Here is a 71,606-nt window from a genome sequence, read left to right on the forward strand (position 1 = left end):
GGTTAAATACACAACACTTAATGAGGGAAATGAGAACCAGGTGTGTAGGTAAACAAGACAAAACAAATGGAAAATGAAAAGTGGATCGACGATGGCTAGAAGACCGGTGATGCCGACCGCCGAGCGTCGCTCGAACAAGGAGAGGAACCAACTTCGGTGGAAGTCGTGACAGCAGGTTACCTTAGTCCCTTGCCCAAGAACACTATGGTGGTCTGCTTGAAACATGTTGGTATTACAGACTCAGACAGAGAGAGGTTGAAAATGTCAGTGAATACACTTGCCAGTTGGTCAGCGCATGCTCGGGGTACACATCCTGGTAATCCGTCTGGCTCTGTGGCCTTGTGAATGTTGACCTGTTTAAAGGTCTTACTCACATGCATGTTTCAGTGTTACTTGCCACGAAGCGAGCATAGAAGCTATTTAGCTCGTCTGGTAGGCTCGTTATTTAGCTCGTCTGCTTCTCCTTCATTTTGGATAAAATATGTTTTTCAAAACTGTTCAACTATTGTCTTTCTCTCTATTTGAGTCGACTACTCAACACATTTTATTCACTGCAATGCTAGCTAGCTGTAGCTTATGCTTTCAGTACTAGATTCATTCTCTGATCCATTGATTGGGTGGACAACGTCAACAGGCATGACTTTAAAAATGGCAGAGTAATACTTTTTCCCCCATTCATGAGCAGACCAAATAACTGCTTTAGCAGTTTTAGTTTTAAAGACTTTCCTTTTGTGCTGCTTAGTGCTCACTGTGTTTGTTTTTCATTCCTTTCTCATCCCTGTATTTTAGCCTACAGTAGGTTTCATCATTCTTAGCATGCCTCTTATTGATAAGAGTTCTTCATATCTCTGAAATGTGTCACTGGAAGGCTGGGTTGAGAAAGAAACCAAGGAACTTTTACAGACACATAGAGAATGACTTTATCTCTACATCTCTGCTATTGTAACACAGTACCATGCAGGGATCTTTGCTGAACCTGTCTTAGAGATAGCCCATGCTCAATTTGAGATGACGTTATGCATCATTGACAGTATACACATGCATCCAAACACACTCTTCAGTGTACCTTAACATGATGCCAGATCTGTGAGCTTCCTTGGACTATCGGTGACATCAGTAATAAACACAACCTGACTGTGCACTGGACTGAGAAACACACTCACAGAGACTGTGCTCGGTACACAGAGATAATAAGCTCGTATGTACCGTCTGTTTTAGGAACGTGCTCATGTGTATTGTCTGTGTGAAGATGTCTGAGATGGGCGTGTGTGCGACTGAGACTTCAAAACTTGCTCTGTACTGCCCTCTAGCCTCACCTCACATAATTTCTCAATCTTTTCCAGGTCTGTCTGAAAGTTGGTGTAGGGATTGTGCCACTGACTAGGAGCTCTTCAGGTACAGTGTGTGTATGAATATAGAATATCCGCACTTTAGAAGGTTCTGTGGTATATCAGACCTTCTGTTTACTGAATGGAAAAACACCTCAGTATCTTTTCTGTCTATGATATGAGTGAGCTGTCGATGGAAAATACCTCTGTGTTGTAGTCTGAACTACAGTCTTGCAACCAACTGCTGGAGCCTCAGAGCAAATCTAAGTACACGCTTTGAGTGTTGTGTGTATGTTTGGTTTTGTTATCGATCTATGACTATTGGAAACTTGTCATAAAATAGTTGTAAGACGTTTTGACAAGCTGAATGCACCAAGCTGTCTGTTTAAACTACTAGCACACAGCTGGGACACCCATGCATATCCCACAAGACATAACACCAGAGGTCTTTTCACAATCCCCATGTCTAGAACAGACTATTGGAGGTGCACAGTACTAAATAGAGCCATGACTACATAGAACTCTATTCCTCATCAGGTAACTGATACAAGCAGTAGAATAAGATTAAAAAAAACTGATAAAAATGCACCTTATGGAACAGCGGGTACTGTGAAGAGACACACACACACAGGTACAGCCATGCATACGCACACAAACACTAGAACACGCACTCTACACACACGTACATTGTAATATTGTTGTATGGTGGTATTATACATTTTGTATTGTAGATACATTTGAGTTTACATACACTTAGGTTGGAGTCATTAAAACTCGTTTTTCAATCACACCACAAATTTCTTGTTAACAAACTTTTGGCAAGTCGGTTAGGACATCTACTTTGTGCATGACACAAGTAATTTTTCCAACAATTGTTTACAGACAGATTATTTCACTTATAATTCACTGTATCACAATTCCAGTGGGTCAGAAGTTTACATACACTAAGTTGACTGTGCCTTTAAACAGCTTGAAAATTATGTCATGGCTTTAGAAGCTTCTGATAGGCTAATTGACATAATTTGAGTCAATTGGAGGTGTACCTGTGGATGTATCTCAAGGCCTACCTTCAAACTCAGTGCCTCTTTGCTTGACATCATGGGAAAATCAAAAGAAATCAGCCAAGACCTCAGAAAATAAATTGTAGACCTCCACAAGTCTGGTTCATCCTTGGGAGCAATTTCTAAACGCCTGAAGGTACCACGTTCATCTGTTCAAACAATAGTACGCAAGTATAAACATCATGGGACCACGCAGCCGTCATACCTGTCACGGCATTCATCGGAAGAAGAAGAGGAATCGTCAGACCAAAATGCAGCGGAGTACGTGTTCATCTTTATTCGCTTAATAACCTCTTGGAAATAGGGGGCGCTGTTTTCACTTTGGGGAAAAATCGTGCCCAAATTAAATGGCCTCGTACTCTGTTCTAGATCATATAATATGCATATTATTATTACTATTGAATAGAAAACACTCTGAAGTTTCTAAAACTGTTTGAATTATATCTGTGAGTAAAACAGAACTCATTTGGCAGCAAACTTCCAAACAGGAAGTGAAAATTCTGAAAGTGGGGCTCTGTGTCAAGGCTTGCCTATTCAATTTCCTTATATTTATGGATCTGTATGCACTTCATACGCCTTCCACTAGATGTCAACAGGCAGTAGAATGTTGAATGGGGTGTCTAGCTTGATGTGAGACCGAATGAGAGCTTTTGGAGTGACAGGTCCGCCCTATTGGCAGTATTCAACTGCGCACCAGGGAACCCCACATTGTCTTCTGAAATGCATTAGGTATACACGATGAAATGCTCCGGCTCGGACTTTATTGGATACATATGAGAAAAACATCATAAAGATGGATTTTCAACCGAGTTTGACCAGTTTATTCGACGTTTATTGTGAATTTTTGAATTTTTCGTTCCATGCGCCAAAGGTTCTTGGACATGTGCGCTCCACAATGCTAGCCAAAGTTGCTAATTCGACAGAAGAAATGGACATTCTAAAACAAAACAACGATTTATTGTGGAACTAGGACTCCTTGCACTACATTCTGATGGAAGATCATCAAAGGTAAGAGAATATTTATGATGTTATTTCGTATTTTTGTGGTATATGTTGGCTCCAACAAGGCGGAGAATTGGTGGGCACTGTCTCACAATATTGCATGCTGTACTTTGTACTAAAGTTATTTTTTTAAATCTAACACAGCGGTTGCATTAAGAACCAGTGTATCTTTCATTTGCTGTTCAACATGTATTTTTTAGGAAAGTTTATGATGAGTTTTTTGGTTAGATTATGTGACTGTCCAAAATTTCTCCGGACAATTTGGTGCATTATGGCGACGTATTCACAATGTAAAACCAGGATTTGTAGCTATAAATATGCACATTTTCGAACAAAACATAAATGTATTGTATAACATGATGTTATAACTGTCATCTGATGAAGTTGTTCAAAGGTTAGTGATTAATTTTATCTCTATTTGTGGGTTTTGTGAAAGCTATGTTAGAGGTGAAAAAATGGCGTTGTGTGTTTGCCTATTGTGGTGGGCTAATATAAATATATATTGTGTTTTCGCTGTAAAACACTTAAAAAATCGGAAATATTGGCTGGATTCACAAGATGTTTATCTTTCATTTGCTGTACAACATGTATTTTTCATAATTGTTTTATGATGAGTATTTATGTATTTCACGTTGCTCTCTGTAATTATTCTGGCTGTTTTGGTGCTATTTGTGACGGTGGCTGCAATGTAAAACTACGATTTATACCTATAAATATGCACATTTTCGAACAAAACATAAATGTATTGTATAACATGATGTTATAAGACTGTCATCTGATGAAGTTGTTCAAAGGTTAGTGATTAATTTTATCTCTATTTGTGGGTTTTGTGAAAGCTACCTTTGCGGTGGAAACATGGCGCTGTGTGTTTGGCTATTGTGGTGAGCTAACATAAATTTATATTGTGTTTTCGCTGTAAAACATTTTAAAAATCGGAAATGATGGCTGGATTCACAAGATGTTTATCTTTCATTTGCTGTATTGGACTTGTGATTTCATGAAATTATATTATATGATATCCCTGTGGTGCTAGGCTAGGCTATGCTAGTCAGCTTTTTTGATGAGGATGATCCCGGATCCGGGATGGGGGGTCCGTAGAGGTTTTAACTGGCTGAACACTGAATACAAAATAACAAAAAAAGAATAGCCGAAACAGTTCTGCAAGGTGCAACCAACACTAAACAGAAAATAACCACCCACAATTAACAGTGGGAAAACAGGCTACCTAAATCAATCAGAGACAACGAAAGACAGCTGTCCCTGATTAAGAACCATACCCGGCCAAAACATAGAAATACAAAACCTAGACATACAAACGTAGAATGCCCACCCACATCACACCCTGACCAAACAAAAAATAGAAACATACAAAGCAATCTACGGTCAGGGCGTGACAGTACCCCCCCCCCCCCCCCCCCTCCCAAAGGTGCGGAACCTGAACCTATAGGGGAAGGTCTGGGTGGGCATTACTCCGCGGTGGCGGTTCTGGTGAGGGACGTGGACCCCGCTCCACTTCTGGATCGGCCCACTTTAGTAATGCCTCTGGAGCGGGAACCCTCACCGCCGACCCCGGACTAGAAATGCCACTGGACTGATGGTCGAGTCTGGAGTGAGTGGCACCTCTGGACTGACGGGCGGCTCTGGCGCATCTGGACTGACGGGCGGCTCTGGCGCCTCTGGACTGACAGGCAGCCCTGGACTGACGGGCGGCTCTGGTGCCTCTGGACTGACGGGCGGCTCTGGTGCCTCTGGACTGACGGGCGGCTCTGGCAGCTCCCGACTGACGGCGGCTCTGGCAGCTCCGGACTGACGGGCGGCTCTGGCAGCTCCGGGCTGACGGGCGGCTCTGGCAGCTCCGGACTTAAGGGTGGCTCTGGCAGCTCCGGAACAGGAGGGCGGCTCTGGCTGCCCCGGACAGGAGGGAGACTTTGGCTGCTCCGGACAGCTGTCCCTGATTAAGAACCATACCCGGCCAAAACATAGAAATACAAAACCTAGACATACAAACATAGAATGCCCACCCACATCACACCCTGACCAAACAAAAAATAGAAACATACAAAGCAATCTACGGTCAGGGCGTGACAATACCGCTCAGGAAGGAGACGCGTTCTGTCTCATAGAGATGAACGTACAATGGTGCGAAAAGTGCAAATCAATCCCAGAACAACAGTAAAGGACCTTGTGAAGATGCTGGAGGAAACAGGTACAAAAGTGTCTATATCCACAGCAAAACGAGTCCTATATCGACATAACCTGAAAGGCCACTCAGCAAGGAAGAAGCCACTGCTCCAAAACCGCCATAAAAAAGACAGACTACGGTTTGCAACTGCACATGGGGACAAAGATCGTACTTTTTGGAGAAGTGTCCGCTGGTCTGATGAAACAAAAATAGAACTGTTTGGCCATAATGACTATTGTTATGTTTCGAGGAAAAAGGGGGAAGCTTGCAAGCCGAAGACACCATCCCAACCATGAAGCACAGGGGTGGCAGCATCATGTTGTAGGGGTGCTTTGCTGCAGGAGGGACTGGTGCACTTCACAAAATAAATGGCATCATGACGAGGGAAATTATGTGGATATATTGAAGCAACATCTCAAGACATCAGTCAAGAAGTTAAAGCTTGGTCGCAAATGGGTCTTCCAAATGGACAATGACCCCAAGCATACTTCCAAAGTTGTGGCAAAATGGCGTAAGGACAACAAAGTCAAGGTATTGGAGTGGCCATCACAAAGCCCTGACCTCAATCCTAAAGAAAATGTGTGAGCAGAACTGAAAAAGCATGTGCGAGCAAGGAGGTCTGACTTGGTTACACCAGCTCTGTCAGGAGGAATGGGACAAAATTCACACAACTTATTGTGGGGAGCTTGTGGAAGGCTACCTGAAACATTTGACCCAAGTTAAACAATTTAAAGGCAATGCTACCAAATACTAATTGAGTGTATGTAAACTTCTGACCCACTGGGAAAGCTGAAATAAATCATTCTCTCTACTATTATTCTGACATTTCACATTCTTAAAATAAAGTGGTGATCCTAACTGACCTAATACAGGGAATATTTACTTGGATTAAATGTCAGGAATTGTGAAAAACTGAGTTTAAGTGTAATTTTTATTTAACTAGGCATGTCAGTTAAGAACAAATCCTTATTTTCAATGACGGCCTAGGAACAGTGTGTTAACTGCCTTGTTCAGGGGCAGAACAACAGATTTTTACCTCGTCAGCTCGGGGATTTGACCTTGCAACCTTTCGGTTCCTAGTCTAAAACGCTCTAACCACTAGGCTAATTTGGCGTCAGTTGTATGTAAACTTCCGACTTCAACTGTTTGTAGTTGTCACGAATCCCGCTTCCTGAGTCTGTTTTTGCCTGTGTTCTGTCCTGGAGTGTTTTTTCCGGTGTCCTGGAACGCATCCTGTCTGGTTGCCGGGCGACGTAGCTGGTTGGGAGATCTCTGATTTACCGCACCTGTTTCCAATTTGCTATCTGCACACCTGGTCCTGATCATCACCCCTCCACTTCATAAGCACTGACCTGACATCCATTCCCTGCCGGATCGTTAGCCATGAACAGTATGTTGTGCCAGTGTATCAGCCTCCAGTTTGATAGAGTTTGTTTTGTTGTTTTGTACGTTTTGCTTGCCTTGAACTCACCTCCGTTTTTTTCTGTCTACAGTCATTCACCCGGAACACTCATCTCATCCCTACCTGGTCGTCGGTGACTTCAGTTACTTCATTGGATCTGCCTATTCAATCCCATCAACTCACCTCCGCTGCCCGCTCCGTCACTTGGATTTTTCTATCACTACATTCAAACTTGTAAATAAATACTCACCTTCGTCTTACTCTCCTTGTCCTGGTCTGCTTCTGGGTTCAACTTTAGAAAACCGTGACAGAACGATCCGGCAGGGAATGAACCCAGCGGACCTGGAATCCGTTCCCCATGCCATTACCCATCAGGGGAATATATTGGGACAACACAGCACGGCGCTACAGGAGATAGCGAATTCAGTCCGGAACTTCTCTGCTAGCTTGACGAGTATCCAGGATCAGCTCAGTTTGCCGACGGATGCTCCACCACCTGTTTCACCCCTCTCACCTGCCGCTTCTGGAGCGGTTTCCTTCCGTGAGCCCAATGTACCGACGCCTGATAAGTATGAAGGGGATTTGGGAAGATGCCGTTCATTTCTTATGCAGTGTTGTTTAGTGTTTGATCTGCAGCCCCACTCTTATGCCACAGACAAGGCTAGGATAGCTTTTGTTATTGAACTGCTGCGTGGTAGAGCTTTGGAATGGGCTTCAGCTGTTTGGGAACAACAGGACACCTGCATGGTGTCATACCAGGAGTTCACGGCAGAGATGAGAAAGCTTTTTGACCATCCAGTCCGAGGTAAGGACGCAGCTAAGCGTTTGTTCTCTCTTCGCCAAGGAGCTCGTTACGTGGCAGATTTTGTGATTGAATTCCGGACATTGGCTGTGGAGAGTGGGTGGAATGAGGAGGCACTACAAGCGGCTTTTTACCAGGGGTTGTCGGAGCAACTTAAAGATGAGTTGATCTCCTATCCGGAGCCTTGTGACCTGGACAGTTTGGTCGCATTCGCTATTAGGGTGGATAACAGAGTTCGAGAGAGGAGGGAGAAGCAGTGGGTCCCGTCCAATCAATCAGCTACTCGGTTACCATTCGGGTCAGGAGTCCTGCCGCCAGATCCTGAACCTATGCAAGTGGGGCGGCACGGGTTAACTAAGGACGAGCGCCAACGTAGACATGAGACCAACAGCTGCCTCTACTTGGTAGCTCGGAACATTACATCTCCGTTTGTCCTCAGCGCCCGTTAAACTGCTCGGCTCGTTAAGTTTGGGAGGTTTGTTAGCGAGCCAGTTTCAACCTCTCAAGAGCCCTGTCAGACCTCATTTTCCTGCTACCCTCATAAATAAGAATCAGAGTTTAGCAATTAACGCTTTCATCGATTCAGGTGCCGATGACAGCTCCATTGATGCCGACTTAGTGGAACAGCTGGGGCTTTCCAAGGAGCAATTACCGGAAGCCATTGAAGCAACCACTCTGAACGTCAGTAGTCTGGCACGGATCACTATGAGGACTGAACCGGGTAAGATGTTGTTGTCGGGGAATCATTCAGAGGTTATTTATTTTTCCCTTTTGCTTTTGCCTGTTCGTGAAGGCTGAGAAGTGTAATTTTCACGCACACACTACGTCCTTCCTCGGGTACATCATCTCCAGGGGAGAGATAAAGATGGACAAAGAGAAGGTTCGGGCGGTTCGGGATTGGGCCCAGCCCGGTACGAGATTGCAGCTCCAGAGATTCCTGGGGTTTGCGAACTTCTATCGGAGGTTTATCCGTGATTACAGCCGGGTGGCCGCCCCTTTAACTGCTCTGACGTCTTGCACCAGAACTTTCTGTTGGACTCCTGAGGCAGACCGAGCATTTCTGAACTTGAAGAGCCGATTCACCAACGCCCCGATTCTCTTTCAACCTGACACTTCCCGTCAGTTTGTTGTTGAGGTGGACGCGTCTGATGTGGGGGTGGGCGCCATCCTGTCCCAGCGTAGCTCCACTGACGGTAAACTCCATCCTTGCGCCTTCTACTCTTGTCGTCTTTCACCAGCTGAGAGAAACTACGATGTGGGTAACCGGGAGCTTCTCGCTGTGAAGCTTGCCTTGGAGGAGTGGCGTCACTGGTTGGAGGGAGTGGAGCAACCGTTTGTGGTCTGGACTGACCACAAGAATCTGGCTTACGTGCAATCGGCTAAACGTCTCAACTCCCGTCAGGCCAGGTGGGCTTTGTTTTTTGGACGTTTCAATTTTTCCCTGACGTTCCGACCTGGGTCGAAGAACGGCAAGGCGGACGCCTTGTCCCGGATGTTCTCCAAGACGGAGGAGAGTGGGGCCAAGACTGAGACGATTCTTCCCCAGAACATTGTCGTGGGAGCCGTTACATGGAGGTTTGAGGAGGATGTGATGGCGGCCCTTCGGACGCAGCCCGGCCCCGGTAACGGTCCACCCGGTCGGTTGTTCGTGCCTGAGTCGATCCGTTCTGATGTCCTTCAGTGGTCCCACGCCAGCAAGATAGCTTGTCACCCTGGCGTTGCCCGGACTATGGCGCTACTGCGCAGACGTTTTTGGTGGCCTGCCATGGGAGAAGATACCCGGAGGTTTGTTGCCGCTTGTCCTGTTTGTGCGCAGAATAAGAGTACCAATCAGCCCAGCTCTGGGCTTCTTCACCCCCTACCTATTCCCCGGCGACCTTGGTCGCATCTGGCCCTGGACTTTGTCACGGGGTTGCCCTCTTCTGGTGGGAACACGGTCATTGTGGACAGATTCAGCAAGTTCGCTCACTTTGTCCCCATCTCCAAGCTTCCATCTGCCACTGAGACGTCCGAGATCTTTGTTAGGGAGGTTTTCAGGGTCCACGGATTTCCCAGTGACATTGTTTCTGACCGTGGCCCTCAGTTTACCTCTGCTGTCTGGAGATCCTTCTGTTTGGCCATTGGAGCTACAGTCAGTCTCACATCGGGTTTTCACCCCCAATCTAATGGTCAGGCGGAGAGAGCCAGCCAGAAGATGGAGTCCACGCTGCGCTGTCTTGTCTCCTCTGATCCCACCTCTTGGTCCTCTCAGTTACCCTGGGTCGAGTATGCCCATAATACTCTCCCTTCATCTGCCACTGGGATGTCTCCCTTCCAGTGCCTGTATGGTTACCAACCTCCCTTGTTTCCTTCTCAGGAGAGGGATCTCTCGGTTCCCTCTGTCCAGGCCCACATTCGTCGTTGCCACCGGACCTGGCATCGGGCCAGGAAGGCCCTCCTTAGAGTTTCTGACCGGTATCAGATCCAGGCGAATCGTTGCCGTATTCCTGCCCCCGCTTATACCGTCGGAGATAAGGTTTGGTTGGCTACACGGGATCTTCCTCTACGGACTGAGTCGAGGAAACTGTCACAGAAGTTCATTGTTCCGTTTGTGGTGGAGAGAATCATTAATCCTGTTGTGGTTCGACTCAAGTTGCCTGCAACGCTTAGAGTACACCCCACCTTTCATGTCTCCTGCCTCAAGCCGGTTCTCCTCAGTCCTCTGTTGCCCCCTCCTCCTCGTCCTCCTCCTCCTCAGATGATCGGAAGTGGTCCTGTCTACACGGTCCGCCGCATCATGGACTCCAGACGGCGGGGTAGAGGGTTCCAGTATCTCGTGGATTGGGAAGGATATGGTCCAGAGGAGAGGAGTTGGATTCCTCGGCGTCAGATCCTTGATGCTGACCTGCTTCGTGACTTCTACCGCCTCCACCCTGGCGCTCCGGGTAGTACCCCCGGTGGCGTTCGTCGGAGGGGGGGTACTGTCACGAATCCCGCTTCCTGAGTCTGTTTTTGTCTGTGTTCTGTCCTGGAGTGTTTTTTCCGGTGTCCTGGAACGCACCCTGTCTGGTTGCCGGGCGACGTAGCTGGTTGGGAGATCTCTGATTTACCGCACCTGTTTCCAATTCGCTATCTGCACACCTGGTCCTGATCATCACCCCTCCACTTCATAAGCACTGACCTGACATCCATTCCCTGCCGGATCGTTAGCCATGAACAGTATGTTGTGCCAGTGTATCAGCCTCCAGTTTGATAGTTTGTTTTGTTGTTTTGTACGTTTTGCTTGCCTTGAACTCACCTCAGTTTTTTTCTGTCTACAGTCATTCACCCGGAACACTCATCTCATCCCTACCTGGTCGTCGGTGACTTCAGTTACTTCATTGGATCTGCCTACCTCCGCTGCCCGCTCCGTCACTTTTTTCTATCACTACATTCAAACTTGTAAATAAATACTCACCTTCGTCTTACTCTCCTTGTCCTGGTCTGCTTCTGAGTTCAACTTTAGAAAACCGTGACAGTAGTGGTGTAATAATGTTATATGATGTACTATTTTATCTTTTGTTTTATGTGTGACATAAGTGCTTGGACCCCAGGAAGAGTAGGACTGTACCATCTCCCCAAGTTGGAAGAAGTGTCCTTGAAGACCAACAGTCTCCTTGCCTTTCTCTTTTGATCAGTTTTATTGTGGTTTGCAATAATTGCAATATTTTTAATACGGTTAGAGTTGTTGTCATTTTCTTTTAACTTAATATGGAACAATATCTAAACTCTCTGACATTCAACCCCTGACTTCCTGCCTGAAGCTGACCCGCCTTGATGTTCGTGGCAACCCTGTCACTCAGATTGCCAACATCCAATATGAGTTGTCCAAGCTACTGCCCTAAGTCACTGACCTCCTGATCTGATTGGGCAAACGGCAGGGCACATTCTGAGTTTCCCTTAGACACAGATCTAGGATAAGCTTATCCTACCCCCAAATCCTAACCATAACTATTCTTAACGGAAAACTGACATTCGATCAGTGTCTAGGGGCATTCCCGACATACCCCCTATTCCCGACATACTACCATCAGCAGAATATGTTTGTGTGTCTGTTTGTGGGCATGCATGTATGTGAGAAGCAAAGGGGTGTTTTTTAAGTGTTTTGTATCTCTTTTCCACCATTTATTCCGCTTGTGTGGGGAGATGGATTCACAGTGACCCCCACTATTGTGTAAGTTAACAATTTGGGTAAATATACATATACTGGCACAATCCACAACTGTTAAAGTTAAGTGAAAAAACAGAGTGTGTGGTTATTCTATGTAGGGTTGAATTCTAGTGACACGCTGTATTCATTCTGAGTCATTAGGAAATTCTGGCAATGATTGCCTATAAGTCTGCGTTTCATCTCCATGGTACGTGAACCTGGGTCCTAAGAGTCATTCCACTAAATCTATTAATTCATGATAAATACTTACCCTCACTGATGACATACATAAATCAATTTATTTTACATTTCTACAAAATAATTTGAGATGAATGTTGAGATATGTGAGCATCAAGTTATGAGATATCCCACTATCATGTGGTAAGGGCTGTGTTTGAGATAAAACATCTATTCTGTTTAAACTCAAAGAGACCCATAGGGAGCTTACATCACAAATGTATGTCTCAGATATGTTCAACTTTTACATGTACAGTATGTATCCACATGAATTATCTCAGAATGCACAGCCAGACCTAACTGTTTTACAATATAAAATACAACATGTCTTAACAATGTCTTAACTCATTTTCAAACTGCAGTGGCTACATATCATGTCTTAAATGACTGCTCAGTGTTTGAAGTGTAGCATTCATCTGTGTTTGGATGGATTTGTTTGAACTTAAACAGAGGCAACTTTCAACTTGGGGTCACAAGATTTATGGAAAATTCAACTCTGAGGGGCTCACATGGAAGTGAGCGTGACATCACAAGTGAATATCCGAGATGTGTTTGGGGGGTGTCAAATTTGGAACCATTTGTCTTGACTGGTGTTCAGACAGCACAGTGGTAGAGAGACATGTTGCATAGAAGCCTGCCTGATTAAATGACTGCATTCATGTGAACAGTCTCATGACATATCCCCTGTGTGTATAAGATGCCGTTTCCTCCCTTTATCCTCTTTTTATCATTGTCATCTGGTTGTCTGGAGTTTTCACTGTTTCCTTCTGTGTTGAAATGTGTGTAGCCATTCACTTTGGTGTCAGGCTTGCTTAAAGTATCAAATTTTGTATTACTTTTAGAAAGTAAAAAGGGAAAGTCCTCAGTGGGCTAAGAGTTTAGTTTGAAGGTTCGACACAAGTTAGGCTATTCGTGGTTTAGATTTTGACATTGACAAGATAGTTTGACATGTGCACACACAATGCTACAGTCAGCAACTAAGCCCACGAACTGACGAAATAATGTCAAACACGCGCCACTGCACTGATTCTATTATGGGAAATGGGACGGGCCAATTTGGGGAAAGTGCCCAGACTGACTGACTTCATACTGTATCAATGGACTAGGGGAGGAGAATGAGAAGGCGAGGAAGGTGTTTCTGCTGTCTGTCTCATAATCTTGAGTTTAAAAGTTCTCTCAAAGAGGATACTAAGTAGTTCAACACAATCTGTGAAGAAGAGAGGACGCGCACAGCATACCACGGCAATATTATTTTGTGCATGCGCACGGGACTGTTCAGTCAGCGGCTGCCAGTGGTGATTCAATAACCACTAACCCGTAGGAGAACACATAGGTTGCAAAGTAAGTGAATATCTGTAAATGTCTGACAGTTAAAATCATGATTCATGAATTCAATTAATTCTCATCCAGATAGCCTGCTGTTTTTAAACTTAGTGGTGTTTGACACATTGTGAAAAACAATTCACTCTGTCTCTGTTCACACCGTGAGTCACAGATCATCTCATCCAGTTTGAGAAAAAGGATGGGAGATGAAACCATGTCTTTGGTCGGGGTTCACCTGTGATTGGCTGCTGGCAAAGTAACATACACCTTGAACTAATTTGTTTTTGTGACCTGCCTTATTTAATTGCTATTTTTAATTGCTCGTTTTCTGCAGTATTATGTCAGAAAGGTAATAACAAAGAAACAAATAATTCAAAAATAAAATGTTATTGGTCGTGCACAGATTTTGCAGATGTTATCGCAGGTGCAGTGAAATGCTTATGTTTCTAGCTCCAACAGTGCAGTAATACCTAACAATACAAAACAATACACACAAATCCCCAAAATAAAGAAATTAAGAAAGTTCAGAACAAGCAATAGCAAAGTCTGGAATATAAATATATATGTATATATACAGTATATATAGCACTTGTAGGCAAGAGTTCACTCACATGCATACACCTCACCAGCCTACAATACTTGACTTACAGTATGACTATCTCATCCTCTCTCTTCAGTCCCACCCTCATCATATAAATACATACATCTACCATATAAATACATACATCTACTACACTAGACACTACTGCACATCTACCACCTACTGTAGCTGTATCCAAGCCTGAGGGCAAACCCTATCAACAGTGACTGCTGTACAGTACTGTATGTAATCAAGTCTACCAGGTGAGAGTTCATGCTTCAACGGTCCACTCCTTTCTTTGTATCAGTCAAAGTCTAGCCATGCCTAACCAACAGACTTCTGAAACATGCTTACAGCCACAGGCAAAACATTCACTCCTGGCAGATTATATGGTGAGCATATTCTTTCAGCTCTGGATAAGTGAAAATGATTCCTCAATTACATTGGGGTGTGGTTGCTGGCCCTCTCTTGTTTCACAAAATGTCATAAAAAATTATTTAGCTGCAGTGACTCAAGCTCTGAGGTATACTCCTCCACACTTAGCGGCAATTCATTAATTGTACATTTTCCGTCTGTCCACTGTATGTAATAATATTGTACTTACAAGCTAGATACAACACAGAGCAGGTCTACTGGACATGGCTAAAAGCCAAGCTGGACATTCACCCATTCTCAAATGGAACACATTCCCATTCCGTACAATCCTGCCCTCAACCCGTTCATATTTTTGGCACTGGGGCAGGTGGTGTACTTCTTACCCTATCATTGTGTATATGTATGAGCATGTGTCCGTATGTCTTTAATGGTTTGTGTGTGTGTGTACATATTATGTGTTTGAATGTACAGTATGTGTACACATCCATGTGCATACTGCTTGTGTCAGGATTCAAGTTATTGTTGCAGTAGTTAGATATTTCCATTTTTAGTTAGATTTCCTATATCCCACTTTTCCACTTATTCACACATCTCAGCAGTTGCTCAATTTCTATTATGAATTCAAAATCAGTGTAATGTTTTCTCACTCTCCCTTTCCCAGTTGTTTTTCAGTCTGAGGGCAGAGATGTTAAGTGTATTAGTAATGAAGAAGAAGCATTCTTTTCTTTCTCTGTCTATAATTTATCTTCCATTTCTCCACTCTTTTCTTTGATTCTCCTCATTGGCACGTACGTAAGGAATGAGCCTGCTCTCTTCCAGTGTTACCTCATTGAGACTGTGATCTGTCACTATGTAGCAACAGTTAGTGAGAGGCAAGAATGCAGACAGAGTGTGGGAAAGACTTTCAGAGGGACTAAAGAAATGACTGGATAGGGCTCTACAAAGAGGATTATGAAAAAGTTGGATAAGAATGAAAGAGTTGGATGAAGGAGCAATAGGATAGAAAAACAACATACACACATGATAAGGAGATGCTAGTTAGCTTGCATGCACTCATGAGAGCACAACATTTGATTTGTGATGCAAATTGACCAATTATAATGACATATGTTCAAAAGTTATCGGATGGATATGGATTGATGATAGAGTAGTAAGCACAAGCAAAATGACAACAATACATGCTCCTCTTTTTTTAAATTCTCAGGATGCCTGTGGAAACGCTGTCAGTCAGACACTCTCTGTCTAATGTGGGTAGGTTCCCATCAGTCACATTGGGATGGGGGCAGGATGTGCCAGAGAAGGAGGAACCAGAGGAGGAGAACACAGAGGAGGGGGCGTGTCGACAATGGTTACGTAAGATCTGTCCTTGCTGCTGTCAAAGACTGAGCGATGATGATGACATCACAGATACGGTCGTGACCGGGATCCCGGATGTCGACAACAATGCAGGGATGAATGCCGACAAGCCAGTCACTGGTGGAAGTGAGCTCGAAGGTAATTTACTCTTTTAAAACTATTATTATTACTACGCTAGACGTTGTGGCATTTGTGACAAAATGGTTGACTTTAAAATGGCCTTCCTTTCTTATATCCCTTTTCTCAGAGCTGTTGTTGACAGTGCGGTCCATAGACCTGATGAAAACCAAGACGGGTCTGAACCGCCTGGAGCATCACACAGACCGTTACTACGGTGATGACCTCATCATCCGCAGGGGGAATACCTTCATGATGTGGCTTGACCTCTCACGACCTTACTACCCCAACACAGACAGACTCCACCTGGAGCTTAAGACAGGTCAGTGAGATATTCTGCAGAATCATGATAGGCTACTATGACTCAATGGCCTCACCGTCCCCCTTCTGGGAATCCCTAGGGCTAATAAGTGCACATGATAACAGCAAGCCCTTTATAACCAATCATGCGAACTCTGAGAGTAACTTTAAGTGGTTGTGTGTTTACGGGTATGAGCGTGTGTGCTTCTTTGTGTGTGCTTGTGTCTCTGAAGCCTGTGCCTCCACTATGTTTTGGTGGTTATCGCCATGGTAACTGATTCATCCATGTCGTTGGTGGCAAGTCTCCAGTGTTTTAGAGGAGAATATCTCACAGTCCTGCTCAAATCCCCTTTCCACTGAGGACTATATCCTACCATAAACAGCTTTAATAACCACCAACCAGCTCACCAACTCAATTCACAATGCCCTTTCAGCTTCTTGATTGTAAACTTTATCTTAGAGTATGAGTGTGTACTATACTGTATGAGGAGATGTGTCTTAAGCTTGCTGGGTGGTAGCAAGTGTATTAATAGACAAGCAGCAAATCACCATCTATGCCATGCTGGTATTTATAGAACAGCAACATGCAGGACAGATACTGTATGGAGCTTTAGAATGAGTGTACTGTGGGTGGACTGTAGGTGTGTTTGAGGAAGATATAGTTTCTCTACTTGTTTTATCAAGCACACCCTATTGTGGTAGGACTGCACCCAGCTAGCACATTTGGTTCCTTGGAAGTTTTGGGAACAAACCGTATGTTTTTGGTTTCACATTGGTTGTGGGAACAAAGCCATACGTTTCCTGACTGGTAAAATTGCATGTTTTTTAAACATTCTGAGAACAAAAGTGAAAGTCTTGCCTGTCCTGGGAATGTTTATTTTAATAGGTTGCAGGGAGGTTTTACTCTGGTTCCTTGAAAGTTTTCTATAAGGGCACAAGGCCAGACCCAGACACTGGAGGCAGATGGTCTGAGTCTTTGATATTTATTATATTCCAAAAGGGTAGGCAAGAGAATGGTCGTGGACAGGCAAAAGGTAAAAACCAGTTCAGAGTCCAGGAGGTACAGTGTGGCTCCAGGTCAGGGCAGGCAGGCGGGTACAGAGTCAAGAAACAGGCAAGGGTCAATACCGGGAGGACTGGAAAAGGAAAATAGCAGGAGCACGAGAAAAACACGCTGGTTGACTTGAACAGACGAGACAAAGTGGCACAGAGAGACAGGAAACACAGGGATAAGTAAACCCCCCCCAGGGCGCATACCTGGCTGACCGGGGTGTTGGCAGTGAAAATTGCTAATGAGGGCCGGGTCCAGGATGTCTTTAGCAGGAACCCAGCACCTCTCTTCCGGGGCCATAACCCTCCCAGTCAACCAGGTACTGGAAACCCCTGCCCCGTGGTCGAACCCTCAGGGGCGTCTCACTGTATACGCTGGCCGGCCATCGATGACACGGGGGGTGGGATGGGCCTAGAACAGAAGACAGAGGACTGTGAGACAAGGGGTTAATCCTGGACACATGAAAAGTAGGGTGAACACAGAGGGTACGGGGCAACAGCAGTGGGACTAATGACTCTAGAAATGGGGAAAGGACCAATGAAATGGGCGGGGGAGGTTTTCGGGATTCTACCCGGAGGGGTCGGTCCCGAGTGGACAACCATACCCTCTGCCTGACCCGATAGCGAGGAGCCAGAGTCCGGTGGCAGTCCGTTTGTGAACGATACCTGGAAGTGGTCTTCAGAAGAGCCGCCAAGCTCTGTTCCAGGTAAGCCGACAGTGGCGGACAAACTTCTGAACTGAAGGTATGTTGACCTCAACTTCTTGCTCTGGGAAGAGCGAGGGCTGATACCCCCATGGAGCATTCGAAGGGAGAGAGTCCAGTAGCCAAGCAGGGGAGAGTGTTCCTGGCATATTCCACCAGGACCAGTTACTGACTCCAGGTTGTGGAGTTACTGGCAACAAGACACCAGAGTGCCGTCTCCATATCTTGATTGGCCCGCTCCGACTGGCCGTTAGATTGGGGAGGAAACCCAGATGACAGGCTGGCTGACGACCCGATAAGAGTGCAGAATGCCTTCCAGATTGGGGACGAGACCTGAGGACCCCGGTCCGAGACAATGTCAACCGGGAATCCATGGATTCGGAAGATGTGCTGCACCATAAGCTGGGCTGTCTTCTTGGCTGAAGGTAACTTCGTCAGAAGGATGAAATGGGCGGCCTTGGAGAATCTGTCAACCACCGTGAGGATGGTGGTGTTTCCATCTGACGGAGGAAGCCCAGTGACAAAATCCAGGGAAATATGGGACCAGGGGCGATGAGGGACAGGGAGTGGCTGTAGGAGGCCAGATGGAGCTTGCCACAGAGTCTTGCTTTGCGCTCACACCATGCATGCGGTGAAGAAGGTCGAGACGTCAGGAACCATGGTGGCCCACCAGAAGCATTGATGAAGGAAAGCCAGAATTCGACGAGTGCCAGGATGACAGGTAAGCCTGGAAGAGTGAGCCCATTCCAGGACCTGAGGCCAGACTGAATCATGAACAAACAGACGGTTATCCCCCCCCCCCCCCCCCCCCCCCCCCCCCCCAGGGGCTGCCTTGCGGACCAGAGCCTCATTTCCCCAAACAGAAGCTGCCAAACCAGAGGCAGGGGGGATGGTCTCAGATTCAGAGGGAGTGGCAGTGGAACTGTACAGACGGGATAGAGCATCCGGCTTCACGTTTTTTGACCCTGGGCAGTAGAAGTTCGTGAAATTGAACCTGGTAAATAACAGAGCCCAATGAGTTTGCCTTGGGTTGAGGCGCTTGGCAGTGCGGAGGTATTCTAAATTTTTATGATCTGTCCTTACTGGAAATGGATGTTCCGACCCCTTCCAGCCAGTGTCTCCATCCCTCCAGAGCCATCTTAACTGCTAGAAGTTCCCGATTCCCAATGTCATAATTCCTCTCCGAAGAGTTGAGACATGAAGGCACAGGGATGAAGCTTTTGGTCCTGGACGGATCGCTGGGAAACAACGGCCCCTACTCCCACATCGGAAGCATCAACCCCCACCACAAACTGACGAGTTGGGTCTGGATGGATGAGGATGGGAGAAGTAGTAAATCGCTGCTTTAGATCTCCAAAAGCCTTGTCTGCTGCTGGAGACCATGTCAACGGTACCTTGGGAGAGGCGAGTGTAGAGAGGGGAGCCGCCAGATTGCTGTAGCCTCGAATGAAACGGCGGTAGAAATTTGCAAAACCCAGAAACCGTTGGTGCTTTACCCTGGACGTGGGCTAGGGCCAATCCAGCACTGCTCTCACCTTCTCTGGATCCAGCTGTACATTCCCCTCAACAATAATGTATCCCAGAAAGGAGATAGTGGAGAGGTGGAACTCGCACTTCTCAGCCTTTACAAACAACTGATTCTCCAAGAGGCGCTGAAGGACCTGTCGAACATGGAGAATGTGTTCCTGGGCAAAACCAGAGAAAACCAGGATGTTGTCGAGGTAGACAAAAACAAAACGATTCAATGTCCCGGAGTACATCGTTGACCAGAGCCTGGAAGACAGCAGGCACGTTGGTGATTCCAAACGGCATAACCAGGTACTCAGTGTCCACTGGCATTGTTGAAAGCTGTCTTCCAGTCGTCTCCTTCGCGTATCCGCACAAGGTAGTAGGCATTCCGAAGGTCCAGTTTGGAAAAGATAGTAGCCCCCTGGAGAAGTTTGAAAGCTGAGGAGAGGAGTGGAAGAGGGTACCGATTTTTAATCTTAATATCATTGAGGCCCCGGTAATCAATACATGGACGCAGGGTCTTGTCCTTCTTCCCCACAAAGAAGAATCTTGTGCCGGCAGAAGGGCGAATGCTCCCAACAGCCAGTGAGTCCTCGATGTACTCCTCCATGGCCTTGGTCTTAGGACCGGGCAGGGAATATAGCCGGCCTCGAGGCGGTGTGGTGCCCGGAAGGAGGTCAATAGCACAATCGTAAGGATGATGTTGAAGGGAGGTAGCACAACCCTTGCTGAGAACCTCCAGGAGGTCATGATACTCTGCATACTCTGCATCCATGAAACTCTCATCTGCCCAGAGTCAATAAGCCCCGGAGAGACTTAGACTGGTCTCTGCACAGCAAGCTCACATAAAAAGGAGTTTGGGTAATGGGACTTAGAGGATTCCCAGTCAGACTCACAAGAGTGCTTGTACCTACTAAGGCTTCAGGTCTCTTAACTGGGCAGGTGACTATGTAATGCCCTACAGCTCCACAATACAGACATCAATTGGAGATTAGCCGGTGAGAACGTTCCCTAGGCGATAACCCAGCCCTTCCTAGTTGCATAGGTTCTGGTGTATCAGGCTCACCCATCATCAAGGATTCTCGGGTGGCTTCGGATCCTCTCTGAAAAATAGCCTTCGGGACTCCTGGATTCCTTCGAAGATGAGCGAGCCACTGCAAATGAATGAGTGTGACACAGGCCAGACCTCGCACTCCTGCGTTCCCTTAGCCATCCATCAATTCTAATGGTGAGGGCAATGAGGGAATCGAGGGTCACCGGTAATTCCAGAGCAGCTAGCTTAGCCCTTATCACCTCAGATAGTCCGTGAAGGAAGGTATCGAAAAGTGACTCTGGATTCCAGGCACTCTCAGCAGCAACAGCGTAGTCTGCTACACTAATGGAGTCTTGATGTAATTCAAGTAGTTTTCGGGCCTCCTATCTCCCGGATACCGGAGAATCAAACACCTTCCTCACCTCTGCCATGAAATTCTCCAGATGACGACAAATGGCGGATTGTTGCTCCCAAACTGCCGTAGCCCAGGAGAGCGCCTTCCCGACATTAGCGTAATAATATACGATATCTTTGATCGGTCTGAAGGAAACGAAGATGGCTGTAGCTCAAAAATAAGGGAGCAGTGAGAAAGAAAACCCTGGCAGGTACCAGGATCCCCAGAGTATCACTCCGGAGGATGTAAGCGGGGTTCTCGGGGAGCCGGGGTAGGCTGTACAAACTCACCACTCATAGGGAAAAAGTTACTGGATGGTTGGGGGTTGTCAGAGGTGGCAGGCTGCCTATGAGCTAACTTCCTGATTTGCTCCATAATAGCCTTAAACCCTTGGTTGTGGCGTTCCGTCAGGGAACGAAGCCCTTCCAGAAGGTCCAGTAGTAGCTCTTCATGTCTCCCAATGGTGGCTCCCTTTAGGGAGACAGCATGGCAGAGCTGGCCCAGGTCTGCTGGGTCTGTCATGGCCAGTTCATAATATAAGGGCACAAGGCCAGACCCAGATGCAGACACAGGAGGCAGATGGTTTGAGTCTTTGATATTTATTATATTCCAAAAGGGTAGGCAAGAGAATGGTCGTGGACAGGCAAAAGGTCAAAACCAGTTCAAAGTCCAGGAGGTACAGTGTGGCAGGCAGGCTCGAGGTCAGGGCAGGCAGGCGGGTACAGAGTCCAGAAACAGGCAAGGGTCAAAACTGGGAGGACTAGCAAAATAGATTAGAAAAAGCAGGATCACAGGGAAAATCACGCTGGTTGACTTGAACAGACAAGACGAAGTGGCACAGAGAGACAGGAAACACAGGGATAAATACACCAGGGAAAATAAGCAACACCTGCAGGGGGTAGAGACAATCACAAGGACAGATAAAACAGACCAGGACGTGACTGTAACGCTCGTCTGTTGAAGAAGGAGTGGACCAAAGCGCAGCGTGGTAAGTGTTCATGATTTATTCTCAAAAAACACTTGAACAAAATAACAAAGAGCAAAACGACAAAGAACAGTTCTGTCAGGTGCAGAAACACAAAACAGAAAATAACTACCCACAAAACACAGGTGGGAAAAGGCTACCTAAGTATGGTTCCCAATCAGAGACAACGATAGACAGCTGTCCCTGATTGAGAACCACACCCAGCCAAAACAAAGAAATACAAAACATAGAAAAATGAACATAGAATGCCCACCCAAATCACACCCTGACCAAACCAAAATAGAGAAATAAAAAGCTCTCTAAGGTCAGGGCGTGACAGTAACAGTTTTCCTGTTTTTTTTATTAACGCTTTGAGAATGGAGATGATAGGTTATTTGGAGGTTTTTGAAGAACTTCCTTAAAACTTTCACTGAATGTTTAAATAAGACTGCTATATTATTTTGGGTTATCTTTTATGAAATCCAAGCACAGATAGGACACATGGAAATGTATTTCTTTAGGCATTAATCATGCAAACACACAAAAAAATTGTGACATAGGATCAATGAGATTTGAACATTTAAGAGATAAGAGAACTACAAGTTATCACATTGTATAGCATGTCATTGTATAGCTTACCACCTTCACCTATGAAACTTTCCTTCACTGCGTTTTCAAACCCAAAGACTATTTAGATGTTCCACTTTTTGTTATGTTTCAGCCTTATTCTAAAATGGATTACATTGGTTTTTTCTCTCATCAATCTCGTAGCCAGTTACTATTGCAGTTCTGTGGGTGTAACATTTATTGACAATTTATATACCTTCTGGAAACATACCTTGTTTTATAAGGAGGATGGAATCCACCCAAATCATTTGGGTACCTGGATCCTTTCACAGCATTATAAGGCTGCGTTGAGACAATGACTTATCAATAACCCAAGTCTGTCTTATTTAATCCCTACCATTGTGTCGCTAAGTTGTCATAATGCTTCAGCAAATGTACATTATCCCAGGGGCATTGGAAGACACAATGTAAGTAACCTAATTTATGTCCCACTTACTGCCCTGAAGGCCTCTGCTGATCCTACAGCTATTGTATGCAGTAATCATATGCTTATGAACCAGAGTTATACAGTTAGCACTGAGGAGGTGTGCCCTAGCAGGAAGTCCAATGCGTGCAGCTCACCCTACACTAACATAAATAACCAGAGGATGTCTACCTCTGCTGAGCTTCCCAGTAAAGCAAGAAAAACAATCAAGCATCCCAGACAAGGGTTAAAAATAGCCCACGTTAACATATGTATCTTAAGAAACAAGGTTCATGAAATCAATCATTTGCTAGTAAGATGCCATTCATATTCTGACAATCTCTGAAACTTACTTAGATAATACAATGGTAGCAAGCTCTTTTTTTTACGTGATATCCAATTGGTAGTTACAGTCTTGTCCCATTGCTACAACTCCCCTACGGACTCGGGAGAGGCAAAGGTGCCAAGCCACACTGCTTCTTGACACGCTGCTTGCTTAACCCGGAAGCCAGCCACACCAATGTGGCGGAGGAAACGCCGTACAACTGGTGTCCAAAGTCAACGTGCATGCGCCCGGCCCACCCCAAGGAGTCACTAGAGCTCGATGGAACAAGGACATCCCGGCCAGCCAAGCTCTCTCCTAACCCTGATGATGCTGGCCAATTGTATCAAAAGCGCCTCATCGGTCTCCCGGTCACGGCCGATTGGGACACAGCCTGGGATCGAACCCGGGTCTGTAGTGACACCTCTAGCACTGCGATGCAATGCCTTAGACCTCTGCGCCACTTGAAAGGCCCATGGTTATAAGATCTACAGAAAAGACAGAAATCCAAAAGGTGGAAGTGTGGCTGTTTATATTCAGAACCACATTTCTGTAAACTTAGAGAGGATCTCATGGTAAATACTGTTGAATAAATATGGCTACAGGTTCATCTGCTTCACCTAAAGCCCATTCTGGTGGGAAGCTGCTATAGACCACCAACAGTCAGTATCTGGATAACGTGTGAAATGCTCGATAATATATGTGATATCAATAGAGAGGTATATTTTATGGGTGATTTAAATATTGATAGATTTTTATCAGGCTGCCCACTCAAGAGAAAGCTTCAAACTGTAGCTAGTGCCTGCAATCTGGTTCAGGTTATCAATCAACCTACCACGGTAGTTACAAACAGCACAGGAATTAAATCAAGATGTATTGATCAAATCTTTACTAATGCTGCATAAATTTGTTTGGAAGCAGTATCCAAATCAATCGAATGTAGCGATCACAATATACTAGCCATATCTAGGAAAACCAAAGTTCCAAAGGCTGTGCCTAATATAGTGTATAAGAGGTCATACAATACGTTTTGTAGTGAGTACTATGTTGTTGATGTAAAGAATATTTGTTGACACATTTATGAAATTGCTTATCACAGTTACTAATAAGCATGCACCCATTAATAAAATGTCTGTAAAACTGTTGAATCCCCGTGGATTGATGAGGAATTGAAAAATGGTATGGTTGAGAAGGATGAGGCAAAATAAATGGCAAATAGGTCTGGCTGTACAACCGATTGGCAAATGTACTGCAAATTGAGAAATCATGTGACTAAACTGAATAAAACGAAGAAACTACACTATGAAACAATGACGTAAACAATGATAGTAAAATGCTTTGGCCAAAAAGGTGTCAGAATGGTGGGTGTAGCTGGTGCATGCAGTCAGGCGCAGGAGACCAGAGAATTGGGAGCAATTAAACTTTACTCAGAATAATGGATGGTGCAAGGTAAAACAATACACTTGCAAACACAAAACACAAACCTCAACTTTTACGCACGGGTAAGAAACAGCACCCATCGAAATAACCAGTCACCAACATTACCGAACATGACATAAAACAATCCCGCACAACACCATGGGGGAAACAGAGGGTTAAATACATGAACAATAATTAGGGGAATGAAAAACAGGTGTGTAGAAACAAAGACAAAACAAGTGGAAAATTAAAAGTGGATTGGCGATTGCTAGTAGACTGACGACGCCGAGCCCCGCCCAAACAAGGAGAGGAACCGACTTCGACTGAAGTCTTGACAAAAGGCAAACTCCACGCCATCATTCATTGAATCAGATGTCTCATTCATCACAAAACACACCGCTACTGCCAACTACTTTAATTATTTTTTTAATTGGCAAGATTAGCAAACTTAGGCATGACATGCCAGCAACAAACACTGGCATTACACAAGCAATTGTCACAAGGATGACGCTGGAGAGGCGAAGCAGGTACGGGGAGTCAAACATTTAATAGGGAACGGACATAGAACGAGACAGGAACAGCGTCAGCACACGGGTAACAGACAAATTACAATTAATGCAGCAGTGGGGAACAGAACTTGGGAACAGAACTTGGGAACTGACAAATATAGGGGAGGTAATAAACAGGTGATTGAGTGAGTCCAGTTGAGTCCAATATCGCTGATGCGCGTGACGAGGGAAGGCAGGTGTGCGTAGATGGTGGCAGGAGTGCGTAATGCAGGGCAGCCTGGCGCCCTCGAGCGCCAGGGGGGAAAGAGTGGGAATGTGACAGTAGTACCCCACCACCCCTAGTGGCGCCACCCGGCGTCCCACCTGGGCGAACTGGCCGAGACATGAGCGCTGGGCAAGCCGGCTGGGGGTAAACTCCCCACGAACCGGCAGGGGCGTAGGAGCCTGGCGAGCCGGCTGATGCAAGGACTCCTGACGATCCCAGCTGAGGCGAGGGAGCCCGATGATCCGGGGGAGCATGACGTGGGATGGAAACCTGCCGAGTCAACCTAGGCAAGGAAACCTCTCGAACAAGCCAGGGCGTGGAAGCCCGACAAGCTGGCTTAGGCACCCCCGGTTCCATCGGCGGCGGAATCCACCCCGACGTCATCAACAAAACCAAAAGAAATTCTGGGCCGGCTGGGCGAACAAGACCTGACGATCTGGCTGAGGCCCGACGTGGGATGGGCGCCTTCCGAGCCAACCTGGGCAAGGAAACCTCTCGAGCCAGTTAGGGCGTGGAAGCCCGACGAGCTGGCTAAGCACCCCCGGTTCCATCGGCGACGACCCAGGACCAACGTCATCACCAACCGGAACGCCAGTACTCCCCAATGCTTTATGTGTTGGCTGCTGCATTCTGTCACAAGGATGACGCTGGAGATGCGAATCAGATATGGGGAGTCAAACATTTAATAGGGAACGAGACAGGAACAGCGTCAGCACACGGGTAACACAGACACATTACAATTAATGCAGCAGTGAGGAACAGAGCTGGGGAACTGACAAATATAGGGGAGGTAATAAAACAGGTGATTGAGTGTCCAGGTGAGTCCAATATCGCTGATGCGCGTGACCAGGGAAGGCAGGTGTGCGTAAATGATGGTGGCAGGAGTGCGTAGTGCAGGGCAGCCTGGTGCCCTCGAGCGCCAGGGGGTAAGAGCGGGAGCAGGCGTGACAGCAAGTATAACTGATCAAATGATGAAAGCATTGCAATTTTGCAATTTGCAATTTTGGGTAAGAGGTGAAAAAGTATTGTTGTCTATTAACAATGACAAGCCACCGAGGTCTGTCAACTTGGATGGAAAATTACTGAAGATAATAGCGGAAGATATTACCACTCCTATTTGCCATATCTTCAATTTAGCCCACTAGAAAGTGTGTGCCCTGTAGGCCTGGAGGGAAGCGAAAGTTATTCCCTTACTTAAGAATAGTAAAGCCCCCTTTACTGGCTCAAATAACTGACCAATCAGCCTGTTACCAACCTTTAGTAAACTTTTGGATAAAATTGTTTCACTAGATACAATGCTATTTTATAGTAAAAAAAAATGGACAATAGACTTTCAGCACGCTTATAGGGAAGGACATTGAACAAGCACAGCACTTACACAAATGACTGATGATTGACAGAGAAATTGATGAAAAAAAGATTGTGGGCGCTGTTTTGTTATTATTGTTATTATTTTTATATTATTGATCATAGTCTTTTGCTGGAAAAATGTATGTGTTATGGCTTTACACCCCCTGCTATATTGTGGATAAAGAGTTACCTGCCTAACAGACCACAGAGGGTGTTCTTTAATGGAAGCCTTTCCAACAAAATCCAGGTAGAATCAGACATTTCCAGGGCAGCTGTCTAGACCCCTTACTTTTTTCAATCTTTACTAACGACATGCTACTGGCTTTGAGTAAAGCCAGTGTTTCCATGTATGCGCATGACTCAACACTATACACGTCAGCTACCACAGCGACTGAAAGGATTGCAACACTTAACAAAGAGCTGCAGTTAATTTCAGAATGGATGGCAAGGAATAAGTTAGTCCTAAATATAAAAAAAACAAAGCATTGTATTTGGGACAAATCATTCACTAAACCCTAAATCTCAACTACATTTTTTTATGAATAATGTGGAAATTGAGCAAGTTGATGTGACTAAACTGCTTGGATTAACCCTGGATTGCAAACTGTCATGGTCAAAATACATTGATACAACAGTAGCTAAGATGGGGAGAAGTCTGTCCATAATAAAGCGCAGCTCTGCATTCGTAACAGCATTCGTACCTGGTCTATTGTTCAGTCCTGTGGTCAGGTGCCACAAAGAGGGACTTAGGAGAATTGCAATTGGCTCAGAACAGGGTAGCACAGCTGGCACTTGGATTTACACAGAGAGCTAACAATAATAATAATCATGTCAATCTCTCCTGGCTCAAAATTGAGGAGAGATTGACTTCATTTACTACTTGTATTTGTGAGAGGTATTGACATGTTGAATGCACAGAGCTGTCTGTTTGAACAACTGGCACACAGTTTGGACACCCATGTATACCCCACAAGACATGCCACCAGAGGTATCTCACAGTCCCCAAGTCCAGAACAGACTATGGGAGGTGCACAGTACTACATAGAGCCATGACTACATGGAACTCTATTCCACGTCAAGTAACTCATGCAAGCAGTAAAAATTTGATTTAAAAATATACCTTTACGGAACAGCAGAGACTGTGAAGGCACAGACACATGCATACAAACACACAATAACATATGTACAATACACACACGTACACATAGATTTTGTGTTGTAGATATGTGGCTGTAGAGTATGGGCCTGACGGCACACACTTAATATGTTGTGAAATCTATTGTGAATGTATAACTGCCTTAATTTTGCTGCACCCCATGAAGAGTAGCTGCTGCCTAATGGTGATCCGTAACAAATAGAAATACCCCATAATGAAAAAACTGTTTTTTAGACAACTGAAATATTACATTTAAATAAGTATTCCGACGCTTTACTCAATACTTTGTTGAAGCACCTTTGGCAGCGATTACAGCCTCGAGTCTTCTTGGGTATGACACTACAAGCTTGGCACACCTATATTTGGGGAGTTTCTACCATTCTTCTCTGCAGATCCTCTCAAGCTCTGTCAGGTTGGATGGGAAGTGTCACTGTACAGCTATTTTCAGGTCTCTCCAGAGATGTTCGATCGGGTTCAAGTCCGAGCTTGGAAGGTTCTCCCATCTCCACAGAAAAACTCTTGGGCTCTGTCAGAGTGACCATCGGGTTCTTGGCTTGGTTTTTGCTCTGACATGTACTGCCAACTGTGGGACCTTATATAGACAAGTGTGTGCCTACCCAAATCATGTCCAATCAATTGAATATACCACAGGTGGAGTCCAATCAACTTGTAGAAACATCTCAAGGATGTCCAATGGAAACAGGATGAACCTGAGCTCAATTTCGAGTCTCATAGCAAAGGGTCTGAATACTTATGTACATTATAATTTTTTTATAAATTTGCCAACATTTCTAAAAACCGATTTTCACTTTGTCATTATGGGGTATTGTATGTAGATTGATGAGGCTAAAAAACGATGTAATCAATTTTATAACAAGGCTGTAAGAAAAATTGTGGAAAAAGTCAAGGAGTCTGAATACTTTCCAAATGCACTGTACAAAGCTGTTCGTTTCAGTCTACTCCTGGGGTGTCTAAATCATTCCATGGAGTTCCTAGTTCAGGGTTTCCTAAACTCGGTCCTGAGGATCCCAAAGGGTGCACGTTTTGGTTTTGGCCCTAGCTGTCACGGCCGTTGAAAGAAGTGGACCAAGGTGTAGCATGGTCAGCGTGCATTTTCCTTTTTATTTAAAATGTAGCCAACAAAACAACAAACGAAAGAAACAACCGTGAAGCTTACAAGGGCATAGTGCCACAAACAAAGTTAACTACCCACAACGAAAGGAGGGAAAAAGGGATACCTAAGTATGGTTCCCAATCAGAGACAACGATAGACAGCTGTCCCTGATTGAGAACCATACCCGGCCAAAACATAGAAACACAAAATCATAGAAAACAAAACATAGAATGCCCACCCCAAATCACACCCTGACCAAACCAAATAGAGACATAAAAAGGCTGTCTACGGTCAGGGCGTGACACTAGCACTACACAGCTGATTCAAATAATCAACTAGTCATCAAGATTTGATTCTTTTTAATCAGCTATGTAGTGCTGGGGCCAAAACCAAAATGTGCACAACTTGGGGTCCCCAGGACCGAGTTTGGGAAACGCTGGCCTAGTGTCTGCTGGTTTTTGGGTTTTCCTTTCAATTAGGACCTAGACAACCAGGTGGGGGGACCCCATTTCAAGAAAACATGCACTCATTAAGATCAGGTGTGGCCAATTAGTGGGCGTGGCCAACACACCTGAACACACTTAACATGATAGAGGATAGAGAGAGTTTTGTTGATGCTGAGAACAAAATGTATGTTTTAAAATAACAGAAGTTTTGGTTGTAATGCAACAAAATAGGAAAAACGGCAAGGGGGATGAATACTTTTGCAAGGCACTGTAGAACTCCTTTGTGAGGGAATACATTGATGGTGTTTATAACTAAGTACAGGAAATGAGCCAACGTGTGTCTGTGAAAAGTTTTATTACGATATGCAACTCTTGTTTTTGGCAGCTTTGCCCAAAAGAAATTCATGATAGCAACAAGTGACAGCAACTTCATGTAATTTTTTGCAAAAAGTGATAAATTCAGTTAAAATAGGAGTAAGAGATATTGCACCACATTTTGTTCTTATCCCACTGAGTAATATGTCTGTGTGTTTATGGGACAGGATCCCTGCCTACAGTGGCAAAGGGCACCCATGTCATCATCCCATTGGTTGAGGAGCTGGAGGATAACCGTTGGGAGGCCAAGATCGTGAAATGGGACGGCAACAGGATCAAGCTGTCTGTTAACTCCCAGCCCACTGCCATGATTGGCCGATACCAGCTCACTGTGGCAACGCAAAGCCCGAAGGGCAAGGCCACATCTACACATGACCCAGGGAATGACATCCGCATGCTGTTTAACCCTTGGTGTGAAGGTAAGTGAGTGAGTGAGTGAGTGAGTGAGTGAGTGAGTGAGTGAGTGAGTGAGTGAGTGAGTGAGAGAGAGAGAGTTGGAGAGAGAGAGAGAGAGTTGGGGAGAGAGAGAGAGAGAGAGAGAGAGAGAGAGAGAGAGAGAGAGAGAGAGAGAGAGAGAGAGAGAGAGAGAGAGAGAGATTAAATTAGTTAATACTTCTTATGGCTGCAGGGACAGTATTGAGTAGCTTGGATGAAAAGGTGCCCAGAGTAAACGGCCTGCTCCTCAGTCCCAGTTGCTAATATATGCATATTATTATTAGTATTGGATAGAAAACACTCTGAAGTTTCTAAAACTATTTGAATGATGTCTGTGAGTATAACAGAACTCATATGGCAGGCAAAAAACTGAGAAATAAATCCAACCAGGAAGTGGGAAATCTGAGCTTTGTATGTTTTCAACTCATCACCTATCGAATACGCAGTGGGATATGGGTCAGTTTGCACTTCCTACGGCTTCCACTAGATGTCAACAGTCTTTAGAACCTTGTCTGATGCTTCTACTGTGAAGTGGGGCCGAATGAGAGGGGAATGAGTAAGGTCTGCCATGACCTGAACATGCACTGACCATGGGCGTTCATGTGAGAGCGAGCTCTGTTCCATCGCATTTCTGAAGACAATGGAATTCTCCGGTTGGAACATTATTGAAGATTTATGTTAAAAACATCCTAAAGATTGATTCAATGCATCGTTTGACATGTTTCTACTGACTGTTACGGAACTTTTTGACATTTCGTCTGCTTTTAGTGAACGCGCTTCGTGACTTTGGATTTGTTTACCAAACGCGCTAACAAAAGTAGCTATTAGGACATAAATGATGGACATTACAGAACAAAACCAATATTTCCTGTGGAAGTGGGAGTCCTGGGAGTGCATTCCGACGAAGTTCAGCAAAGGTAAGTGAAGATTTATAATGCTATTTATGACTTTTGTTGACTCCACAATTTGGCGGGTAACTGTATGGCTTGCTTTTGTGGCTGAACGCTGTTCTCAGATTATTGAATATTGTGCTTTTGCCATAAAGCTTTTTTGAAATCTGACACAGCGGTTGCATTAAGAACAAGTGTATCTTTAATTCTATGTAAAACATGTATCTTTCATCAAAGTTTATGATGAGTATTTCTGTTATTTGATGTGGCTCTGCAATTTCTCCGCAACTTAATCGAACAAAACATATATGTATTGTGTAGCATGAAGTCCTATGAGTGTCATCTGATGAAGATAATCAAAGGTTAGTGATTCAATTTATCTCTATTTCTGCTTTTTGTGACTCCTGTCTTTGGCTGGAAAAATGGCTGTGTTTTTCTGTGATTTTGCGGTGACCTAACATAATCGTTTGTGGTGCTTTCGCTGTAAAGCCTTTTTGAAATTGGACACTTTGGTGGGATTAGCAAGAAGTGTATCTTTTAAAATGGTGTGAAATACTTGTATGCTTGAGGAATTTTAATGATGAGATTTCTGTTGTTTGAATTTGGCACCCTGCACTTTCACTGGCTGTTGTCATATCGATCCCGTTAACGGGATTGCAGCCCTAAGAAATGAATACAAAGAGAGCTTATCCCTGTTCTCAGCCCACTGACTTAAAAATAATACTCACACCCAACATAATAGATCTCTGGGTGGTATCATGAAACATAATCTAACCGGTCAGGTAAGCCATATATTTATGTAATGAAGGAAATTTGTGTCATTCAGAAGATCTAGTCTTACACCCTTCTGTAAACTCAGAGACTCTCCATAGTCCACTCCACCCTCATTTCAGGCTGATGACATGACATGATGGAATTGTTTTATTTTTGAATAACTGAATCTGACCGTTCTCTCTCTCTTCATCAGATGACACAGTGTACATGGACGATGAGGATGAGAAGAATGAGTATGTCCTGAATGACGTCGGCAGGCTTTACTATGGCACAGAGAACCAGATTGGTGCAAGAACATGGAACTATGGACAGGTGAAGGAACATGAAGATTGTCAGTCAGGTGATGGGAAAATGTGGCCTGAGTAGGTCAGACCCAACTAACTTATTTCTATCATTGTCAATGCTTCTCTCTCTCCTTCCATCTCTACCTCTCTATTTCTCAGTTTGATGAGGGGATCCTGGATGCCTGTCTGTATGTTTTGGAGAAGAGTATAACCCCCCCCTCAGGCTGGGGAGACCCTGTCAATGTAGTTCGAGTCATTTCAGCCATGGTGAGTTCTCCTCGCAAACACAATGTGTCTTAAAAACCTCACTATTACCACTAACATCACTTCTAAGTCCAATCAATGTCCAACCAAACTGGCACCTCATTATTCCAACTATCAACTGAATCCAATGTGAACCCGTAATCTCCTTCATGCCAGATCAACTCCCCAGATGATTGTGGGGTCGTGGAGGGTAATTGGTCAGGGAAGTATGTGGGAGGGACTTCCCCTACAGCCTGGAGTGGCAGTGTGGACATCCTGAAGAAGTACCATAAGGACGGAGGCATACCAGTCAGATATGGCCAGTGTTGGGTCTTCTCTGGGGTCACCACCACAGGTTAGTTATTGTATGTGTGTGTTTGTACATGATCAAATCAAATGACTTTTATGAGAGGGTGCTAGGTTGATATGCATTGACCCCTATCCTCTCACCATCCTATCTCTTTCAGTGTTGAGGTGTTTGGGCATTCCCTCCCGTTGTGTGTCCAACTTCAACTCTGCCCATGACACAGATGTCTCCCTGACAACAGACGTGTACTTCAATGAGAATTTGGAGTCTATAGATCACCTCAACACTGACTCCATCTGGTTAGTAGAATACAGTCACACTCTGACACATAATATCTCATTCAGTGTATCATCTTAGTCATGTCATCACACACCATTCTTACAATATGGATTTACTAGATTCCATCTAAATTATAACCCATCCCTCCATCATTTCTGTCTTTAGGAACTTCCACGTGTGGAACGACTGTTGGATGGCTCGTCCAGACTTGCCACCAGGTCATGGTGGCTGGCAGGCGGTAGACTCCACCCCCCAGGAGACCAGCCAGGGCATCTTCCGCTGCGGCCCTGCCTCCATCACCGCCATCCGCAACGGACAAGTGTTCCTCAAACATGACTCACCCTTCATCTTTGCCGAGGTCAGTCTAGTCTAGTGTCTTCCTCTTTCTTCCTTTGCCTTTGCTGAGATGTCATTATCATACCTCTCTCTGCTTGACCTCAGCTTTCCATGCTAGCAGGGTACGTTTCACAAATAATCTTCTGTCTATCTCAGATGCACAGTGATGACCTCACATGCCCCTGTCAGTCTCAGATGTTCTCCATCTCGACCATCTCTACCTCTCTCTTCCTGCTGTACCTGTCCTGTAGGTGAACAGTGATAAGATATACTGGCAGAGGAACCTGGATGGCACCTTCACCCAGATCCACAGTGAGAAGAATGCAGTGGGCCACTGTATCAGCACCAAGACTGTGGGCTCAGACGAACGCAACGATATCACACACCTTTACAAGCACCCAGAAGGTAGCTTCACATAGCTGTGCAAACACTGACATGCATTACATATCATTGTTTTATTACACATGTATACAAGCAGACTCCTGTACAAGGCAAGCACCCAGAAAGTAAAATGCATTAATTCCCACTTTATTGTCATTCTATCAGGCACAGAAGAGGAACGCATTGCTGTGGAGACTGCCAGTCGCTATGGTTCCAAACCAGATACCTACACCTCTCCAATCGCTGAGGATATATCAATAGAGGTGACCATGGATGGGGAGGGGCCACGCATGGGGGGAGATGCAGAACTGAACATTGTCATGCGAAATGCTAGTTCTCTACCACGCACTATCAACCTCCACAGCCAGGTGGCAGTCATGTACTACACTGGCGTGCTCAAGGCCACCGTCAAGAAGGACGAAACGCCTGTGGAGCTGCTAGCCAATGAAGGTGAGCCAATGAATATCTTGTATTACACATCAGTAACGTTCATTCAGACAGTGTTATTCATTGCATGCCCAGGTTTTTCTGATCCCTAGTCCTGTCCTCCTCTCCTAACAGTGAAGACCCTGGAGTGGATCCTTAAGTACCAGCACTATCAGGACCAGCTAGTGGACCAGGCTGCTCTGATGCTGACCCTCTCAGGCCGGGTCACTGAGACACAGCAGGTCCTTGCCACTCAGTTCAGCTTCCGCCTCCGCACCCCTGACCTCATCATTAAGGTCAGACAAAACTAAACAGACTGAATGAATCATATCTACAGCATTTTTCTTTCTGTATATACACTGCTCAAAAAAATAAAGGGAACACTTAAACAACACAATGTAACTCCAAGTCAATCACACTTCTGTGAAATCAAACTGTATATTTCACATGCTGTTGTGCAAATGGAATAGACAAAAGGTGGAAATTATAGGCAATTAGCAAGACACCCCCAAAAAAGGAGTGATTCTGCAGGTGGTGATCACAGACCACTTCTCAGTTCCTATGCTTCCTGGCTGATGTTTTGGTCACTTTTGAATGCTGGTGGTGCTCTCACTCTAGTGGTAGCATGAGACGGAGTCTACAACCCACACAAGTGGCTCAGGTAGTGCAGTTCATCCAGGATGGCACATCAATGCGAGCTGTGGCAAAAATATTTGCTGTGTCTGTCAGCGTAGTGTCCAGAGCATGGAGGCGCTACCAGGAGACAGGCCAGTACATCAGGAGACGTGGAGGAGGCCGTAGGAGGGCAACAACCCAGCAGCAGGACCGCTACCTCCGCCTTTGTTCAAGGAGGTGCACTGCCAGCGCCCTGCAAAATGACCTCCAGCAGGCCACAAATGTGCATGTGTCAGCATATGGTCTCACAAGGGGTCTGAGGATCTCATCTCGGTACCTAATGGCAGTAAGGCTACCTCTGGCGAGGACATGGAGGGCTGTGCGGCCCCACAAAGAAATGCCACCCCACACCATGACTGACCCATCGCCAAACCGGTCATGCTGGAGGATGTTGCAGGCAGCAGAATGTTCTCCACGGCGTCTCCAGACTCTGTCACGTCTGTCACATGTGCTCATGTGCTCAGTGTGAACCTGCTTTCATCTGTGAAGAGCACAGGGCGCCAGTGGCGAATTTGCCAATCTTGGTGTTCTCTGGCAAATGCCAAACGTCCTGCACGGTGTTGGGCTGTAAGCACAACCCCCACCTGTGGACGTCGGGCCCTCATACCACCCTCATGGAGTCTGTTTCTGACCGTTTGAGCAGACACATGCACATTTGTGGCCTGCTGGAGGTCATTTTGCAGGGCTCTGGCAGTGCACCTCCTTGCACAAAGGCGGAGGTAGCGGTCCTGCTGCTGGGTTGTTGCCCTCCTACGGCCTCCTCCACGTCTCCTGATGTACTGGCCTGTCTCCTGGTAGCGCCTCCATGCTCTGGACACTACGCTGACAGACACAGCAAACCTTTTTGCCACAGCTCGCATTGATGTGCCATCCTGGATGAACTGCACTACCTGAGCCACTTGTGTGGGTTGTAGACTCCGTCTCATGCTACCACTAGAGTGAGAGCACCGCCAGCATTCAAAAGTGACCAAAACATCAGCCAGGAAGCATAGGAACTGAGAAGTGGTCTGTGGTCACCACCTGCAGAATCACTCCTTTTTTGGGGGTGTCTTGCTAATTGCCTATAATTTCCACCTTTTGTCTATTCCCTTTGCACAACAGCATGTGAAATTTATTGTCAATCAGTGTTGCTTCCTAAGTGGACAGTTTGATTTCACAGAAGTGTGATTGACTTGGAGTTACATTGTGTTGTTTAAGTGTTCCCTTCATTTTTTTGAGCAGTGTATATTCTGTCTTTCTCTGTGTCTGATATTGTCTACTGATAATATGATTCAGAGATGTTCTGTAGTGGTAACAGTTTCCAATACTTTTCCCTCCTAGCCGGCAGGGGAGGCTGTGGTGGGGAAAAAGATGGCGGCTAAGATTTTCTTCACTAACCCTCTGCCACGCACACTGAAGGGAGTGGTGTTCCATGTGGAGGGGCTGGGCCTGCAGAGTGTTCGACAGATCGCTGTTGGGTGAGAAACAATTATAATTCTGTTCATTATCTGCAGCTTCATCTAAGCACAGCTTTAGTCCTTATGACTCTGAAGGTGCACTATGTGTGACGTATGCTGTCACTGTTCTTTTATGTTCTGAACAAGCACAGGTCTGAGTGTCTCTCTCATCTCCTCTCTCAGTGACGTGGCCAGTCGCTCCTCTGTGACTCTGACGGAACACTTTGTTCCTACTCTGCCTGGATCCAGGAAACTGGTGGCTTCTCTGGACTGTAAGCAGCTCACACAAGTCCACGGTGTCGCCAACATTGACGTCAAGGAGAAATGAGCCTTTGGACACCATAGACCCCTTTTGGTCTGCTTTACAATTGAGGCATAATCACTGTGAATGACAGAAGACGTTATCACCCTCTCCTCTTCCATACCAGAGCACTGATGATGCTGTTGAGTTCATTATGATGTTTGAAAGTACAGTATAAGTTTGAGACACAGGAAAACCAAACACCATGCACAACAAACCTTTTCAATCATTATATGTTTCCACTTGAGGATTCCTGTCCCTTATATTGTAACATTTTTACATCCCTTCCACTCAATATCAGATTGGACCTGTATAATGTGCCTTGGAAAGTGCCTAAGCATATGATTGCAGTCTTTACAAGATTGGTATTATAACTTGTATAATTGCATGACATTTCAAAATGTATCTTACCTACTGAACAGAGCACAAGCTACAGTATATGACACATGGGAACAATAATGTTTGTTTAGTATGCTGTACAGTAAAGCAAAAATACTGTGTACATAGAGTGGTTTGTTATGTTGCCAGAGCATTGTATATCTATGACACAATCCGCTTTTTCTCAGATATTATTTTCTAACACTTATTAGAAGGGGTATGTGTTACCTTACACTGTACATTTGAATAATGCTATGGTGTTATTAACTTGTAAAACATTGTTGATTTTAAGAGATCAGTTCTTTTAAACATACAGGTAACTGTCAAAGTAAAGGAAACACTTGAGTAAATGAGGAATACATTGTATATTGAAAGCAGGTGCTTCCACACAGGTGTGGTTCCTGAGTAATTGACATCCCATTATGCTTAGGGTCATGTATAAAAATTCTGGGCAGGCCAAGTTGCCCATTATTTTGCTACCATGGTTATGCCCCCATCCACAGGGCACAAGTGGGCACAATGGTTTGATGAGCATGAAAATTATGTAAACCATATGCTATCGCCGTCTCAGTGACCAGATCTCACCCCAACACTTATGGGAGATTCTGGAGCAGTGCTTGAGAGCGTTCTCCACCACCATCAATAAAACACCGAATTATGGAATTTCTTGTTAAAGAATGGTGTCGCATCCCTCCGATAGAGTTCCAGACACTTGTAGAATCTATGCCAACGCACATTGAAGCTGTTCTGACAGCTCGTGGTGGCCCAACATCCCATTAAAACCCTTTATGTTGGCGTTTCCTTTATTTTGGCAGTGTAAATGTCTAAAAGCAATTCTATGTGAAATTGATGAACATGACCGTATTTGAAGTCAAGTTAAAGATGCTCCAGCCCAGGTTTTGTAGTAATATCAGCTAGCTTTTCTAAATGGCAGCTTTGGTGCTTAACAAAATGAACAACCCTGAAGTGTCACAAACTGATGAAATGGCAGCTACATCACAAACAGTAGAGTCTGCAACTGCTTTAACTGTTTGAAAACAGAAAATATATTGTATTTGTGATATTTACGTTTTTATACTGTATTATACCATGTAAGTAAATGATTTCACTTCAATATTTTGCCCTTATTCTGTATGTGAGAGAGAGGATAGGATAAACTTTGTTCCTGAGTGGAAAATTATCTTAGGCACAGTGTGAGAGAGAGAAAGTGGTATAGTGACAGAAGCAGTTCTACACAAGTACAATATTTGGTTGGGCCACCTCTCCCCTCCACCTTGCTGCAAAACATAAATTATTAGTGACCCTCCTTTGGACGGTTAATTTCTACACATTTTGCTATGGGGCATAGAATTTTTTTTGCAGTTTTAAAGCAAGTTTTCTGCAATTCAACATATTTTGCCATTGGGTGGTGTGAACATTTTATAACATATTTCATGCAATTCTACTAATTTTGCCATTGGGTGGTGTGAACATTTTATAACATATTTCATGCAATTCTACTAATTTTGCAATGGGGCAGAGATTAAAAATAATAATATCTGTTTTAAAGCAAAGTTCCTGCAATTTCAGACATTTTGCCATGACTTATGCCATGCTAATATGATATCGGAGTGAGAGTCAGTAACAAAATGAATGGGAGCCACTTGGAGGTCAGGGCCCTGGGCACGTGCACTGTCAGTATTCGGCCTCGATTACTACAAGTTTAGATAGTCTAGCCAGCTAACTACGAATACATTTTTTAAAAAGATGACATGGCTAATTGAGTGACTGTCAGTGACTGACATAACAAGAAAAACTGCTGAACGATGCACAACCAAATGTCAAAATTGCACCTGGTGTATTCTACTATTCTTACACTTATAAGTTGAGACCCCGACTGAGTTCCTGAGTGTAGAGGGAGAACCTTCCAGAAGGACAACCATCTCTGTAGCACTCCACCAATCAGACCTTTATGTTAGAGTGGCCAGACGGAAGCCACTCCTCAGTAAAAGGCACATGACAGCCTGCTTGGAGTTTAAGCACACAGCCAAGAATACTCAGCAGGAGTGGCTTCGGGACAAGTCTCTGAATGTCCTTGAGTGGCAGAGCCAGAGCCCCGATCGAACATCTCTGGAGAGACCTGAAAATAGCTGTGCAGCGACGCTCCCCATCCAACCTGACAGAGTTTGAGAGGATCTGCAGAGAAGAATAGGAGAAATTTCCCAAATACAGTTGTGCCAAGCTTGTAGCGTCATACCCAAGAAGAATCGAGGCTGTAATCGCTGCCAAAGGTGCTTCAACAAAGTATTGAGTATAGGGTCTGAATACTCATGTAAATGCCTATTTTTTTCATAACATTGCTAAAATCTCTAAAAACCTGTTTTTGCTTTGTCATTATGGGGTATTGTGTGTAGATTGATGAGGGGGGGGATCATACATTTTAGTATAAGGCTGTGAAGTAACAAACTATGGAAAAAGTCAAGGGGTCTGAATACTTTCCGAATGCACTAATATATATACACACACACACACACACACAACTGACTGGCTCAAACGCATTAAATGCTGAGCTGTAATCGATTAATAGCATTCTTACATAGGTATTCCTCTTGTCCAGATGGGTTAGGGCAGTGTGCAGTGCGATTGTGTCATCTGTGGACCTATTGGGGCGGTAAGCAAATTGGAGTGGCTAGAGATAAAGTCAAGATACTATAATGGTGATCTTACTGTCAGTAATGACAACCTCTTGGAAAAGAGAAACTTAAAAAGCCACATAACTCACACAGTAGGCTGTATAATATAAATAAAATGAAGCAGCATCATTAAATCAGTGAAACAGACTTTCTTAGTCTACAATGTCGCAGATGCTCTGCACAACTCTGTTGAACTCCTCAGGCTGATCAGCATAGACATCGTGAGCTGCTCCTTCAACCATCTGAGATAAAGAAAGAAAAAGGGAGGGGATGGAGGTAGCGCGAGGTTCAGCTCTCCATTTCACTCTTTATGATTTCAATATGGGTTTGGCTGTGATATCTTATTTACACGTTTTCTCCTACCACAATGAGTGATTGGTGTCTTTTTACACTCCATCTCACCACAGTTGTAACGTTCGTCTTGTGGTGATTGAATGGACCAAGGCGCAGCGGGTGATGAATACATACTGAATTTATTTAACAGACGAAACACTGACAAAACACTAGAACAAACTACAAAACAATAAACGAAGGCAACAGACCTGAAACAAACGAACTTACATATAGACGAAGAACGCACAAACAGGAACAGACTACCTAAAACGAACGAACAAACGAAACAGTCCCATGTGGTATGCACAGACACAGGAACAATCACCCACAAACAAACAGTGAGAACAACCTACCTTAATATGGCTCTCAATCAGAGGAAACGTCAAACACCTGCCTCTAATTGAGAGCCATACCAGGCAACCCATTAACCCAACATAGAAAACACATAACATAGACTACCCACCCCAACTCACGCCCTGACCAATTAAACACATACCAAACAACAGAAAACAGGTCAGGAACGTGACAGAACACCCCCCCCCCTCAAGGTGCAAACTCCGGGCGCACCCCTAAAACTCAAGGGGAGGGTCTGGGTGGGCATCTGTCCGCGGTGGCGGCTCTGGCGGTGGACGAGGACACCACTGTCTTTGTCCCCCTCCTTAGCGTCCTTTGAGTGGCGACCCTCACCCCCGACCATGGTCCAGGAACCTTCACTAAGGCCCCTCCTGCATAGAGGAGACAACTCAGGAACGAGAGGTAGCTCAGGCCAGAGAGGTAGCTAAGGACAGAGAGGTAGCTAAGGACAGAGAGGTAGCTCAGGACAGAGAAATTGCTCCGGACAGAGAGGTAGCTTAGGACAGAGGGACAACTCTGTACTAATGGCAGCTCCGGACTGGGTGGCAGCTCCGGACTGGGTGGCAGCTCCGGACTGTAGGGCAGCTCATGACTGTAGGGCAGCTCATGACTGTAGGGCAGCTCATGACTGTAGGGCAACTCATGACTGTAGGGCAACTCATGACTGTAGGGCAACTCATGACTGTAGGGCAACTCATGACTGTAGGGCAACTCATGACTGTAGGGCAACTCATGACTGTAGGGCAGCTCCTGACTGGCTGGCGGCTCTGGCGGCTCCTGACTGGCTGGCGGCTCTGGCGGCTCCTGACTGGCTGGCGGCTCTGGCGGCTCCTGACTGGCTGGCGGCTCCTGACTGGCTGGCGGCTCTGGCGGCTCCTGACTGGCTGGCGGCTCTGGCGGCTCCTGACTGGCTGGCGGCTCTGGCGGCTCCTGACTGGCTGGCGGCTCTGGCGGCTCCTGACTGGCTGGCGGCACTGGCGGCTCCTGACTGGCTGGCGGCACTGGCGGCTCCTGACTGGCTGGCGGCACTGGCGGCTCCTGACTGGCTGGCGGCACTGGCGGCTCCTGACTGACGGACGGCTCTAGCGGCTCCTGACTGACGGACGGCTCTAATGGCTCGGGACAGACGGGCGTCTCTAATGGCTCGTGGCAGACGGATGGCTCAGAAGGCGCTGGGCAGACGGATGGCTCAGAAGGCGCTGGGCAGACGGATGGCTCAGAAGGCGCTGGGCAGACGGATGGCTCAGACGGCGCTGGGCAGACGGATGGCTCAGACGGCGCTGGGCAGACGGATGGCTCAGACGGCGCTGGGCAGACGGATGGCTCAGACGGCGCTGGGCAGACAGTTGGCTCAGACGGCGCTGGGCAGACAGATGGCTCAGACGGTGCTGGGCAGACAGATGGCTCAGACGGTGCTGGGCAGACGAGCAGTGCAGGCGGCGTTGGGCAGACAGCCGACTCTGACCTGCTGAGGCGCACAGTAGGCCTGGTGCGTGGTGCCGGAACTGGTGGTACCGGACTGGAGACACGCACCTCAAGGCTAGTGCGGGGAGCAGGAACAGGGCACACTGGACTCTCGATGCGCACTATAGGCCTGGTGCGTGGTACCGGAACTGGAGGTACCGGGCTGAGGGCACGCACCTCAGGGCGAGTGCGGGGAGAAGGAACAGTGCGTACAGGGCTCTGGAGACGCACAGGAGGCTTTGTGCGTGATGCCGGAACTGGAGGTACTGGGCTGGAGACACGCACCCCAGGGAGAGTGCGTGGAGGAGGAACAGGGCTCTGGAGACGCACTGGAAGCCTGGTGCGTAGTGTAGGCACTGGTGGTACTGAGCTGGGGCGGGAAGGTGGCGCCGGATATACCGGACCGTGCAGGCGTACTGGCTCCCTTGAGCACTGAGCCTGCCCAACCTTACCTGGTTGCATGCTCCCCGTAGCCCGTCCAGTGCGGGGAGGTGGAATAACCCGCACTGGGCTGTGTTGGCAAACCGGGGACACCATGCTAAGGCTGGTGCCATGTACACCGGCCCGAGGAGACGTACTGGAGGCCAGATATGTTGAGCCGGCTTCATGGCTCTTGGCTCTATGCTCACTCTAGCCCGGTTAGTGCGGGGAGGTGGAATAACCCGCACCGGGCTATGAACACGTACAGGAGACACCATGCGCTCTACTGCGTAACACGGTGTCTGCCCGTACTCTCGCTCTCCACGGTAAGCCCGGGAAGTTGGCGCAGGTCTCCTACCTGACTTCGCCACACTACCCTTTACCCCCCCCAAGAAATTTTTGGGTGAGCCCCTCGGGCTTCCAGCCGCTCTGCCTTGCTAGCGCCTCATAATGCCGCCTCTCCGCTTTAGATGCCTCCAGCTCCGCTTTGGGGCGGCGACACTCCTCTGGCTCTGCCCAGGGTCCTTCTCCGTCCAGAATCTCTTCCCATGTCCAATCCTCCTTGACCCACTGCTGCTGTCGCTGCTGCCCGTTAACCCGCTGCTTGATCCAGGTTTGGTGGGTGATTCTGTAACGTTCGTCTTGTGGTGATTGAATGGACCAAGGCGCAGCGGGTGATGAATACATACTGAATTTATTTAACAGACGAAACACTGACAAAACAATAGAACAAACTACAAAACAATAAACGAAGGCAACAGACCTGAAACAAACGAACTTACATATAGACGAAGAACGCACGAACAGGAACAGACTACCTAAAACGAACGAACAAACGAAACAGTCCCATGTGGTATACACAGACACAGGAACAATCACCCACAAACAAACAGTGAGAACAACCTACCTTAATATGGCTCTCAATCAGAGGAAACGTCAAACACCTGCCTCTAATTGAGAGCCATACCAGGCAACCCATTAACCCAACATAGAAAACACATAACATAGACTACCCACCCCAACTCACGCCCTGACCAACTAAACACATACCAAACAACAGAAAACAGGTCAGGAACGTGACAACAGTGCAGGTGTAGCTCCTTCTAGAGCGTCAACCTGAAGATCACTGATCAACCCCCCCAGAGTTCCCAGGTGTCTTGAAAGCACCATAAATCCAGAATGCCAGGCGGATGACAAAATTTGCCCACGAAGGACCGCCGCGCCGCCTTCCTGTTCAAGGGAGCACAGCACAACAAGGTGAGTCCAAAAATGTATTGTATGCTGCTGCATAAATTATGTAATATGCCAGGGAGATATGTATACTGTAGCTAAGAAAGTAATACTAATGTATGTTGTGTAGTAAGCTGTTAGTAGCCCATGTGCCTTACCCTAATAATTTGGTTCCTTTTCCCATCTTAACTTAGTCTACTGTTCTGACTTGGTGGTGCACATTTAACCTATAGCCTGTATCAGAGAAATGTCATCATTGAATAATGTAAGAGTTTGTCTGCTGATATACCCCCTTTATTTATCCAAACGGTTCTGACTTGGTGTACAGGGAGAATACTGTAAGAACGGACCATGTTCTGAATTCTGTCGCTGTACATTTCAAAAGTGCTGAACAAATAGTTATATTGACTATGTCCATCCTAGCTCACTCATTAATGTCTTAATCGAAATTAGACAGCCTCTTATCCGCTCATTGTCCCCTTATGCCATGGTTTGTACATCTCAATTGTCAGTAGAAACAACATTTATTTAAGCAAGTCAGCCATATCTGCTGTGTTTTTAAAGGCAGTAAATGAGGCTGAATTAACTGTTTCGCTGCCAGACAAGGCTCCGCAGATAGTCAGGTGTAGCGTGTTGGGACAGCTTTATGTAGGCCCTTACAGTTTGTCACCGTTACAGTGCAATTAATGTATTGTTTAATGTTGTGTTGAGGCATGCAAGATTTACATGCTAAAATCACCACTGGACCTTGGAAGGAGAGATGGGGTAGTCAAGATTAGGGAAAAGAATTAGACAAAAGGTTATACGTATAACAGAAATCAGAAGAAATATTGAGTTTAAGTACCGAGTTAACCCATCTTATCTCTTATCCCTGTACCCTAGCCCATGCCACTCAGACAACCCCTGCCATCTCACCCCAGGGTCCTGAAACTTGGATCACTGCCAGTGGGTTGAAGAGTGTGGATAAGGAAATTAGGGCCTCAACCCAGCGAGGGCAGTTTGGTCGATCCTGAGGTTGAATCCACAGGCATGGGCTGGAAGTTCCAGGGGTCCAATAGAATCAGGTGACTGACTCTGACAGGGAAGAACCATGTTACTCTAAGTTCACACATGTTATGCTCTTCGTCATAACACAAAGGATTGGCCACTAAAGAGTGTGTCAACTGTAAATTTCTCCTCTGACCTCTCGGGTATTGAATGGCATAGGATGTTGCCAAGTAACCACCTAGACTGTGACCAATAGGATCATGCAATCTAGGGCCAGGGCCCGCCTCCAGTGCGCTATAAAACTGACTGACTGCTCCTCAGCCAGAGCTGGGTCCATGGGAAAGTGGGGTCTGGAGCTGCGTCTGAAACCAAGCAAGTCAAACACAAACAGATGTCGCAAGTGACAGAGGGGGTCCATAGCCCTACCCCAAATCCATGGACCATTACAAGAGTTCTATGTGCAACTGGAAGAGAAGAAAAGGTAAATGGTTAGGCAGACTTAATGTAGTACAAAAACTATTTTCACTGATACTTCACTGGAATAGTAAGTATTTCTATGCTATCCAGTGGGCATAGAGGTGGGTTCCATGAGGGCCACCACCTGCACCCAGATACTGACCTACAGAGAGGACACACATAATTATCAACAGCATTAATCAACTGGCCACTAGGATGTATAAAAAAAAAAGCGTAAAAACAAGTTACTAAATGCTTATTCACTATCTACCATGCAAAACTGTTGTCAAACCAAAGTGCTCACTATTCTTAATTATTTCCAATAACTTACTTTGGTTCAGTCTCGTCTTGCATCGTTATACCAAATAGAGAAGAGGACAAAGGGCCATAGTCAATGTATTTATAAAAAAAAAAAAAAAAAAAAAAAATGCATTAACAACACGTAGAATCAAAGTTAATTGCGACCGCCGGTCGATGTTTTATAAAATGGAACTAATGTAGAGTAAATGATACATGCGGGAGGGAATGCTGTTGTTATACCAGGGGTGTATTCAGTATCCCTTCCCGTATATATTCATTACGTCTTGCAACGGAAACCGTTAACCTACGAAAGGGAAGAAAACAGAACGAAACGGACCTACCTGAATTGGTCCAATAAAGTCGTTTTCGTTGCAAAACGTTTTGCCATCTGGAATTATTGGGACGTCCATACCCACATTGAAGTTGACATTTTAAATAGTAGTGTATGCGAAATCGTATTAACTCATATTTTGTACGTTGTCCATGCGCCGTCAATGGGCTGCGCGGTTTATTCGAGGCGATTTATGGACAAGAGTTCTCCTCCAATGAGTCGATTTGGGCGCTAACTAAAAACCCAACGTTAGCATGAATTTCGTGAACAAGATGTGAACATAAAACATATTTTTTCGGGTTAATTACTTGTTCTCTGTAATATCATATTGCTTCGTGACATTACGTACTTTCGACGAAAATAGGCAGGTTTCTCGACTCATACCATGACCACAGAGTTTCTAAACTTAGAGTCGCAACATCGCGAGACTTCCAGGAACGCTTGTGAAAGAGACCAAACAGACCAGGCTGGGGTTTGGGAAGTCAAATCCAACCTCGTGAAAGTGACAAACTGACACGTTTTCATTTTTCGTCAATTACAACTTTACATTGATGGAGGACCTTTGATTTGATGGCCGGCACATCCGCAGTTCGGCGCGAGACGACCGTTAGACCCGATTACTTGTTTCTGCGCATGAGTTTGGCTAACCAACGTCGCAGTTTTAGCTTATGTTCATACTGTACTGTCTTTGCCCTTATTTTGTGAAAGGGATGGCATTATTAAGTGATAATTCCAGAGAAGCCCGTGTTTGGCACAGCTGCAAATACATCCCCCAAACACCGGCTTCGAGGGCATTATCATTTTTATACAACGGATTACCAACATATTCAAATAATGATTGCCATATTTTCATTAAAAGTTATTTGATGAATTTATTCATACTATTTCATCCTTCCACAAGATATAAACTGCTGGTCGTTAGTTCTATCGGTTCGGTTGCCAGAGACTCGACCCAGTCTTTTTGTTCTGTATCTATGGACGCGACCCAGTCGTTCGTTCTAAATGTTCCATTGCCATACTGGCTGGCAACGTTCTTATCCCTTGCTTGCTAGCTAGTCAATTACGGTTAATTTAAAGTCAAGTCATTTGCCATGTCTTTGTATATATCCATACAAATTATGCCCGTTGATTCATGATTTTGACTGGTTGAGAAATACTGCCGGTCTGTCTCGCCCAGACTCCCAATATGATCAGTACTATGGGACGGCTGGAGATCGAATTTGAATAAACAATGTTGCAAATGTTGGAGAAACAGACAGCAAGGTTTATACAAATCTCCACTGTTGAAAACTACATGTTACGGTAGTCTAAAAGTAATGTGAGATAATGCCTAGATGCTTTTTATAGTGGATATCAAGTTTATTAATTGCCTGGCTGGGCTGATGAGACAGTGGATTGCACAGTCAGATGGAACAGAGTAAATAGGCATTTTAAAGTAATATATTTAGCCAGTGATCATTTGTGGATTATAAACTGGGTGGTTCGAGCCCTGAATGCTGATTGGCTGACAGCCGTGGTATATCAGACCGTATACCACAGGTATGACAAAACATGTCATTTTACTGCTCTAATTAGATGGTAACCAGTTTATAATAGCAATAAGGCACCTCAGGAGTTTGTGGTATATGGCCAATATAACAAGGTGTTGCTTTGTGCCTAAGAACAGCCATATACCACACCACCTCGGGTCTTATTGCTTAAATAGACACAGTCTGGAATGCAGTTTTAACCAATCAGCATTCAGGATTAGACCCACCCATTGCATAAAGCGGCAAGACAACGAACGCGATTGGTCGACAGTCTGCTGGGTGGGGTTTTATATGTCAAATCAAGTTGTATTTGTCACGTGCTGAATACAACCGGTGTAGAAATGAAATGCTTGCTTATGAGCCTGTTTTTCCATTCATTGTCCAATTTAATTCCTATCTCATCCTTTCTGTAATATCTCTGGTTAGGGTTTAAGACACTGAGGTATAGGTTTAGGGTAGGGACGTCCCAAGGATTCCGGATAACACTAACCTTTTTCCGTTCGCAGTTTTGCAATAGACGAAACGTTTGGCAGCAGAATCGGCGTAATGAATACACCCCAGTTTCAGTGACACGTCATTTTTGTGCGGCGTCTGACGGAAGCGACTTACTTATCTTGATTCTCTTTGCACGTTTTGGGTCTTTTTGTTCATAAGAAAACATGTCCAACTCGGTAATTTCAGTTATTTCTCGATTCTTGGAGGAATACAGGACCAAAACATCGAATAAATTGAAAGTGGTCGACGCCTACCTTTTCTACATCTTGTTAACTGGTGCATTGCAGTTTCTGTACTGCTTGCTGGTTGGCACCTTCCCATTCAACAGCTTTCTGGCCGGGTTCATATCTTGTGTTGGAGCCTTCATCCTGGGAGGTAATTTAAACACTCAACTGTAACTTTATTTGCACAATCTTGTGATATTCAGCTGTATTGTACATCAGTGAAGCGTGACGCAAACCAATGGCAGCCATTATCATTGTGAAATGGTTTCTGATCAACCCACCCCATTTTTCTGGCCTGCCTACAGTCTGCCTGCGTATCCAGATCAATCCAGATAACAAAGGAGACTTCCTGTCCATATCCCAGGAGAGGGCCTTTGCCGATTTCTTATTAGCCCACACTGTCCTGCACCTCGTGGTCATTAATTTTATTGGTTGAGAAACTAATGATTTGAACCCTCAGACCAGGTGTGAACAGTATGCACAAAGTACAACATCCTCACAGTAATTGTTATACAGTGTTATGAATCTGCATGTTACTGACATGATTCTTGTTTATTTCATTTCACAGATTAACAACAGATTTGACCAAAATGCACCTGTCACCTCAAGACAACATTCATACAATAAGATTTTGCCACCCTAATTTACCCTAACTAAGTGCATGGGCCGATCAATAATGACTGTAATAATACCCACATCTTCTACAAATTTCTGTCACTCAACTGTCAGTTTCTCAAATAATTATTTTGTACTGTTTGTATGATTGTTGCGAACCACTTGAGATTGTTGAAATAAAATAAAAATAATTGTTGAAGAGACTTAGTTGTGATTTTAATGGAATATCTCTTTACCATTATTGATAATGATTTTCTGAGTAGACCATTCAATAACTAGGACTGGAGACAACTCCCCAATCGGACTTATTCTAAAGCTACTTGAACTGTAGGGCTGTTTCATACTACATGTGTATGACCTAATGATTAGCTATATACAGCAATATTCAAATATAAAAGACATGATAAATTCCCAGATTGTTTTTTTTCTCTGACACCCTCCAAATCTTTCTATTTTTCATAACTAATGTAATGATTACACCTTTATTAATTGCTAGCAATCAAAACTTGGCCAAGTCTGTTCATCTTGGTACATTGTTCTAGTTCAAAATAAGGCAACAGTAAACATGTTGTCCCCCACGAATGATGCAGAAATAAGAAAAAGAAAAAGGACAGCTCTCCACACGACCTCTTCAATAAGTCTTGTGAGAGCGAGAGCTTGGTAAGTAAGTTCTGTCTCGTATGATTGAGTGTATCACTAACTATGATGAAACAATTTTAAGAAAAGGCAACCGTAAACACGAGTAATAAACATTAGTCAAGACAGACCTTTTTCGTTATCTGACGCAAATGTGGGGCAGTAGGATTCACTTTCGTATATGCCCAGCAGAAGGCAGTAAAATACAGTTTAAAGGGAAATAAAACATATTTTCAGACTTTGTAGCTAGTATTTTGGTATTTTCGAGATTCCGTATGTGCAACTACCAAAATATTCCCCGACCCCCATATATTTCCAGAGAAAGGTTTCTATACCGTTTTGATACTTATGAAAGCATCCATGTAACTGGTAAAGATATTTTCTACACATATATTTATATAAAATATGATCGTTATAATATTGCTGACAAGTTGGTGTGTAGCTAGCTATTCAAGCAATATGCTAGTTAGAACTAATTATCAAGAAAAGCTAGCGGCAGCCAACTTGCTAGCTATTGTAGTTAGCTTGGGCATTTTCACATACCGGTAAGTTAGCTTTAATAAAGAGTACATTTGGAAACTATGGGTATAAGGAGCCATGAAGACGAGCGTGTGAAGTTCATAAGAGCATCAAAGTAGATGTCAAATGAAAGCTAAGAGTGTGTGTGTGCCTCTGTTCCTTCATAATCTAATGCAGCTGGATATCTTTGTGGATCTATCCAGACTTTAGACTGTTCGAATCCACATCCACTTGAAAGCGTTTTGCTACACAAACTCTTTGGGAAGAGGGATACACACACTTTCTCAAATGCAGATCTCTAAGGAGTAAATCAGTGAATTGTAAACATCTTGATAGTAGTAATCTTGTAATAACGATTAATTCAATTGTCTGTCAGTCATTCCACTCAAATGTATTATTCACAGATTGTCACCATGCCACTGACAAATGCTGAAAAGCAAAGAAGATACAGGCAAAGGCTAAAGGAGAAGGGGAGTTATGAGGAGGTCAAAGAAAAAGACAGGAGGAGGCACAGTTTGAGAAAAGCAAAGGCTAAAAGCCAAGGAAAATGTATGTTTCTAGTGTTTTGTGAGTTTGATCAATTACCCTTTCAATGTATATTTCCATACAAATTATTTATAACTTTGTGTACCTATTTATGCTACATCATCACAAAGAGAATGACATTCAAATCCATAATTAATTTCTGTGTCTAGAACAGAGCAGGGACCCATCATTTCATTCCGTTACCATAAATATGTTACCGGGTGTTAATCCACTTCACTTACTGTACTTTAATAACCAGATACTTTTTTTGTATAACTAAGTTGTCATATCACAAAGCTGACACCCCATTCTTTCAGCAGACATCTTTTAATCTTATTTCAGAGCAGATATTTACGTTTTTGGAAAACGTGGTCACACATTTTGGGGAATTTACTTTTGCTCTTAGTAATGTCCTGTTTATATTTGCTGTTTTATTCTATTCCTTACTCTGTATGTGTCCTTGGATCTTGAAAGGTGCAATAACATGTATTATTATTATTGACAGGGCATGAGTTTGATCGTCATCTGCTGAAGATGGATCAATATGGGAGATATGAAAGCAGTGGTCAGCCAGGAGAGCTTTTTGTAGGTTAACCCACATTTTTATCCATTCTTCAAAATGAGAAGCAATTAATTCTACAATATCTAACACAATTGGCTGTTCCTTAACAAGTTCTATTGGTCAAATAGTTTATTTCCCTAACACCAACCATGGTCTGTTCTAGGATCACTCACTGCATTGGAGGCAGGTCAAAGAGGAGGCTGAAGAATGTGAGATTCAGCAGAGCCAAGGGTCAGCAGTTTCATTAGGAGTTGAAATGTCCCAGGTTTGTCTAAAGGAGGACCCAATTGAACAAGATCCCTCCTTTGATACAGTTTCAGACATTCATGGAGTCACAGAACAAGAGCGTGTACATAAACGCATGAAGTATCTCAAAGTAAAGGTAAGTAGCTATATCCTTAACTGCGCACGCTTTGTAACAAGGCACAGAGTTATTGTTAGAAATAAAATGATACTGAATGAATTATGTTTTCTCCGTGTCAGGTGCTGCCTACTCTAGTCCCAGTCAAAGAGGAGTATGAAGAATGCTCCCTTTTACCAGTAGATGAAATTGTCTCAATTACAGTGAAGAAAGAAGAGAATGAAGACTGGTTGAAGTCAGAAGATGAGGATGTTGTGAAAGTGTCAGTGCCTTGGGAACCGTTGGAAACATCACCATCATCATCATGTTCAGATACAGAGGACAGTGATAATGTGCGGGTGAGTTCAAACATTTAGTAATAGACTGACTGAAATAGACACACTTTGAGATGTTTTGTAAGGTTAGGTTTGTGTGCATTATCTCTTTAGTTTTGCCTTTGTCAATGGGCCTCCTAACGATATTTTATGGATGTTATGGAAAATGTCATGTTTTTTTCTCTGATAGCACATGGACACAAAAACCCTCAGTAGAAAGAGGCCAAGAGCTGCTGTGGCCATTCTACCACAGGATCCCCTGGAGTCAGAGGTGGAAGACCTAAGTGACTCAGAGGATGATGACCTAGAGTATATTCCAAAACCAGGAGATCTGGAGGACGAGTCCCCTTCTAAGCTTACAAAAGGAGATGCTTCCCCATACCCTAAAACCGCAGAGTCTCCCAAGAGAAAGAAGAGAAAAAGCACAAATGTAATTATATTGGTTCCTACAGACACACATAACCACAATCTCGACACAGTTGTAAGCCCATGTAATTCTAGTTCCTTCAAAACACAGCCAAGACATCCGCTTTGGAAGAAGGCCGACATAGATTCCTTCCAAGTTCCAGATCCAGTGTTTGTGGCACCACAGTGTGTTCAATCCCCCTATCAATATTTCAAGATGTTTTTCACTGATCAGATGATTGCACACATTGCTGAGCAGACCAACCTTTACTCTGTTCAACAGACTGAATCCTCAATCAACACAAACTTTGGAGAGATTGAGGATTTCTTGTCTATGCTTCTTTACATGGGTGTTTTTGACTTTCCAACCTTTGTGGACTACTGGCATTCTGACTCTCGCTTCCCACCTGTGGCTGATGCCATGTCTGGGAGAAGGTTCCAGTCACTCCGTAGGTTTCTTCACTTCAATGACAACATGCAAAATAATCACAGTCCTGACCGCTTCTACAAGATCCGACCTCTTTTTAACATGCTGCGTCAACAGTGTCTCCTCATACAGCCAACCAACAGGCAAAGCATAGCTGAAGTCATGGTAGCTTACAAAGGCACCAAAGCAAGAAATCTTCGTCATTACAAATCTAATCAGCATGACAAATTTGGTTTTAGGTTATTCTCTCGGGGCAGTTCTTCAGGTATTATCCATGACCTGCTACTGTACCAAGGGGATACAACATTTCTCAACAGTGGGCTAGATGAAGATGAACAGAATCCTCTGCTGAGTACCAAGGTTGTCACCACTCTCTGTACATCTATTGCGGAGCCAGAGGCTACAGTTGTTTTCTGTGACAACTATCTCATCAGTCTTGACCTGGTCAAGTCCCTGCAGGCCAGACTGGGTGTGAGGTGTATTGGCACTGTGAGAGCAAAATGCACAGGTGGAGCAACTGCAATGGATGACAAGGCTCTTGCAAAGCTAGGGCGTGGAGCATACGACTACTGTTCTCAAGAGGGGGTTATTGCTGTCAGGTGGTTGGACAAAAAGAGTGTCTCAATACTAAGCAATGCATATGGAATTGAACCTCTGGGGAATGTTAGGCGGTTCTGTCGGGAGACCCATCAAAAGATTGATATCGCATGCCCATCAGTCATGTCGGCTTATATTCAAGCAAAGGAGGGCATCGATCTGTCCGATATGCTGGTGCGTCTGTACAAGACACCTATGAAGGCACGCCGGTGGTACCTACCTCTGTTTGGATACATCCTTGATCTGTGCATTGCCAATGGTTGGCTGATGTACAAGCGGGACTGTGACCTTCTCAAGGAAAAACCAGTGCACCTAAAAAGGTTTCGTTTGTCTGTGGCAGGGACTCTAAAAGTAGTCAACAAACTCCCAGCCAGGGTTGGCCAACCATCAGTTCCTCCAAAGCGCCTGCACAATCCCAGAGCCTTACAGCCTACAGCAGATGTCCGTTATGACTGCCTTGGACACTGGCCTATCTTTGGGGAACAGAGAGGAAGGTGCAACCTGTGCGTCAAGGGCGTCTCGAGGTGGAAGTGTTCCAAGTGTGGTGATGGAAAGTTGTTTTTGTGTCTGAACAACAAGCAGCAGTGCTTTGTGTGTTATCACCAGAAGTGATAATTATCAGAGCACAATAATATTATGTTGGATTTTTGTTACATAAAAAAATATTTGTTCGAAAACATTAGTTTTTGTTGTTTTCCTATTATATGGAAGTTTCCATGAAGTTGATGGACAATCTAATTGTTCTCACTGTTTCAACATTGACGCTGTTAATTGTGGCCATTTTTGCTGTTACTGTGATGCCTATAATTTTGTATAATTTGAACTACCATGAAGTAAATGTTACTTTTTTACTTATGTTTTACTTATCTTGAACATGGTTTTGTATTATTGTTTCATAATGACATGTACATTTACTAAGGTTTACTGAATTATTATAATTTGTGTTGCACAAATAAAAATGCGCTACTTGTTTCTCACTGTTGCCTCTTTGTTCAGAAGTTTCTTTTTTCCACTCGTTTTTTTTACTATTCTGCACCCTACCTACCTATACTGAACAAAAATATAAAACGCAATATACAACACTTTTAACGATTTTACTGAGTTACAGTTCATACAACAAAATCAGTCAGTTGAAATAAATAAATTAGACCCTAATCTATGGATTTTACATTATGGGGTAGGGGCACAGCAAACAGAATTAGTTTTCCCCACAAAAGGGCTTTATTACAGACAGAAATACTCTGAAGTAGTTTCATCAGCTGTCCAGGTGGCTGGTCTCAGACAATTCCACAATTCAGCCAGATGTGGATGTCCTGGACTGGCGTGGTTACACGTGGTGTGCAGTTGTGAGGCCAGTTGGAAGTACTCCCAAATTCACTAAAATGACATTGGAGGCAGCTTATTGTAGAGAAATTAACATTCAATTATCTGGCAACAGCCCTGGACATTCTTGCATTCCATGCCAATTGCACGCACCTTCAAAACTTGAGGCATCTGTGGCATTGTGTTATGTGACAAAACTGCACATTTCCGTGGCCTTTTATTGTCCTCAGAACAACACGCACCTGTGTAATGATGTGTAACCTTAATTTAACTATGCAAGTCAGGTAAGAACAAATTCTTACTTACAATGATGGACTACCGGGGAACAGTGGGTTAAGTGCCTTGTTCAGGTGCAGAATGACAGATTTTTACATTGTCAGCTTGGGGGATTCAATCTTGCAACCTTACGGTTAACGAGTCCAACGCTCTAACCACCTGCCTTACATTGCACTCCACGAGGAGCCTGCCTGTTACGCGAATGCAGTAAGAAGCCAAGGTAAGTTGCTAGCTAGCATTAAACTTATCTTATAAAAAACAATCAATCAATCATAATCACTAGTTAACTACACATGGTTGATGATATTACTAGTTTATCTAGCGTGTCCTGCGTTGCATATAATCGATGCAGTGCGCATTCGCGAAAAAGGACTGTCGTTGCTCCAACGTGTACCTAACCATAAACATCAATGCCTTTCTTAAAATCAATACACAAGTATATATTTTTAAACCTGCATATTTAGTTAATATTGCCTGCTAACATGAATTTATTTTAACTAGGGAAATTTTGTCATTTCTCTTGCAACAGAGTCAGGGTATATGCAGCAGTTTGGGCCGCCTGGCTCGTTGCGAACTGTGTGAAGACGATTTCTTCCTAACAAAGACAGCCAACTTCGCCAAACGGGGGATGATTTAACAAAAGCACATTTGCAAAAAAAGCTCAATCGTTGCACGACTGTCCCTAACCATTAACATCAATGCCTTTCTTAAAATCAATACACAGAAGTATATATTTTTAAACCTGCATATTTAGCTAAAGAAATCCAGGTTAGCAGGCAATATTAACCAGGTGAAATTGTGTCACTTCTCTTGCGTTCATTGCACGCAGAGTCAGGGTATATGCAACAGTTTGGGCCGTCTGGCTCGTTGCGAAATAATTTGCTAGAATTTTACGTAATTATGACATAACATTGAAGGTTGTGAAATGTAACAGGAATATTTAGACTTATGGATGCCACCCGTTAGATAAAATACGGAACGGTTCCGTATTTCACAGAAATAATAAAAGTTTTGTTTTCGAAATGATAGTTTCCGGATTCGACCATATTAATGACCAAGCTCCTATTTCTGTGTGTTATTATGTTATAATTAAGTCTATGATTTGATATTTGATAGAGCAGTCTGACGGAGCGATGGTAGGCAGCAGCAGGCTCGTACGCATTCATTCAAACAGCACTTTCGTGCGTTTTGCCAGCAGCTCTTCGCAATGCTTCAAGCATTGACCTGTTTAGGACTTCAAGCCTATCAACTCCCGAGATTAGGCTGGTGTAACCAATGTGAAATGGCTAGCTAGTTAGTGGGGTGCGCGCTAATAGCGTTTCAATCGGTGACATCACTCGCTCTGAGACTTGGAGTAGTTGTTCCCCTTGCTCTGCATGGGCCGAGGCTTTTGTGGAGCGATGGGTAACGATGCTTCGAGGGTGGCTGTTGTCGATGTGTTCCTGGTTCGAGCCCAGGTAGGGGCGAGGAGAGGGACGGAAGTTATACTGTTACACTGGCAATACTAAAGTGCCTATAAGAACATCCAATAGTCAAAGGTATATAAAATACAAATGGTATAGAGAGAAATAGTCTTATAATTCCTATAACAATTACAACCTAAAACTTCTTACCTGGGAATATTGAAGACTCATGTTAAAAGGAAACACCATCTTTCATATGTTCTCATGTTCTGCGCGAGGAACTTAAACATGAGCTTTTTTACATGGCACATATTGCACTTTTACTTTCTTCTCCAACACTTTGTTTTTGCATTATTTAAACCAAAATGTTTCATTATTTATTTGAGGCTAAATTGATTTTATTGATGTATTATATTATGTTAAAATAAGTGTTCATTCAGTATTATTGTAATTGTCATTATTACAAATGAATTATATATATATCTTTTAAAATCGGCATATTAATCGGTATTGGCTTTTTTTGGTCCTCCAAGAATCGGTATGGCATTGAAAAATCATAATCGGTCGACCTCTAGTTTCAAGAGGGTTGAAGATCGTAGCAGTACCTCATTGCGTCCAATTATGGCACCTGCTTGACTATGTTTTTTCCACGTCAGGCAGTATATCCGTGGATGGTACTGATTTAGAAAGTTGTTTTGGCATCACTGAGCAGTGCCCATTAAAAAATTACCACCAACTACCACCAACTCCAAATCAAACCAAAACATGGATTTCATGTTCTCGCTTTGCGCGCACACCTGTTTGTCCCAGCTAATCAGCCTCGTAATATGGGCACCTTGTTGACGCAGAGAGAAAGTGGAATAGAGAGTGCGCGCAAACATTGCTATCCATGCTTGGTTTTGATTTGGAGGGGTTTGGTAGCATCTAACAACTGGATTTAATGGCTCCATGGGCACTGCAAATGACGACTTCCTAATCAGAACCGTCTACCGCTTACGGATATACTTTTGGACGTAGTAAAAGTGTCGCCAAACAGGCACTGTCCGGCAAGTAACTTTCATACAACCTGGGTTAAGCCACACAGGGAAGAAGACATCGCTGCACTCAGCGATGAGAAAACTCATCTCTTCATCCACAGCTGAACCAAAACACTTGTTTGCTCTAACGGTTCAATCAGGACGGGAACTTGAAACCTCACCAACAATTCTGTGTAAAGGCATTAGAGCAAAGTTGTAAGGTTAGTGCTATCTGGAATCCTTGAGAAGCCCCTACCCCCAGTGGCGACCCGTCATTCAGGGCAGGTGGGGCAGAACTTTTGGGCTTGCCTGTTTTGCATGTTATTTTGTCATTAAGACTTGTCACATATCAGTTTGCAAACAATGTTTTATATATATATCATTGAGTTAATAAAGCCACATACAAACATGGTCTCTTTTTTTGTTTTCTTGAGTAAGGCAGCTCCAACATGCAGGTGTTTCAGCCTAGCTCAGTGCTTTCTGTGGTGGTGGGGCAAGCCAGCAGAAAATACGGAGCATTGCGCCGTGATTGGTTTAGGATTCTGTCACTCATGGGGACACTAAATCACCGCCAAGTCTAAGGGTAGAGCTAGAAATTTCGATCCCCATGGGTGCTGCCATAGTTACATTAGAAGTGCCCATCCAAGAAGGCTCAAGGTCATTGGCCACAGAATTACTTAAATCACTTTATATTTACAGTAGCTTTGATTGGACTGATCATGTCAACATCATACTTTCAAAATCTTAGCTTGCAGTCATCATCATGAATCAAGTCGACAATCTACTGGCAAATCCTTTTTAATCCTTGTCATATGAAGAGAAATAATGAAGAGAAATTATAGATCAAATGTATTGGTGCTCATCGGCCATTGGACATAAACATTACACAACAAGTTGGACATCGCAAATTCAACAATGAGTGGTTTGTAAGGAATCTGTGACAGTGGCTAACTGCAAGCATTGCAAAGCAATCACTAGCCTGCTGATCAGGGGAGTGGCTGAATGGTCCCAAATCTGGGATTAAGGGGCTATTTTCCTCAAATATAAATTATAAACATTCAACATTGGCCATGCTGTCAATGAAGCATGGTTTGTGCCGTGCTCAAAACAACTTAACTCAGAACTGCGAAAACTTGACTTCAGTGAGTTCAAGTCAAATGGGAAATCGGGAATAAACGAGCTCAGACTGGAAAAATACGTTTTCAACTTCATTAGGCCTCTTTCCAGCACAGATGCGCGAGACTCTTGGCTGCAGTAAGAAAGCCATCGCCATATGCGCCCATTCAACATAGCCTAGATTTACGTTGTTATTACTTCTAAACAAAACTTTTTGGGGTTCTCATGCAATTACGTTTTGATTCTCGATTGAACAGTCACTAATATTATATTTGATTGTGATCTTTGTAAAATAGCCAAAGAGACACTTTACTGCTTGAAGTGAAAGTGTTATTTTTTTAATTTTTAAGTCTAATACTGTTGATTTGCGATGATGACACAAACAGCAGGACATTCCTACGAGCCTTAAAACCCAATTATAATCCAAAAGTAGTATGACATGCTCTCATAAGCAACATCTAAATATGTTTTTTTTGCTGGCGTTCTGTAAGAACTCCCCCATGTTCTGCCACCAAATTTCGCGTATCGCCATCGTGCCGCAATGTTTGCAAACACAGAAAGGGGTCTAACGGGGTTCTGTTCTTGTTGGTACATTGGTCTCGTTCAAATTCATTGAAGACATGCTTTTTCGTTCTTTTGACGCACCAATTGCAGGGAAGTATGATTCACTTTAATGTATGCCCAGCAGAGGTAGAAAAAAATACCTTTTAAAGCAGGGGTGTCAAACATACGGCCCGCGGGCCGGAACCGGCCCCCAAGGAGGTTCGATCAGGTCCGCAGGATAATTTGAAAGTGGAAAAACTGCATAAAAGACATGGAATTAATATTTTTAATTCGCTGCAATTCATGGATTATCCGCTAAGGGGCGCACTCTTTCCATCAGAGTAGAAGACAAGCCGCATCACTGAGACAGACTGAAAACAGCAGACGGTATCAATGCGCCATCTGCTGCTTGTTACGACGTTGTTAATACCTTGGTCTCTACCTCTCCGCTACACCCTCAGCCAAAATGTCGTTATCCAAACGGAGAAAAGTAGATAAGGAGTGTAGAATTTTCAAAGAAAAATGGACCACGTCCTATTTATTTACAGAGATGCACGGAAAACCTTCGTGCTTGGTGTGTTTGCAACAAGTTTCGGTATTGAAGGAATATAATATTCGACGCCACTACGAGACTCATCACAGCAAAAAATATGACGGCTTGCAAGGACAACTGAGAAGAGATAAGATTAACGAATTGCTGGCGGGTCTGAGGAAACAGCAGTCAACTTTCATCCAGAGCCGAGAAGTCAGTGAAGCAGCGGTAAAAGCCAGCTACCTAATTGCTAGCGAAATAGCATTAGCATCGAAGCCGTATTCCGACGGTGACTTTGTTAAACGATGCATGATGAAGGCGGCTGAACTTGTATGTCCCGAGAAGCGACAAGCTTTTGCCAATATTAGCCTGACGAGGAATACTATAGCAGAGAGGATTTCGGAACTATCGGCAGATTTAGACAGTCAATTGAAACAGAGTCAAGTCATTTATTGCATTTTCCGTGGCAATTGACGAGAGCACTGACATCACAGACGTGGCCCAACTGGCCATATTTATTCGAGGAGTTGATGAGACATTGACTGTTACTGAAGAGTTTCTTGAGTTGGTGCCAATGATGGACACCACAACAGCCGAGGACATTTTCGGCTCTGTCGTTGCTGCATTGGACAGAGTTGGAGTGGACTGGTCCCGCGCTGTCAGCCTGGCTACAGACGGCGCGCCATCCATGGTCGGAAAGAAAGCAGGTGTCGCGACAAAGTTCAAAGACAAAGTACAAGCCCTTAATGGAGGAGATCGTTTCTGGACATTTCACTGTATTTTGCACCAGGAGGCATTGTGTTGCAAGTCGCTGAAAATGGACCAGTCATGGAGGTGGTTGTTCGCACTGTAAATTTCATCCGGTCCAGAGGTCTGAACCATCGTCAGTTTGACAAACTTCTCAGCGACAGCAACATTACCCACAGCCTGCCATACCACACTGAAGTGAGATGGTTAAGCCGAGGCGCTGTGCTGAGGCATTTCTTTGATCTACGAGAGGAAATCGGACAGTTCATGGAGAAAAAAGGAAAACCGGTGTTGGAATTACAATCTCAGGAATGGCTACGGGACCTTGCATTCTTGGTTGATATTACTGAACACTTGAACAATCTGAACAAAATGTTGCAAGGCCGCAAAAAAGTTGTCACACAGTTTTCTGACAACATACATGCATTTAAGCTGAAGCTGACTTTGTGGGAGATGCAACTGGCAAATGGCAACCCTGCTCATTTCCCCTGTCTGAGAGATGTGTGTGTGACCAGACCTGATGCGGACATGAAACGGTACAAAGACAAAATTGCAGGACTACTGCGGGAGTTTGATAAAACGTTTTCAGGTATTTGGTGAACTTGAGACAGAATTTTCAGTTTTTCGCTCACCTTTCACAGTTAAAGCTTCTGATCTGCCGGTCGAAATTCAGCTAGAGATAATTGATTTGCAGTGTGATGCAGATTTGAAGGGCAAATTTGCCTCTGTAGGTCTGGACAGATTTTATCAGTATCTACTACCAGGGTACCCCAAATTAACAGCCCTGGCTGCTAAAATTTTGTGCATGTTTGGGACAACCTACCTTTGTGAACAAATTTTCTCAGTGATGAATATCAATAAAACAAAAATGCGTTCAAGGCTCACATACAAGCACTTAAATGACATTCTGAAAGTGACAGCTAGTCAGGACATGACACCTGGTGTTGATGCACTTGTACAGGCCAAAAGATGCCAAGTTTCAGGAACAAATACAAGTCCAGACTAGACTAACACCTTTAAAATGCTGCCTTAGATACTGTTTGCATTGAAAGAATACAGCTCTGTGAAGATGAATCCTTACTGTGGTGATTTAAAAAATGTGCACTTTAATGTTAGCCAGCAGCTTCAAAACAAAAGTTGTGTGATGGAATTCTACTGTTCATACAACTCCATAAATGTTCAGTATGTATTGTATGTGTATGTATGTTTCATGTATGAAGTTTACAGATTTACAGGACAGGCGAACACTTTCTTCATTACACATTTAAAATCACTCTCCTTAGTTTGTAAGGTGTACGCAGGGATTACATTTAGATTTTATATGCGTATGTGTAAGTGGTTTAAAAATTCCTTTCTTTAAAAGTCTCATTTAATCTTAAAGTGCATTACTATATTTTTCAGTACCAATTAAAGTTTTGTGCCTTTGTACAATCAGTGGGATCAGTTGCAATGCATATTTGTGAATGATAAAAGTAAATTGCACATTTGTCTAAGGAAATATGAGGTGTTTCATGAAATGTTTTGTAAAAGGATAGTTCATTAAATTTCAATATTTTCCTAATGTTCTTGTGCTTCTTTACACCAAAACAAAGGAAAGACATGATATTTTGGTTATTTATAGCAGAGTATGGTATAATTTTAATGGTCCGGCCCACTTGACATCTCCCTAGGCCGTATGTGGCCCACGATGCGAAATGAGTTTGACACCCCTGCTTTAAAGGAAAGGAATGTATTTTCAAATTCTGGTATTTTGGTCTTTTCGAGGTTCCGTATGTGCAACCGCAATAATATTCCCCGAGTCTCGGATACTTCTGAAAACATCCATGTTACAGGTAAATATATTTTTATGCGTATATATTTATCTAAACATATATGAACTTTATTGCCATTTGATGACAAGTTGGTTGTGTAGCTAGCTGTACAAGTCATCATTTTGCCAAATAGAAGCGGATTATCTAGCTTGAATATAATAGATAGCTATCTAGCTACAAGCCAACGTTAGCTTTTGGGCAATTCCACGTACTAGTATACAAAAATATTAATAATCGCAACATGCAACAATTTCTAAGATGTTAGAGTTACAGTTAATATAAGGTCATCAGTCAATATAAATACATTAGGCCCTAATCAATGGATTTCACATGCCTGTGAATACAGCTATGCATTTGTTGGTCACAAATACCTACATAAAAAAGGTAGGGGCGTGGATCAGAACCAGTTAGTGTCTGGTGTGACCGCATTTTGCCTCATGCAACACAACACATCTCATTCGCATAGAGTTGATCCGGCTGTTTGTGGAATGTTGTCCCACTCCTCTTCAATGGCTGTGCTAAGTGGCTGAATATTGTCGGTAACTGGAACACGCTGTCGCACACGTCCAAAGCATCCCAAACATGCTCAATGGGTGAAATGTATGGTGAGTATGCAGGCCATGGAAAAACTGGGACATTTTCAACATCCAGGAATTGTGTACAGAGCCTTGCATTATTATGCTGAAACATGAGGTGATGGTGGCGGATGAATGGCACGACAATGGGCCTCAGGATCTCATCACGGTATCTCTGTGCATTCAAATTGCCATCGATTAAAATGCAATTGTGTTCGTTGTCCATAGCTTATGCTTGCGCATACCATAACCTCAACATTGAGCACTCTGTTCACAACGTTGACATCAGCAAACTGCTCACCACACTACGCTGCCCGATATCTGCCCGATATCGTTGAAACTGTGATTTCATCCGTGAAGAGCGCACTTCGCCAACGTGGCAGTGGCCATCAAATGTGAGTGTTTGCCCACTGAAGTCAGTTACAACTCCGAACTGCAATTTGGTCAACATCCAGGTGAGGACGACGAGCACGCAGATGAGCCTCCCTGATAAGGTTTCTGACAGTTTGTGCATAAATTATTTGTTTGTGCAAACCCACTGTTTCATCAGCTGTCTGTGTGGCTGGTCTCAGATGATCCCGCAGATGAAGAAACCGGGTGTGGGGGTCCTGGGCTGGCGTGGTTACATGTGCTCTGTGTTTGTGAGGCCGTTTGGACTACTGCCATATTCTCGAAAACTACTTTGGAGGTGGCTTAGGGTAGCGACATTAACATAAAATTCTCTAGCAACTGCTCTGGTGCACATTCCTGCACTCACCATGAGAATTGCACACTCCCTCAGAATTTGAGACATCTGTGGCATTGTGTTGTGACAAAACTACACATTTTAGTGGGTTTTTATTGTCCCCTGATCATGCTGTTTAATCAGCTTCCTGATATGCCACGAATGTCAGGTGGATGGATTATCTTGGCAAAGGAGAAATACTCACAAACTGGCATGTAAACACATTTGCGCACAAAACTGGAGAGAAATAAGCTTTGTGTATACATACTTTTCGGGTCCATTTCCCAACCTGTTAGGTACATGATATTAACTGTTTTTGTACATAATGTTTCCTCCATCATTTCATATGACCGAAAAGAGCTTCTGAACATCAGAACAGCGATCATTAACCTTGATTTGGATAAAGATTTATACTTCAACGAGTCTGAGGCGCACAGCATGTTGCTCACCCCGGGACCAGGCCCTAATGCTTGATTATTAGTTGATTATTTGAATCAGCTGTGTAGTGCTAGGGCAAAACACGAAATTAATTTGGAAAAGCCTGGGGTACGCGTAGCTGGGGAGGAAGTGTAGTTTGTCAACTGGAGGCACACACAGTATATGGATCTGTGCAAATCTGTTACAGTAAGTATATTTTTAATTTGAAACATTCTTTCTCGCTGATATCAAAGATAAAGGCCAAGTGTTTAGAAACCCGTATCATAAGCGATGATTATTAAAACAGCATCGGGATTGTAGTTCACATGGATCCAGGCGTGGGTAAAGTTGACCAGTGAAAACTCTAGGGAGTGTAAGTGTAGTAGTTCTTAGGAGCATGTCATATTTGGTGTCAAATGAAAGCTAAGGGTTTGGTCATTCATAATCAAATGCAGCTGTGATATCATTGTGGATCTATCCCTCTTTGGACTTTTTGAATCCATATCTACTTGAAAGTGTTTTGTACAGAAACTTTGAAGACGGTCACTGATTGGCTGGGGGAGGAAAACACACGTGTGCGTCTGTGTTTGTGATTTAGCAAATGCAGTTTTCAAGGGGTGAATTAATTGATTGTAAACATCTTGATACTAGTAGTGTTGTAATAAAGATTCATTCAAATGTCCATCAGTCATTCCACTCAAATGTTTTTTTCACAGATTGTCACCATGCCACTGACAAATGCTGAAAAGCTAAAAAGATAAAGACTAAAGAAGGGAAGTTATGAGGTCAAAGAGGAACTTAAAACAGAATACATTTTCTTTGTTCAAAGTATGTTTCTTGTGTTTTGAGTTTTGTCATTTACCCTTTCAAATGTCCATACAAATTGCTAAAAGAATACAGTATTACCTTAAGAGCATAAATGACATTTCCACCTGTGTATCTATTCAGGCTACATCATCATGAATATAATGACATTCAAATCCATAATTATTCATTTCTGTGGAGTACAAATCTGGGACCCATGATGTCATTCCATTACCATAGTTCTGTTTCTGTGTTAATCCACTTCACTTAATGTAGTTTGATAACCAAAGGTTGTTTATGAAACTGAAGTTGATATTGCTGACTGCCCATTCTTTCTGCAGAAATCTTTGAATTATAATTTGGAATAGATATTTATGTTTTTTGGAAAACTTAATTATGTTACCAAACTGCATCTGCACAGTTCTTTAACAAACCATACCTCTCTATACTCAAGGACTATTTTTAACAATGTCCACTGGAAATGTTAACAAAACACATTTACTTAAACTTTGCAATTAATTGTTGTTTTTTGGCATACTTAGAAAAATATGTGTCAGAGCATAATTCTTTTACTTTGGAATTGCCCTTAAGCTAACATCAGGGGGGAAGGTAGCTTAGCGGTTAAGACCGTTGGGCCAGAAACCGAAAAATCGCTAGTTTGAATCCCAGAGCCGACAAGGTACTTAATCCTAATTGATCTAACTCAACATTTGGGTGGTTTGTTTTGTTATTGACAGGTCACGAGTCTGTTCATCTACTGAAGATGGATCAATATGGGAGACGTGAAAGCAGTGATCAGCCAGAAGAAGTTAACCCACATTTTTATTCGTTCTTCAAAATGATAAAATATTTAGTTTTACATCTAAACTAATCGGCTATCTATTAACAAGTTTTATTGGTCAGATGTAGTTTATTCTTCTAACACCAACCATGGTCTGTTCTAGGATCACTCACTGCTTTGGAGTGAGGTTAAAGAAGAGGCTGAAGAATGTCCGATTTCAGCTGTGTCTTTAGGAGTTGAAACATCCCAGGTTTGTCAAAAGGAGGACCCCGATGAACAAGGTCCTTCCTTTGACACAGTTTCAGACATACATGGAGTCACAGAGCAGGAGTGTGGACATAAAGGCATGACGCATCTAAAGGTAAGTATCTCTTTAACACTGCAAGCCCACTTACAAGGCCCAGAGGTGTTAGAATTACAGTACCAGTCAAATGTTTGGACACCTACTCATTCAATGGTTTCAAAGTAGCCACCCTTTGACTTGATAACAGCTTTGCAAACTCTTGGCATTCTCTCAACCAGTTTCACCTGTAATGCTTTTCCAACAGTCTTGAAGGAGTATGCTGAGCACCTGTTGGCTGCTTTTCCTTCAGTCTGCGGTCCAACTCATCCCAAACCATCTCAATTGGGTTGAGATCGGGTGATTGTGGAGGCCAGGTCATCTGATGCAGCACTCAATCACTCTCCTTCTTGGTCAAATAGCTCTTACACAGCTTGGAGATTTAACGTATCCTCTGCAGCAGAGGTAACTCTGGGTCTTCCTTACCTGTGGCGGCGGTCCCATGAGAGACAGTTTCATCATAGCTCTTGATGGTTTTTGCAACTGCACTTAACGAAACTTTCAAAGTTCTTGAAATTTTTCGGATTGACTGACCTTCATGTCTTAAAGTAATGATAGACTGTCGTTTATCTTTGCTTATTTGAGCTGTTCTTGCCATAATTTGGACTTGGTCTTTTGCCAAATAGGGCTGTCTTCTGTATACCACCCCTACCTTGTCACAACACAACCGATTGGCTCAAACGCATTAAGAAGGAAAGAAATTCCACAAATTAACTTTTAACAAGGCATACCTTTTTAATTGAAATGCATTATGAAGCTGGTTGAGGGAATACCAAGTGTGTGCAAAGCTGTCATCAAGGCCAATGGTGGCTACTTTGAAGAATATTAAATATAAAATCTATTTAGATTTTTTTTAAATTGGTTACTACATGATTCCATATGTGTTATTTCATAGTTTTGATGTCTTCACTACTATTCTACAATGTAGAAAATAGTAAAAATAAGGAGAAACCCTTGAATGATTAGGCGTGTCCAAACTTGTGACTGGTACTTTATGTTTTCTCTGTGTCAGGTGCTGCCTTCTCCAGTCCCAGTCAAAGAAGAGTCTGAAGAATGCTCCCTTCTGCCAGTAGATGAAGAGGAAGTTGCCCTATTTACAGTGAAGAAAGAAGAGAATGAAGACTGGTTGAAGTCAGGAGATGAGGATGTTGTGAAAGTGCCAGTGCCTTGGGAACCGTTGGAAACATCATCATCATGCTCAGATACAGAGGATACAGAGGACAGTGAGATGGAAAGTGATCATGTGCAGGTGAGTTCAAGCATTTAATAACGTACTGAGTTAAATACACACTTTGAGAGGTTTTGTAGGGTTAGCTTCTTGTAGGGCCATACTAAAAGTTAATTCGTTCCACTAGTTGTTTTCACCATTCTGCACCCTACCTATTATACGCTGTGTACCACAAATCTAGCTTTCAGTCTTCATTCTGTCTGCCACAATGTGACTGCATATGATGTGACCTGGAAGTAGGCCAGGTATAGGTGTGGCGACAATGTCTAAATTTAAACCTATAGCTTCATAATAAAGTTAAGATTTCACAAACACAAAGCATAGCTTTCTTGAGCAGCTACTAGCTTGAGTGCTGGGCCTAGTTAGTATTCCGCCAATTCTTAAAGGTAACCCACTGGGCAAAAAACTTGTTGAATCAATGCAATTTGGCAACGTATTGTGACGTGGCTTCAGAAAGTATTAATTCCCCTTGACTTATTCCACATTTTGTTGTTACGGCCTGAATTCAACATTTATAAAAAAATAAATAATAATCTCTCACCCCTCTACACACAATACCCCATAATGACAAAGTGAAAACATGTTTTAAGAAATTTGTCAATTTATTGAACATGAAATACAGAAATGTCTCATTTACATAAGTATTCACACCCTTGAGTCAATACATGTTAGAATCACCTGTGCAGCGAATACAGCGGTGAGTCTTTCTGGGTAGGTCTAAGAGCTTTGAACACCTGGACTGTACAATATTGGCCTTAGGTTATTTTAGGTTATTGTCCTGCTGAAAGGTGCATTTGTTTCCCAGTGTCTGTTGGAAAGCATACTTATTTTGTTGTTGCCTGAGCTTGACTCTATTCAGTTTCTTTTTTATCCTACAAATCTCCCTAGTCCATGCCGATGACAATCATACCCATAAAATAATGCAGCCACCACCATGCTTGAAAATATGAAGAGTGGTGCTCAGTGATGTTGTTGGATTTTCCCCAAGCATAACACTTTGTATTCAGGACATGAAGATCCTTTCTTTGATACATTTCTGGCAGTTTTACTTTTGTGCATTATTGCAAAAAGGATGCAAGTTTTGGGATATTTGTATTCTGTACAGGCTTCCTCCTTTCACTCTGTGCTTCTACACCTGCATTACTTGCTGTTTGGGGTTTTAGGCTGGGTTTCTGTACAGCACTTTGAGATATCAGCTGATGTAAGAAGGGCTATATAAATACATTTGATTTGATTTAGTTACTCCACAATACTAAGCTAAATGACAATGTTGTAGATCCATCAACAGTTATCTTCTATCTCAGCCATTAAACTCAGCCATTAAACTCACCATTGGGCTCATGGTGTAATCCCAGAGTGGTTTCCTTCCTCTCCGGCAACTGAGTGGGAAGGACACCTGTATCTTTGTAGTGACTGGGTGTATTGATACACCAGCCAAAGTATAAAGAAGAACTTCACCATGCTCAAAGGGATATTCAGTGTCGGCTTTATTTAAATTTTTTACCCATCTGCCAATAGGTTCCCTTTGCAAGGCATTGGAAAACCTCCCTTTGTGGTTGAATCTGTGTTTGAAATTCACTGCTCAACTGAGGGACCTTGAACAAAAATATAAACACAACATGCAACGATTTTACTGAGTTACAGTTCATATAAGAAAATCAGTCAATTGAAATGCATTCATTAACCCGTAATCTATGGATTTCACATGACTGGGCAGAGGTGCAGCTGTAGGCCCACCCACTTGGGAGCCAGGGCCACCCACTGGGGAGCCAGGCTCAGCCAATCAGAATGTGTTTTTCCCACACCAAAAGGCTTTATTACAGACAGAAATGCTCCTCAGTTTCATCAGCTGTCCTGCTGGCTTGTCTCGGACGATCCCGCAGGTGAAAAAGTCGGATGTGATTGTCCTGGGCTGGCGTGGTTACACGTGGTCTGCTTTTGTGACGCCGGTTGGACGTACTTACAAATTCTCTAAAATGACATTGGAGGTGGCCTATGATAGAGAAAGGAACACTACATTCTTGTAATCAGCATGCCAATTGCACGCTCCCTAAAATCTTGTGACATTGTGTTGTGTGACAAAACTGCATATTTTAGTGGTATTTTATTCTACCCTACCAAGCAAAAAGGCAGTAACTGCTCATAGTGTGGAACTGAGAAATATTGCTTTTATTTACCTTGTTTTCACAGTAACTTTTTTGCAGTAACTGCTAACATGACCCCAATTTTCTCCAAAACACAATACAATAGAGGCAGGATACTTGTCCACATGATTAAGAATATATTTAATGTAGCAAAAATGACATTGCTCATTTGGTCCAAAATTAGTTTGTCACTGCCTTTTTGGTTGGTAGGGCAGTATTGTCCCCAGCGCAAGGTGCACCTGTGTAATGATCATGCTTCTTGATATGCCACACCTGTCAGGTGGGTGGATTATCTTGGCAAAGGGGAAATGCTCACTAAAAGGGATGTAAACAAATTTGTGCACAAAATATTAGAGAAATAAGCTTTTTGTGCATATGGAACCTTTTATGGGATCTTTTATTTCAGCTCGTGAAACATGGGACCAACACTTCCATGTTGCGTTTATATTTTTGTTCAGTATAAGTGTTGGATACAGAGATGAGGTAGTCATTCAAAAATCATGTTAAACACTATTGCACACAGAATGAGTCCATGCAACGTATTATGTGACTGGTTTAGCACATTTTTACGCCTGAACTTATTTAGGCTTGCCTCAAGAAAGGGGTTGAATACTTGTTGATTCACGATATCTCTGCTTTTCATTATTAATTCATTTAAAAAAATGTCTATAAACATAATTCCACTTTGACATTATGGGGTGTTATGAGTGACACATCTAAATGTAATAATTTTAATTACGGCAGTAGCGCAGCTACTGGGAAACTTTGATGGGGTGGGGGCCACAAAAAGACGGAACTCATCATGAGTGGCCGCAGTGGCTCATGGGTCTGCGTACCCACATCCAATGTTGATATTTGATTGTGTTGTCAACCACACACAATTCAATATGACTTTCGTAATAACTTTAAGCTAAGGCTGTTTTCTTTATCTTACAAACTAATGTAATAGTATTTATTGAAACTTAAAATGAGTAACACATCCATGGCCACGTTTTGAGGTTACGGTAACTATGAATGTCTTATGGAATCATAGAAAGGGTGCATGTTCAAGATAGCTTGCAAAGGTCGCAGGTCTGTAGATCTTCACAATTGCTATAATAATCTGCACAGAATCTCAGAACAGAATTGATTGTACTATGTACTTTTAATGTAATCTCTAACTGCAATCCAGGTCATTTGGTTGTGCTATTAGATCAAGTACAGTGATGACACTTTAAGTTGTTTTATAAATACAAAATATCTGACATTGTATTCCCATTTGAACTTTGCTGTGCTTTTAAATGCCTGAAAGCACACTGATAACACATTTACACCGAGTATACCAAACAGGAACACCTTCCTAATATTGAGTTGCACCCCCCCCACACTTTTGCCCTCAACAGCCTCAATTTGTCGGGGCATGGAATCTACAAGATGTCGAAAGCGTTCCACAGGGATGCTGGCCAATGTTGACTCCAATGCTATCCCCAGTTCTTAGGTTGGCTGGATGTCCTTTGGGTGGTGGACCGTTCTTAATAAATAAGGGAAACTGTTGAGCATGAACAAACCAGCAACATTGCAGTTCTCAAATCAAACTTTATTTGTCACATGCGCCGAATACAACAAGTGTAAACTTTACTGTGAAATGCTGACTTACAAGCCCTTAACCAACAGTGCAGTTCAAGAAGAAGACAATATTTACCAAGTAGACTAAAATAAAATTTAAATAATAAAAAGTAACAATAACGAGGCTGTATACAGGGGTCACCGGTACCGAGTCAGTGTGCGGGGGTACAGGCTAGTACAGGCTAGTTGAGGTAATCTGTACATGTAGGTGGGGGCGAAGTGACTGTGCATAGGTAACAAACAGCAAGTAGCAGCAGTGTACAAAAGGAGGTGGGGAGGTCAATGTAAATTGTCTGGTGGTGAATTTATGAATTGTTCAGCAGTCTTATGGCTTGGGGGTAGAAGCTGTTGAAGAGCCTTTTGGTCCTAGACTTGGCGCTCCGTTACCGCTTGCCATTCGGTAGCAGAGAAAACAGTCTATAACTTGGGTGACTAGAGTCTGACAATTTTATGGGATTTCCTCTGACACCGCCTATTATATAGGTCCTGGATGGCAGGAAGCTTGGCCCCAGTGATGTGCTGGGTCGTTCGCACTACCCTCTGTAGCGCCTTACGGTCAGATGCCGAGCAGTTGCCATACCAGACGGTGATGCAACTGGTCAGGATGCTCTTGATGGTGCAGCTGTAGAACCTTTTTGTGGATCTGGGGACCCATGCCAAATCTTTTCCTGGAGTCCACGATCAGCTCCTTAGTCTTGCTCACATTGAGGGAGAGGTTGTTGTCCTTGCACCACACTGTCAGTGCTCCGAAAACCTCCCTATAGGCCGTTTCATTGTTGTCGGTGATCAGGCCTACCACTGTTGTCGTCAGCAAACTTAATGATGGTGTTGGAGTCGTGCCTGGCCGTGCAGTCGTGGCCAAGTTCTTGACACAAACCGGTGCACCTGGCACCTACTACCATACCCAGTTCAAAGGCACTTACATTTTTTGTCTTGCCTATTCACCCTCTGAATGGCACACATGTCATTGAAAGAGCAGGTGTTCTTAATGCCTTGTATACTCAGTGTAGATGACAACTAAACCAAAAATCTGACATTGTTATTCTATTGGAATTCAATTGTTCTTTTAGATGTTTGAAAGTATAGTGATAACACATTGGGAATTCAACAAACTTCTGGCTGTCTTTTTGAGCGGGTGAATAAAGGTTAAACTCTCATTGATCAACGTCTCAACCAAATATTATAAAAATTTCCACCTTGAAATTACGTTGTGTGCCCAGTGGTAACCGACTTTCTGACTGAACTGAATCCCCCCTCATCTCTGCTTCAAAGGACTGTGAAAACCATGAGCGTGATGTTTCAAGAGGAGTGAAGATTAAAGATTGTAGCAGGACATCATTGGATCTAGGGACGGTACCAGATAGAGATGAGAAAGCTAATGCTGTTGATTTCAGTGAGTACCATTGGTGGGGTGGGTTGCAGTTATGGTCTAGATATAATAATGTGT

General features: G+C 43.8%; 4 protein-coding genes across 9 annotated transcripts in view; all 4 read left to right on the forward strand.

The window, feature by feature from the left end:
- Positions 1-13,255: 13,255 nt before the first annotated feature.
- LOC129810526 (protein-glutamine gamma-glutamyltransferase K-like) lies at positions 13,256-38,134 on the forward strand. The gene is made up of 14 exons (XM_055861079.1): positions 13,256-13,523; positions 15,665-15,954; positions 16,064-16,255; positions 30,041-30,292; positions 32,166-32,284; positions 32,416-32,523; positions 32,677-32,854; positions 32,967-33,105; positions 33,251-33,443; positions 33,673-33,826; positions 33,968-34,252; positions 34,364-34,524; positions 36,224-36,360; positions 36,523-38,134. Exons 2-14 carry the CDS (start codon positions 15,666-15,668, stop codon positions 36,665-36,667), a joined length of 2,352 nt encoding a protein of 783 aa, XP_055717054.1. The 5' UTR covers positions 13,256-13,523; position 15,665; the 3' UTR covers positions 36,668-38,134.
- Positions 38,135-47,646: 9,512 nt separating this feature from the next.
- LOC129810528 (dolichyl-diphosphooligosaccharide--protein glycosyltransferase subunit DAD1-like) lies at positions 47,647-48,631 on the forward strand. The gene is made up of 3 exons (XM_055861087.1): positions 47,647-47,964; positions 48,119-48,278; positions 48,382-48,631. Exons 1-2 carry the CDS (start codon positions 47,754-47,756, stop codon positions 48,247-48,249), a joined length of 342 nt encoding a protein of 113 aa, XP_055717062.1. The 5' UTR covers positions 47,647-47,753; the 3' UTR covers positions 48,250-48,278; positions 48,382-48,631.
- Positions 48,632-48,731: 100 nt separating this feature from the next.
- LOC129810527 (piggyBac transposable element-derived protein 3-like) lies at positions 48,732-53,756 on the forward strand. Of its 5 annotated transcripts, none has more exons than XM_055861081.1 (6): positions 48,732-49,088; positions 49,988-50,150; positions 50,614-50,693; positions 50,834-51,052; positions 51,154-51,369; positions 51,536-53,756. In XM_055861081.1, the coding sequence occupies exons 2-6, from the start codon at positions 49,997-49,999 to the stop codon at positions 53,384-53,386; spliced, it is 2,520 nt and encodes an 839-aa protein (XP_055717056.1). In that variant the 5' UTR covers positions 48,732-49,088; positions 49,988-49,996; the 3' UTR covers positions 53,387-53,756. The 5 variants fall into 5 exon arrangements, with proteins under 5 accessions (XP_055717056.1, XP_055717055.1, XP_055717061.1 ...); XM_055861080.1 differs by lacking the exon at positions 48,732-49,088 and adding an exon at positions 49,095-49,433; XM_055861086.1 differs by lacking the exon at positions 48,732-49,088 and adding an exon at positions 49,095-49,433 and having other exon boundaries at positions 49,988-50,132.
- Positions 53,757-61,456: 7,700 nt separating this feature from the next.
- The window catches only part of LOC129810529 (zinc finger protein 266-like), an 11,127-nt gene continuing 977 nt past the window's right edge, over positions 61,457-71,606 (forward strand). The window contains exons 1-5 of one of the 2 annotated variants that reach the window (XM_055861088.1): positions 61,457-61,562; positions 64,799-64,869; positions 65,006-65,203; positions 66,195-66,431; positions 71,432-71,552. In XM_055861088.1, the coding sequence (XP_055717063.1) occupies positions 61,502-61,562; positions 64,799-64,869; positions 65,006-65,203; positions 66,195-66,431; positions 71,432-71,552 (688 nt within the window). In that variant the 5' untranslated portion in view covers positions 61,457-61,501. Of the gene's footprint in view, positions 61,563-61,961; positions 62,147-64,798; positions 64,870-65,005; positions 65,204-66,194; positions 66,432-71,431; positions 71,553-71,606 lie in introns of those variants that run through there. The other variant, XM_055861089.1, reaches the window with a different exon arrangement.

Source organism: Salvelinus fontinalis, chromosome 14 (genome assembly GCF_029448725.1).
Source record: "Salvelinus fontinalis isolate EN_2023a chromosome 14, ASM2944872v1, whole genome shotgun sequence".
Classification (NCBI taxonomy): Eukaryota; Metazoa; Chordata; class Actinopteri; order Salmoniformes; family Salmonidae; genus Salvelinus; species Salvelinus fontinalis.

What these genes read in the sequence shown, in the direction of transcription:
- LOC129810526 (XM_055861079.1), top strand. Translation starts at nt 15,666, where the DNA reads ATGCCTGTGGAAACGCTGTCAGTCAGACACTCTCTGTCTAATGTGGGT. An exon ending in TGGTGGAAGTGAGCTCGAAG is followed by an intron (nt 15,955 to 16,063) that starts GTAATTTACTCT and finishes CCCTTTTCTCAG; the next exon opens with AGCTGTTGTTGACAGTGCGG. An exon ending in CTCTGGGGTCACCACCACAG is followed by an intron (nt 32,855 to 32,966) that starts GTTAGTTATTGT and finishes TATCTCTTTCAG; the next exon opens with TGTTGAGGTGTTTGGGCATT.
- LOC129810528 (XM_055861087.1), top strand. Translation starts at nt 47,754, where the DNA reads ATGTCCAACTCGGTAATTTCAGTTATTTCTCGATTCTTGGAGGAATAC. An exon ending in TGGAGCCTTCATCCTGGGAG is followed by an intron (nt 47,965 to 48,118) that starts GTAATTTAAACA and finishes GCCTGCCTACAG; the next exon opens with TCTGCCTGCGTATCCAGATC.
- LOC129810527 (XM_055861081.1), top strand. Translation starts at nt 49,997, where the DNA reads ATGCCACTGACAAATGCTGAAAAGCAAAGAAGATACAGGCAAAGGCTA. An exon ending in GTCAGCCAGGAGAGCTTTTT is followed by an intron (nt 50,694 to 50,833) that starts GTAGGTTAACCC and finishes GGTCTGTTCTAG; the next exon opens with GATCACTCACTGCATTGGAG. An exon ending in AGGACAGTGATAATGTGCGG is followed by an intron (nt 51,370 to 51,535) that starts GTGAGTTCAAAC and finishes TTTCTCTGATAG; the next exon opens with CACATGGACACAAAAACCCT.